The sequence below is a fragment of the Paramisgurnus dabryanus genome, chromosome 1, assembly GCF_030506205.2.
Source record: "Paramisgurnus dabryanus chromosome 1, PD_genome_1.1, whole genome shotgun sequence".
NCBI classification, from domain to species: domain Eukaryota; kingdom Metazoa; phylum Chordata; class Actinopteri; order Cypriniformes; family Cobitidae; genus Paramisgurnus; species Paramisgurnus dabryanus.
The window spans coordinates 33,493,312-33,557,168 of NC_133337.1; the positions used below are offsets into that span (position 1 = coordinate 33,493,312).

At 37.4% G+C, this 63,857-nt stretch overlaps 3 protein-coding genes and 1 long non-coding RNA gene across 5 annotated transcripts; 1 reads left to right on the plus strand and 3 right to left on the minus strand.

Moving 5' to 3' along the window:
• Positions 1 to 29,249: 29,249 nt before the first annotated feature.
• Positions 29,250 to 30,640, minus strand: LOC135779037 (uncharacterized). Its single transcript, XR_010544678.2, has 3 exons — positions 30,114 to 30,640; positions 29,901 to 30,033; positions 29,250 to 29,746 (listed from the first exon to the last, which is right to left on the minus strand). It is a non-coding gene; the product is annotated as an uncharacterized lncRNA (long non-coding RNA).
• Positions 30,641 to 30,973: 333 nt separating this feature from the next.
• LOC135774890 (uncharacterized) lies at positions 30,974 to 36,094 on the plus strand. Its single transcript, XM_065284867.2, has 5 exons — positions 30,974 to 31,075; positions 31,738 to 31,886; positions 32,054 to 32,147; positions 32,314 to 32,401; positions 34,626 to 36,094. Exons 2-5 carry the CDS (start codon positions 31,763 to 31,765, stop codon positions 35,352 to 35,354), a joined length of 1,035 nt encoding a protein of 344 aa, XP_065140939.2. The 5' UTR covers positions 30,974 to 31,075; positions 31,738 to 31,762; the 3' UTR covers positions 35,355 to 36,094.
• epyc (epiphycan) lies at positions 35,598 to 51,268 on the minus strand. Of its 2 annotated transcripts, XM_065284868.2 has the most exons (10): positions 50,917 to 51,268; positions 46,431 to 46,611; positions 40,378 to 40,558; positions 39,932 to 40,132; positions 38,867 to 39,664; positions 38,443 to 38,538; positions 37,916 to 38,074; positions 37,425 to 37,627; positions 36,803 to 36,898; positions 35,598 to 36,540 (listed from the first exon to the last, which is right to left on the minus strand). In XM_065284868.2, the coding sequence occupies exons 2-10, from the start codon at positions 46,602 to 46,604 to the stop codon at positions 36,370 to 36,372; spliced, it is 2,079 nt and encodes a 692-aa protein (XP_065140940.2). In that variant the 5' UTR covers positions 46,605 to 46,611; positions 50,917 to 51,268; the 3' UTR covers positions 35,598 to 36,369. The 2 variants fall into 2 exon arrangements, with proteins under 2 accessions (XP_065140940.2, XP_073670774.1); XM_073814673.1 differs by lacking the exons at positions 38,443 to 38,538; positions 38,867 to 39,664; positions 39,932 to 40,132.
• A 1,983-nt stretch (positions 51,269 to 53,251) lies between these two features.
• On the minus strand, positions 53,252 to 60,687 carry kera (keratocan). Its single transcript, XM_065285113.1, has 3 exons — positions 60,410 to 60,687; positions 54,778 to 55,646; positions 53,252 to 54,700 (listed from the first exon to the last, which is right to left on the minus strand). Exons 1-3 carry the CDS (start codon positions 60,424 to 60,426, stop codon positions 54,537 to 54,539), a joined length of 1,050 nt encoding a protein of 349 aa, XP_065141185.1. The 5' UTR covers positions 60,427 to 60,687; the 3' UTR covers positions 53,252 to 54,536.
• Positions 60,688 to 63,857: the final 3,170 nt, after the last annotated feature.

Consider the following 63,857-nt stretch of genomic DNA (forward strand, 5'->3'; position numbering starts at 1 on the left):
GATTTATTTATTTGTATCCAAGGACACGATTATCTTCTTTTTTTGTGTGTGTGTGTCCCCAAGCACGACTTTCTTTTTCATGTAATTTTATTTATTATTTTTTCCAATTTTTATATTTTTAAACCATTGTTGCTTGGGGTTAGATTTGGAGTTTAGGTTAGGATGCCTAAAATGTAACAAAGTCATACTAACCCTAACACCGAGTGACAATTAGGGAAGCTCTGATCGATCGGCCGCAGATCGGCATCGGTCGATCATCGCAAAAAATGACTCGATCGAGACTCGCCAAATTTGCCGATCTTATAAACCAATCTTTCTACTTTTGTCATCATAGGGCTCATGATTGCGGCCGCAATTGGAGAGAGACAGGCTCAGCCTATCATTCAGCGTGACAGATCTCTCTTGTGTCTTAAAGGCATATTAAATTGCTCTGTGTAGAAGGAATATTGGTTGCTTTTTATTTGATTTTCTATTAAAGGGACATTCCACTTTTTTTGAAAATATGCTCATTATCCAGCACCTCTAGAGTTAAACATTTGATTTTTACCGTTTTGGAATCCATTCAGCTGATCTCCGGGTCTGGCGCTAGCACTTTTAGCATAGCTTAGCACAATCCATTGAATCTGATTAGACCATTAGCATCACGCCTAAAAAAATTACCAAAGAGTTTCACAGTGTTTCCGCTATATACATTCTACCGTGGCGGCCCGCCACGCCTAAAACATCCCCGCCACGCCTTCGGTTGTGGATAGAAGGGATACAGCAAACAAAATCTTGCTGGATGAGCACTGTTTTATCCTAATCCTTCACCCCCAATTCTAAACACAAAATTTCACACGATTGTAGGATGTATTTGTATCTCATTTAGCAAGAGCCGCTGTTTTCATCCTAATAATCCTACCTCCAAATCTAATCATTAACTTTTCTGCATTTACTGTATCCCTTCTAGACAAAACCCACGGCGGCAGCTCGCAAAATAAAGAGCCCTGCCACACTGGCTGTCTTAAAAAATAAATAAATTCCTTTCTGGATTCACGTTGTAAACTCATTTATAAATAAATCGCCTAAAATATCATAATTTCCCCCATGGGTTTAGTTTAATGCACAAAAAGATTTAAATAAAAAGATGATGATTAGGCTATGTCTCTGTTTTGAGAAATAATAATAAAATAAATAAGCCTACACGAAATATAATTATCAGACAAAACGAATAAAAAAGTATTTGAGTTTCTGTCCTTTTTTGTGACGCGCTCTAAAACCAAAGCAGCAGAAAGCACGTCATGTTTTTAATTATTTTAAATAAGCACAATGTTTTCTCCTTATGGTGAGTTTACACAAATAAAAAAAACAACATTTACAGTTTCGAATGTTGTTTTACTTTTATCTGTATGACAATAAATTTAGGGTAATTTAAGGTGCAAGGTCATCACGCGTATGATGTTCAACGGCGCATGTACATTGAATCTGATTAGACCATTAGCATTGCGCTAAAAAATAACCAAAGAGTTTCGATATTTTTCCTATTTAAAACTTGACAATTCTGTACTTACATCGTGTTCTTAGACTGACGGAAAATTAAAAGTTACGATTTGCTAGGCAGATATGGCTAGGAACTATACTTTCATTCTGGCGTAATAATCAAGGACTTTGCTGCCATAACATGGCTGCAGCAGGCGTTGTGATATTACGCACTGCCCGAAAAATAGTCCCCTTGGTTACTTTCAATAGCAGGGGACTTTTTTCGGTCACTGCATGATATCACTACGCCTGCTGCAGCTATGTTACGGCAGTAAAGTCTTTGATTATTATGCCAGAATAAGAGTATAGTTCCTAGCCATATCTGCCTAGAAAATCGCAACTTTTAACTTTCCGTTGGTCTTAGTACACAATGTAACTACAGAAGAGTCAAGTTTTAAATAGGAAAAATATCGAAACTCTTTGGATATTTTTTTGCGCTATGCTAATGGTCTAATCAGATTCAATAAATAATGCTAAGCTATGCTAAAAGTGCTAGCCCCAGACCCGGAGATCAGATGAATGGATTACAAGCCTGTAAGAATCAAAAGTTTAACTCTAGGGGAGCTGGAAAATGAGAATATTTTCAAAAAAGTGGAATGTCCCTTTAAAAAAAGTTGCAAACAATATCACAAAGGCATCATCAACCTTATCTAGAAAAAAAGGTTAACAGTTATAATCATCAGAGAGCTTGCACATAAGCTTGAAGAATCAGTATCGGGCATTGGAATCGGCCAATCATGAATCATGACGGCAATCATGATGGAGCATCCCTAGTGACAATAGTAAAAAAAAGAGAAACCAATACATAAAACGAATAAATACAAAAAAAAATTAAAAATGAATAAATAAATAAAATAGTCTGGTCTTAATTGGTTTAACACCTACTGAACCCCTTATGCAAGCTAGAATATAAGGACTTTGTTTAAGGAACAAATGAGTCATGCATTGAAGCCCTGTCTATTGGTCAAAGCTGTGGATTTGTGTATCCAGAAAACAAAACCTATGCTTGGAAGAGTAAATATTAACTTATGATCTTATATTTATTAATGTACACACCATTCTCTATAAATAAACCATATGTTTGCGTTTGACAACATACATGCGTATCGCTACACAAGTGCCTATTCTTTTGCATATTACTGAATATATGCGAGAGTGTGACTTTTCTGTGTAACCAGAGCTGCTGGTGCATTGAAAACATTGTTGGAGACAACCTGTGCTGAGCCAGAGCAGACATGAAATATTCACAACACCACACACACAAAGCTATTACAAGCCAAGGCAGATGGTGTGACATTCGAAGAGCACAATCCAGCAGCCTATCAATAGGATACAGAAAACATTTTGAAGAGCTCCGTGAGAGGGGCTGGGTCACAGCGCCACCTTGTGGTGCTTGGTCGCCCCCATATGTTCGGACATGTGGTTACTGATTGCTGACCTCTGATAAACACAGGCAGATGGACCAAAACAGAGCCTGGGGGTATGAGATGGCTTTGTACTTCTGCTTGAAAAGCATTAAATATTGAATTTTTATCATTCATGGAAAACAACATTTTAATGATTTCTTAACTCAAGTCAACAAATGGTTTTCCCATGTTGCATACTGTATACAAAGTATTGGGTGGCGAGACCTCCATCCTAAAACGTACACTAAATCACCCAGTCGACCGGCGCAGTTTATCTCGGCGTGCCTTTCATTCGTGTGATACATTGCTCACTCACTCATTTCACGTGTCTCATTTATCTACGCTCTATAAACCCTACAACGACTCAGATCAGACAGACATTACTGTGATTTTCAGCTACAGCTCAGCGCTGACCTCAAACGAAGCCAAAGAAATTCCTGATTTCTAAATGAATGACTGTGAAACGCTCTCACTGTGAGGAAATTTAACAAAAAAGATATTTATCAGTTTTCCTCTGAGATGATAAATGAGTTTTTGTTCATGCCAGGCATCCTCCTAGGTGATATGTACCCTGAAAAACTACTGCTGGCAGATGAATCGGTGTAGCGTTTGTAGTCTGTAGGATTTCTAGCCAAAGTGATTACTGCATGCGGTCTTGGAATAGCTGCGTTTAGGAATGCGGAAGATGAACGGCATAAGCTCTACATGTTGTGTCACTACAAAACTGTCTGACCGGTCTGTACCAGCTCATGGGAATGAATTACGTCACCGGCGTCCAGGGAGTCATGTGTGGGGTATCAGTTCCAAAATCCCATTTTGATTTCAAAATGCTCTATTGCATAATCCTTTTAATCTGTGAGGACGGGATGAGAGAATTGAGGGTTGGTGAAACAGAGAGAGACCGGGTTGATCTGTGTGTCAAATTGCACAAAATGGACAAGCCAAGTGTTTTTTATACCAAATAACACCTCATAGATTGCTTACAGGCTTATAGACACTTATAGCACAGCATCATTATATACATTTAAAGGTGCACTGTGTAACTTTTAGATGGATCTCTTTTGACAGAAATGCAATATAATATACATAACTATATTATCAGTGACCTTATAAAATGAACTCAATTGTTTTTATTATTTTAGAATGAGACGTTTTTATCTACATACACTGCAGGTCCTCTTACATGGAAGTCTTCGTAATGTTTCCTCAGTAGCCCTATAGAGTGCGTTTTATCACAACGTTGTCTCAGACGATGACATGTTTGTCCTGTGGTGGCTACAGTAGCTTCTTTAAGCGTTTCGAAAGGGAGCGGTGAGCTGTGGACTGAGCAGTTGGTTGCAATTCACAATCTCACAGCTAGATGTCGCTAAAAATATAAATAGTGGACCGTTAAATACGCACATTACAGAGGTTAAAAGGAGAAATTTCATTAAAAATAGATGTTTGTGACGTATATTTGCTTCTCTAAGACAAATCACTTAATTGTGTTTTGTCATTTTGTAAATTGCTTTGAATAAAAGCCTAAATGTTAATGAAGACTTACATTAGAGGTTTTCACAGGTCCACTTAGATCCGAAAAACCGAGATCGGGTTCAGGTCTAAAAATTTCATTTAAGCCTCGGGCACGGGTCGGGTATAATAATAGCAGCATCGGGTCTCGGGTAATTTAAATAGAATGTGTTTTTTCCAAACGGACCCCGAACTCTCTCGCGTGTGTGCGTCAATGTCCTTTCCAATCAAAGAGTGACTGGAGACTTTTTTTAAAGGGACAATAAGTAGGATTTACCCCCATCTAGTGGTGAAATTGTACTTTGCATTCAAACGAACAGTGCTCTCTAGCGCCTCGCCTTTCCAAATGCGTGTTGCAACTACGGTAGCCGTTATGTAATCACTAATCTCTTTGTCCGTTGCAGCTGGTTCACGTGTTCTGAACGAAAACGCATTGTGGAAACGCGTTATAGGCTAGTGGTTTTTGTCCCTCTCTGCTATTATAGTTTATCAATACGGCAGAATGACATGGAAGCCTCCTTGGACTTACCCGTTCAATGTAAATAAAAAGAAGAAATTCTGAGCTTACAAAAGAAAAGTCAGATCACTGGCAGAGGTCATTTGACACCAATGAAGACATATTTGTAAATAAAGACATTGATTTTGATTAATAAAACACTTCAAATTCTACTTACAGTCCCTTTAAGATTTTTGAATGCACTTAGAGGGTTTTGCACCGAAAGACAGTCAAATCAAAATGACTTAAGTGATGTTTGTGAAAATAAGGCATTTGAATAACTGACTAGTAATCTTTTGAATGCAATTAAAGTGAAATTACTGAACCTAAACATAAGTGCTTAATAAAAAAATTGCTCATTTACATGAAAACATGTCAGACGGACTTTTTTGCACCGGTTTTGCATCCAAGCTCCTCATATGAAAATATACTATTAAGGGTTATTTAATGATGGCAATTTGAGAAAAATGGAAAAGCCTATTTAGTTGTTTTAACTTGCGGTGGTGGAGCTACGCTATACAGTCAGGACTAAAGTATGCAAGATCATCACAGTTTACCCAGCACTTATCAATTAGCTTGCAATCCAGGGAATCGCACTGTGCAAATTCATTTAGCCCAAGCATAATATCCCCCCGCAGTAAACCTTTATCTCACAAAACCCTAGGTGATGTTCAGACATTCAAAATCAATGAATGGATTGATCAACACACGGATTTAGACATGCCTCCCGGACAGAGCAAAGAATTTTAATAGCTCTGTCATGTTTTCCGCCTGACGCAAAGTTGTCAGGGAGCCAGGTGGGATCCTCATTACAGTAGCATTGGGGGGCAGGGTGGGGCTATCGCTCAATGAGAGTGATATTCCAATTCTTTCCCATCTGCTTGGCCGTTTTCATGTCGCCTGCTGAACCTGCATTTTTAATCAGGCATTCCAAGAATTGTTCAAAATTAGGGTGCTAAGACCACCTATTGTTAGCTAGCAGCCCTCACCTTGGGTGACCTTTCATGCTAGTATGCAACACACTAGATGAGACAAAGTTCACATTGAGGGGGAGTTACATGCATTCGCATGTGTGTCAAGGGTGCGAAAGCAATCTCAGAGAAAAGGGCAACCTCTTAAGAGCTTAAAGAGAACAGAAAGATAAAAATTGGATCAGAGCAATACACATAAAGATAATGTGACCCTGTCTGTAAAATCCAGGCCAAAGTCATATATTCTAATTAGGCGCATCAAAGCTTTATTTCAATCATTTATTTCAACCATATATAAATTTGAGATTATATGTACCTTATATGAACTTTTTAGGTGCAAAGCTACACTTTTTGAAAGGACAAAGCCTCAGTGACACTGTATTTTGACATTTTTTTCTGACAGTACGTTCAGTATTAGAGGGATACTCGATCCAAGAAAGCATTTAATAAAAACTTTTTGTAGTACAACATGAGCTCCTGTCCTGTATATCGGTATACAGGAGGCACAAGTATGACCTCAAAGCTAACACACTTACACACAGTGCTCAAATTCAACAGGGCCTTTAAATATTAAATGGTAGAAATGTGTGACACTGCGTCAAAGATGAAAAATGAGCATCTCCCAGGGTCCATCCTGCTAGTGCAATGGAAAGCTCCGGGACGGAAATGCGACACCCCAGCGGCTTTAGTCTAAGATTTTCCTGCACGCAACAGGCGTATTGTATTTTTAGGGCAGATGGGACACCTGTTAGATGAGGACATTAAGGGTAAAAGATGCCCCCTAGAGGGTGGAATGTGTTGAAAGGAGAATGCCATTGAGACAGAGCGTAAGACGCCTTCTTTAAATTGTGTAGATGTGTGTCCTTGATCCAGCTCCAAAGCTGGGCTAGCTGGCACAGGCGTGATGATCAACGTCCTCAGAGACACCCTGGTTTGTCGTCAGATGCCTCAGATGCCATTAATAGCACATGCATCAAGGAACATATTGACATTGAATAAGCTTTCTCACATAAACATCAATTTTATGAAATGTACATGAACAGAACTGTTAATGACATCAGAACATTTAATAAATTGAGCCAATGGCTCTGGTTGGGCAGAATGAGTTTTGTGAGTGAGGCACGGGGCACTGGGAAAGCAGAAAGGGATGCAGGCACAGCCCTTGAAATTAGGGCTGGGTATTAGCAAGGGCCTTGCAATACGATACATGGACGATACATTGCATGTTGTGATACATTGCAATAATTTTTCTTTTTTAAAATCAAAAATGTAAAAAAATAGAGCTGAATTTTTTTTACTTTTTTTTAAGCCAAAGTGCTTCCACACGTCGGCTTTGAAAGCTGCAGCTGTTTTTAAATTTTCTGCCATTTTCTCACTCCCGCTAACTTCTGAGACATTGGCCGAATGGTCGTATATGAAAGACAACACTGTAAAAAGTGTTTATGTGCCTTCGTAGATTTAACAAAAATAAATTTTGTAAACTGTATTAAAAAAATTTATTCTTGTTTTTTTAATCAAAATATGAGTTAAAATAAAATAAAAATTGGAATAAATTGATTAGTTCTAAATGAACACATTATTGAGTAAATTCAACTTAATTTTATTATGTATAATCGATTTAAATTTGTAAGAAAGAAATTAACTTAATAATTTTGTGTTAAAACTACATTAATTATTTTAGTAAATACAACTAACTAGGCAGTGGACTTGCAGTTCCCAGCATGCTTTGCATGGGACTGCATTTGGAGAGTGAAATTTGAATTGAAACTTTTTTTGTTTTGTTTTTAACTAAATAGAAAGACTTGTTAGTGTTTAATGTTAATTTATCTTCGATATTTGAAAGAGTTTCTGTTTCTTCTTTGAGTTTTGTAGTTACCATTGTTCAGAAGACTGGTGCTTGTGCATAGACAGCATACTGAAGTATGTCGCGCTTTACAGCTGCCCAAAACGAAACTGAGTGGGTGCGTTGTTTGAATAAACGTTTCTAGCCCTCATCTCACGGCATAAAAACAACAACAAACCATAAATATGTTACCTGTACCAAGAAAAGTAGGTTTATCTAACTGAGTAATACTAGTACAATTAGTTAACTCAACTCAATTTTATTGCATTCATATTAAGTAATGTTAGTGTGTTCAATATACTTAAAAAAAGGTTGCAAGTTGACTCAACCTAAAATTTCCCATGCAGTCACTTGCCTCACTTTTTATAAGTTAGATCTAGGTATTACTTTTTACAGTGAACTGGACAGTGACAACTACATTAGCGGCAGAGTAGGTCGTTTGAAGCACATAGAGTGGTTTTTAAAAATATTGATAGTAGAGATCGAAATATCGATACACTATTGGGGGGGGGGGGGGGGTGTATCACAATAGTTAGCTATATCGATATTTTTGCACAGCCTTACTTGAAATTTATTGCAACAAATGTGATAATACAGTTGTACCCAAAAGTTTGAAAAAAAAAAACTTTGAAAACCTGGAAGTAAGTTTAAGTAAAAATAAATATTTACTATAAGATCTAAGTGTTTATTTAAGTTACTAAAAAAGCATATGAGTAAATATTAAATCTCTTTATCATTTTAATTAGTTTTCCTAGAAATCAATTCAAATAAATGAAGAGCAAATATAAACTTTTATTCAAATGTTCGAATCCTGTGAAAAAAGGCCAAGAAATCTCACAAATGTCTCTGTAAGAGTTTTCAAAGTGATCTCAAAAATCATCGTCTGCAATCATAAATCAATGTAATTGCTATAATTTTAATATGAACTTTAATTTTAACACTTGCAAAGTGTTATAGTTGAATCCATCTTATTTATGTCCATAAAGACCAAGACCAAAACTGTAGAGTAAAAACTGAGTCTGAATCAAGACTGAGTCCACATACAGCTTTATCTGATTCAGACTCGATTGAACACACCTTTTATGAAGTCTAAATGCGTTTACCAGAAATAAAAAATCATCCCTGTGGCACTCTATTGCCATGAATGGGGGAGATCGCAATGGTTAATATGGCAGCTCTAGTCCCGACTTCCAGAAAAAAGAGCCAATCGTCAACCGTTAAAAAATGAAGTCCGTGTTGGGGAAGTTACTTTTAAAAGTAATGCATTACAATATTAAGTTACTCCCCCCAAAAAGTAACTAATTGCGTTACTTAGTTAATTTTCATGGAGAGTAATGCTTACATTTCTTTTTAGTTACTTTTGCGTTACTTTGTCTGGGCTGAGGCTTGATCACTTTCAGGCCTTGAAGGTGTTTTTATGCAGTCAGAAATTGCATATTTCATCCTAAAAAAGTTCGAGCTCTTGCCTGCCATCTCAGTTTCTGACTCAAACTGTTCCCACCAGGCATGTACGCATGTAGTGCATAATGTGACTATGTTTGGTTTAATTCAGTACATCATTTTTTTTATCAAATTAATTAAACTAAAAAAGTAACTTGCATTACTTTTTTGAAAAAGTAACTCAAATATTAATGTGTAGCCTACATTTCAAAAAAAGTAATATTATTACATAATGCACGTTACTTGTAATGCGTTACCCCCAACACTGAATCATCATATGGGAGAGGGGCTCTGTAGAGACTTGTTACCACTCAAAAAGCCGTAAAGAAGATTGGCAAATACTTCATGACATTAAACTTTGGGCACGCGCAGTATCTAACAGTAAGACCTGGAGGCGTTGCAAACATAGTGGCGCAGTGACGAGACATCCTTAAAAAGACTTTGCCGTAGTACCACCTCCATACAAAAGATCACATTTTGAACCTTCCACTAAAACACAAAATGGATAATTGGGTGGCACAAACTTTTACGGTACATTCACATGGGGTAAAAGCATTAACGCTTCTCATTTACTTTTAATTGGTGATGTCAAGCGTTGCCAAACTGAATTGTGCATCCTTCATAGTTACACGTGGCAAAAGTTGAACATTTCTCAATGTTTCAAGCGCCAACCTGTGCATCAGCCAATCAGATCGTCTTATGCAAATTACCTAGTTCGAGCCAGCCAATTACGCTTATGCAAGACCGGAGGAAAAGAAGAGCATGTGTAGCGGCCACTGTGATTGGCTGTTGGCCAGGCTTCAAACCCGCCCTCCGTCAAGCTTATGCCTGTGTGAATGTACTGTTAGAGATGATGCCAGCTGGAGTGCATGTGGTCATTAAAGCAAAGGAGTCACATAATTAACTGTATTAGACTGTATATACAATTTCTCTAAAGAATATTATTTATACAAAGCAATGTGTATACACAACACACAGACAGTAAATGTGGGGGTACCACCCCAGTGACAGAAAAGGTACAATTTTAAACCTTTTTTTCTGACAGTGTGTTTGCCATTCACAAGCTCATTCTGAAATACAACCAAGCTCAACAGATTACGTCAACCATATACCCCCATCTACACGTTATTCACAAATTTTGTTTTGAGGCAATGAAAACAATTCACAGACCCCTCCAGTAGACAACTGAATGGAGGCTTTTGTGTGAAATCAACTTCATTTGTAACACTGTGGTCCAAGGAAAGATCACCAAAAGAGGCTGTTTAAAGTGTAATGTTTATTGGCACATGTGAGAAATGGCAGGTTTCAGGTGGGTGGGACTGAGCAGTTATGTCCTTGTCTCTCTCTATCAGTCTTTCGCTGCATCAACTTGTTCCCATTTTGTTTAGCTGCTGCTAAAGCTCACAAGCCATTATTGACAGAAGTCAATTACTCCTCACACCACCTGCTGCAAACAGGAAAAAGCGAGCGATAGCGTGTGGCATCTGTGTAAACAAAGACGCCATTTCTTTTCTAGTCCGCACAAAACAAATTGATTTACTATAAAGCCTCGCTCAGCCTTTGAAATATCTCAAGTATACTTACAGGTTTGACTGTACTAGTAAGGGCAAACCAAACAATCAATAACAAAATCAAGTGGCCATTTATGAACATAAAATTATAGTTTATATACAGTATTTGACATTAAGTATGAACAGTAGGGCTGGGTATCAATTCAGATATATTCCAGATCGATTCGGTTGCGATTCACAAGCTATTGATTCGATTTCGATACTCGGTTAAATTTTCGATTCCGGTTCTCAGGTAGGTTTTTATACTCGATTCTTGATTCAACTCAATGAATATAGATTTAATACACATACTATATTAATAAAAAAGAACAGTGAACAGCAGTTTATAAGTGGGTAATTAATAAAAAGAAATTAAAAGCCACAACACGTCTTGCTTGCAAAATCTAAAATGATTCCATTCCTCAGTTCAATGTTTGCGGAAATAAATATGGAAAAAAAAAATCGATTCTGCTCTTTGAGAATCGATTTTTAATCGTCCACGTTTAAAAAAAACGATTAATCGAAAAAACAGGGTTTGAAATTGTCAAAAATGCAGGTAAATTTCAGCTGTGTCAACAACTCACAATACCCAGTTTGGTGGGTTGAATATTTTTTTTTTTATCTGTGAATAGCTGACGTAACTTATAAAAACTAGTTGACCTAATTTTTTAAGTCAAAGTAGCATAATAATATATGTTGATTTTACAAAAATAATGTAATACACCTTAATGTAAAAATTTTATTTTTCTACACACAGCAAAAAAAAAAAAAAACGAAACCGTCACTGGTATTAGTTCATATTAGTACATCAAAGGGACATATTAGTTCCAAATGTACATATATCTGTACCTAAGTGGTACATATTAGGACCTTTATAAAGAGTACCATCCCAGTGACAGCCTTTTCAGAGTCAATCTTACATCTAAAAGACTCAATAATGTTAAAGTCATTTAATATGGAGTGCAACATTTCAGTGCCATAAACTAAGGACAGCAGCCAACAGCTCTCTGATCCCATTTTCACTTCATCCGAGAAAACAGCATGAGCTGTTAAAAATGACACTAGCTACTTTGCATGGACACTTTTTACCTCCATTGGAATGAAATGATTCTGATTGATAAATGATTGATAAAAAACATGAACACTTAATAATGTGATCGGATTGACGTGCGTGTTCAAGGTTCAATCAGATTTGATAATTTGACATGCGCACATTGCACAAATACATTTGCGCTGTTTCAAGATATGCATACAAGCCATCCTCTGAAAATCGCTATGCGTTAATTTCAGGTCATAGTTTATAAACGACAAGCACACGGAGCTTTGTGCCACACTGATTCTCAAGCAGCAGCAAAAACCCTTTTACATGTACCAAAAAAGCTTGTTAGCTAGTCCACAGTTTTCCTTTGTACTGTATCGCTCCAGCTATGCTGTGCAGTGCCGTGTGAAGTCCAACACACACATTTCGGGATTAGAGTATAAATCATGGACTGACCGGAAAACGCTGTCTCTTTTTACTTTACAGAGGACTGGAAGGAGAAAAGATTAGATCTTAACATTTAAGAATGACCAGAGACACAAGCTTGCGTTCTTTGCATCATATTATGCAAATTCTACGTCAATGCACATGCACATATGCTCCATACTCCAATCCAGTACGTGGCGAATTGCACCTTAAGGTGGGTTTGCCAAGCGCCATGAAGAAAAGAAAAAGATTGCGCAGACAGTCCCAGTTTTAGTTGTCAATCCAATTAAGTGTTTACATGTCCTTTTGAGCGAATTACAAAAGGTATAAACCACCCATCTCAAATGATTAGAGTTTTAATCCGTTTGGCTCTTTTTATTCCGATTAAGGTGTTTACCAGTGTTGTTTTTGGCAGCCCTTTTAGTTTTAGTCTTAGTCACATTTTAGTCACTTATAAACTTGATAGTTTTAGTCAAGTTTTAGTCGACAAAAACACAAAGGGGCGGTTTCACAGACAGGGCTTATCTTAGCCTTAGACTAAAATGCATGTTTGAGCTGCTTTCATTTAAAAACACCTTGTCCTGTTTAATTTTAACATATACCAGTATCATTGTTTTGTCTTAAGATGCACACCTGTAGTGTTTTTTGTAAGGTATGTTTGTAAAAACTTCTTAAATTACCTAATATAAATAAGGCCTAGTCATGGATTAACCTAAACTCTGTCCAGGAAACCGCCCCATAAAGGTTTTAGTCAAGTTTAAATCAATTTTAGTAAAAAATGTATTCTTTAACAAATTAATTAAGGTTTAAAAGTGTGGTGCATTTAATACTATTAAAATGTGCATTTAGGTTGTCCTTGAGGGCTTGCCGTTGTTTTAGTCGGTGTGCATTCTGCGCATGTCATAACAAAAAAGTTGAGCCTGATATACCCTCATGTTGAGTTTGTGTGTTACGCTGAGATCTCGCTTATAAAGTTGAGAAACGCGTGCCTTGCTTTGTTATTTAAACGGTACACCACAAAAAGTATTGGAAATGGGCTTAGGTTTGACAAGTAGATACATGTAAAACCTTAAGCTTACCATGAAATGTGTCACAAGCCAAAGGTCGAGTAAAATTTCTAAAAGGATTATACTGAAAGTATTTCCATAAATCATCTCGGCATTTCCATTTATTGGCGTCACCACCATGGTCCTTCGAACTCGCCAAAGACGCAGGTGTGTAATTGTGTGAAATCTAGTGTGCGGCATGGCGGCAGCCGGGTGGTGGGCGTGACTGAGACTGTGTTGACCCAAAACAAGGATAGGAAGCGGCAGCATTGCTGATACTTTTCAGCTAAAAACAGACAGATTTCACGCAAAATAGGCAGAAATAACACGCATTGTGAATGTCAGACTTATAATAATTTTCGTTCCGTCTCGTCAACGAAAATTCGAAAGCGTCTCGTCATGTTTTCGTCACCTTTGAGAAATTTTTAGCTAGTCATTGAATAAAAAATAGGTGCGTCAACGAAATCATTTCGTTATTGTCAACGCTGACGAAAACAACACTGGTGTTTACATGGAGCATTTTCATTCGGATTGAACATTTAAACCGATTACAATTGTCCATGTAAATGCACCTAGTGTATGTGTGACTGGCTATAATCTGTCACAGTCTTTAAATGAAGCATGTGGCTTACTTATAAATCTTAGTTAAAGGAATAGTCTACTCATTTTCAATATTAAACTATGTTATTACCTTAACTAAGAAGAGTTGATGCATCCCTCTATCATCTGTGTGCGTGCACGTAAGCGCTGGGGCGCGCTGCGACACTTCGATAGCATTTAGCTTAGCCCCATTCATTCAATGGTACCACTCAGAGATAAAGTTAGAAGTGACCAAACACATCAACGTTTTTCCTATTTAAGACGAGTAGTTATACGACCAAGTATGGTGGTACAAAATAAAACGTAGCGCTTTTCTAAGCGGATTTAAAAGAGGAACTATATTGTATGGCGGAACAGCACTTTTGGGAGTACTTCAACTCGCCTGAAAAGTCCGCTCCCCTTCTCCCTCTCATAATGGGAGAGGGAGGGTGTTACTGCGCCGAGTCGAAGTACTCCCAAAAGTGCTATTTCGCCATACAATATAGTTCCTCTTTTAAATCCTCTTAGAAAAGCGCTACGTTTTATTTTGTACCACCAAACTTGCTCGTATAACTACTCGTCTTAAATAGGAAAAACGTTGATGTGTTTGGTCACTTCTAACTTTATCTCTGTTTGATACCATTGAATGAATGGGGCTAAGCTAAATGCTATCGAAGTGTCGCAGCGCGCCCCAGCGCTTAAGTGCACGCACTAAGATGATAGAGGGATGTATCAACTCTTCTTAGTTAAGGTAATAACATAGTTTAATATTGAAAATGAGTTGACTATTCCTTTAAACCTCCTGATACACACACACACACGCAACCTATGAGCTCAAAGATTAACTTGTTATAATAACCTAATAAAGGGGAATGTTTTAACCTGGGGTACAGCAAAATATGGACAAACCTAACTGTTTGGTTCAAATGAACGTGCGCTTGGTTGTTTCAAACCAAAATGATGGGTTGTTCCATGCTTGGGACAAATATGGATATTTTCTAGGTTAACCTAACGATTGGGTATGTCTATTTTTACCCAAACATTAGCTTGTGTGTGTATTTAGTAAAAAAAAGCCTTAGGAAGAATATCATTTTAGATATTATCTCCTGAAGGGCCACCGTTTTGCAGTGTTAAGCTCAAAGCCTAATAAAACACACCTGCCTGTAATAATGATTAGCTTGTTTAGGTGTGTTTTGTCAGGCTTGGAGCTAAACAGTTTTGTGGCCCTTTGTGAACAGGTGGTGTGCCTGAAACCTTTCACTTATTCACTCCTTTACAAATTCCCAATAGATGGTTTCAGCAGACACGTGTACATTGTCACAGGTACGCGCTTGGCTCGAAGGTAACTTCCGGTCTGTGCTTATTTATTAGTCTGGTTTGTGACTAAAGGGACCTCTGGAACGAATACGTTAGCTCAGTGTAGTTGATCTGCTTTAGCTATGATTTGAAACGCCATGACGCCGAACACACCTATAAGCTACATGTACATGAAACCAAATAATCTGTTTGTAATTGGATTGATGGATCAATCAGATGAAAAGCTTTCATATAAACACCTAATCCATGGGTCTCCAACGTTGTTCCTGGAGGGCTCCTGTCCTGCATATTTAAGTTCCAATCCTACATCTACATCTAATTTTTAAGTAGCCCTGAACAAACAAGCAAGTTCAGATGTGTTTAATTGGGGTTATAACTCAAATTTGTAAGACATGTGTCTTTCATCCTTCAGGATGACCATACAAGCCATTTTCCCCGGACAGATCCTGGCCAGGTGTGTCCTCCGGAAGTCGCATTTGTCGACCGCATACGTCATCGAGGTTTAATATTTCAGGTTCTATTTCAGAAAAGCAACCGTTACATTTCAAGATAAGAATAAAACTACAATGTTTGTAAATACATGTTTTTTTAACTCAAATGCAAGTACCTAGATGACGTATGCGGTCGACAAATTTAGCTTCTGCAGGACACACCTGAAATCCTGGCCACATCCAGGGAAAATGGCACTTATGGTTACCCTATGTGAAACCAATGCTTTAAAAGGCGTGATTTTTAAAAAACACTTTGGAGAAGGGAGTCGGGCAGACAACCAAAACACACTTGTAGCCAATTAGCAGTAACGGGCATGTCTACTAAACGTCATCATTGCTTGGGGTGGGTCTATCAAAAGAAGGTCCAGATTCTATTGGGGTAGGGGCGTGTTTGTTTAGGTGATTTTAAATGTCAACATCGGCTTTCAGAGATCATGCACCCCGCCTTTAATTAATCTGACTGAGGTCGATCTGATTACAATTTTTATCGGATTATAAGGGATGGTGGGGACAACAAAAGAGAGAAAATTAAGCATGTGGTATTTCCCAAGCGTGCTGCACAAGCCTTGAAAAAGTGAAGCCAAAACGTCTCGATCACCCCCCAGTGACTGGTCCCAGTATAGGTCATAAACCCCGCCTCCCCCATGTTATTCAATGGGACTTGAGACCAACTAAACAATTTAATTACATTTCAATTGTCTTTTTTCCGAAGCTGGTTTCTGTCATTTACTGCAGTTTTTATCACGCCGATGTAAATTCAGGACTATGCGCAGGACTGGTCCCGAAATCACTACTGCGCAGACTCAAGACCCAAGATGTCAGCGCCGTATTGGGACACCGGCGGCTTCACTTTTCACCAATGGAAGAGAGCGAACAGGCGTCGTCCATCCTTTTTACAGTCTATGGTATTTCCTCAATCAAATCCAAAAATACCTTGCGCACATACACAGTGGAATTGAACTTATGTTCATGTCTTACATTTAGCTCTTTTTTAAGTGATATGAAACATAAAAGCAGTAATTAAATCCACATCAACACATGCACATTCCACATGTGTTCTTTCATAAAATTACATAAATTAATAAAATATAGTGTCATGCCATTCGAAAATTGTGTTTCAATTGCATATATCTGAACTTTTTAAAGACTTTGACTTTGAACATCCATCAGGAGATTGAATTTAGCTTAATCGCTTAACACTTAACCTGTTGAAAAAAGTAAAAAAAACGCAACCTACTGATCTAAACTAGGAAGTTTGCCACAAGCTGAGAGAGAAAGAAAAGCTTGAGCAAAAAAAAAACCCAGCAGCTCATTTCACAAATGAGAGGGGAGGAAGGAGGCAGGCCAGCGCTCCACATGAGACGAGACTGCAAGTGCATTCAGATCCCCGTCTCAGCACACTCTCCTTGTCTGCAGTTTCGGTCGCTATGGAAACCGTTCCCAAGGCTCTGCAATGTCCCCAAATGGAAAGAGAACAGTAAGGAGAGACAAAAAAAAAGTCTTATGCACATCAACAAGAAAGAACTCAGTGACAAGAAAAACGGTACAAGGTTGTGTAAACGCACGCACACACACTTACACAGAAAAATGTTTCAGTGTTTGATAAATGGCTGCTGCTTATATGTTGCTCAGTTGGCAAGGCCACTAAATAGATCATATCAGAAAAATCTGTGCCAGACTTAAGTGTGTCAATTTTTTCCAAAGTTCAAATACCAACCACAGTTTAATATGCAGAAAAATTTAGTTATTTGTATGTCGATTTTCTGGAAAAAGCAAAAACACTGTGGCTATAACATTCCGATGTTTGTTTGAGCATCCCAACCATTTTGACAAAGCAAAACTGGCTTGACGAAATGGTGTGAGTTTGGGGCAAGATTATCTTTTGCCCAACCAATAGCAATGTTTGACAAAAGCTGTTTTACACAGCTGTTTTTGTTAGTTACTTCAACTAGCACAAAAATACACAACCTAAAAAGAAATGTTTCCAAAAATGTTTTGTATGGTTCTGTACAAAAATATGGAGGATGAATCTCCATAGACTTTCAAGATAAAAAATATAGGCCAAAATATCTCACAAACAGTCAATGACATAAATTAGGAGTATACTCACTTCTCAAACCACTGGTGGAGCTGCTGTATCAAGACCCCACCCATTTTCCAGTTTACAAACACACAAATCAAGTCATCACACCCCTTTTTAATGGCATCTTATAACCAACATAAGCGCAACTTAGAAAACCGAACACTTAAAGATCCACTGTGTAGATTTATGCGGCATCTAGTGGCGAGATTGTGAATTGCAACCATTGGCTCAAAGCACAGCTCACCACTCCCTTTCGAAACACATAGAGAAGCTACGGTAGCGACCACAGGACAATGGTTAAAAAACACATTATTTTCCACATACCATACTATTTTTGTAGCTCCAGATATCCTGCCTTCCTCAAACTCTTTGATTTTGTACAAAACTCATTGACCTGAAAAGTGCTGTGTCCCTGATTGACCAGCTAATCTGTACGTTGTGATTGGCCTGAAAACCTCTGACGTCAGAAATGTGACACTCCTAACCATGTTTGAAAGATTATCTCACAATGCAATGGTGACAGCATTGTACCTTTTGCATATCATTAACATACTAATACAAACTTACACACCAAAGGAAATGTTAAATCGTGAATCGGACAATAGGCGCTCTTTAACAAGCGGGTAGAGCAGTTTGTCAATGTAGAAACATGACGCCGACTTCCATGTACTGTAAGGGGACACGTGATAAAAACGGCTCATTCAAAGGTTATAAAAACAATACTGTTCATTTTGCAAGGTCTTTATACACCACTGATAATATTGTTTAGTATATTATATTGCATTTCTGTCAAGAGATCCTTCTAAAACTTACACAGTGCACCTTTAAACGTACATCAACTATAAGAAATAACTAAAATAAATGTAAATAAATATTTTTTAAAGTGTACTTTTAATCTTCAACATCCACAGATGCTTTCTGTTGCATATAGTTTTTTTTGAAGTTCTTTGGAAAACCAATCACTGCAAAGAACATATTATAGATTTTTTTTTAATAGTGTAAGTCCTATAATTGAATTCATTCTTATTAATTTAATAAAAATTAGGAGCTTAAATACAAGTAATCAGCTGAGATATTTAGCTTTTGCTGTTCTGTCTGACTTGTCTCAGTCTGTAAGAGCGGATTGTTGTGGGCCTGTGCCGCAGCACTGGGTAATTATGTAGAGGTTAACAAGGCTGACTTCCCTGATGAGATATGAATCACACCGCATACAGAGACTCAGAGGTCTGCGTTTGAGCTATTAATACTTTTGTTTTCCTTCAACATGAACATTAGACAAACACTAACAGTCTGTCTATACTGAACTCACAAGATTTTAAAAATTATATTCTCAGTCATGACGCATTTAGAGGACAAATAACAAGTGGCATTTCATTATTTATTAAAATAAAAAAATGTTTGGTACACTTTATATTAGGGATGCACCGATAGGATTTTTTTTGGGCCGATACCGATTTAAACAGACAACTTCTGGCCGATACCGATATTTAACACTTATATACAATACTATACAGCTGGTCTATAAGCTAGTTTATTTCTGCATCAAATTATTTTTCCTGAACATGGATTGGATCTAATTAACATTTAACTGCCCAACATAATAAGAGAGGCACAAATTAAGCTAAAACAAATATAATAAGACAGCATGACAACCTTAAAAAGTGGTTTTTGCTATTCAGCATTTATTTTATTAACAACATTAACTTTTACAATTATTTTTTTTACATATAATGGATTTCTTTATGCAGTTAATTAATAAACAATCGGTATCTGCCTTTCTCGTGCTATTGCCGATGGTTTCAAATTCATCAAAAATCGGCCGATAAATATCGTCGGCCGATACATCGGTGCATAACTACTTTATATGGTTTTGTCTTTTGCCACTGCTCCAGAGTGACAAACAAAACAAACTTAATTCTTTCACCACCAAGGTTTTTTTTAAAGTTACCAGCCAGCGCCAGCATTTTTCATGATTTTCACAAAAGTTTAATTCCTTCCAGAAAATAAATATATAAACATACAATATATCAAATGACAGAACAGATCCTCTGCTTTCAAAAAAAAAAAAAAAAAATGAAAGTATTCGTCCTATCTTCATTTGTTCTTTTTTATGACCTCTCAAATATGAGTAGGTTTCTTCAAAAATACAAAATGTTGAGCAAAAAGCTGAGATAATTGCATTTTTGTTAAGGACTTTTGTAAGCGAAATGATGACAAAACATGCACAGAGTTTTTACTGCTTTGTAATCAGTGGATGCTTAATGCTGGGTACACACCAAAAAAATTATCGGGCTGATTTTGGCCGATTTCCCCCCTTTCGACAATCCTAGCTATGTCCCGATTATTTTGATGGTTCTACAAGATAGAAAATTCAAGGAAAAAATGTAATTATGAAAATCATTCCAAACACTATCATCCAAATTTCTTCCTGCATATCATCCACCAAGCTTATTCTGAAGTGAATTTCTTGTGTTCACAGTCGAGAGTTAAATCTAGGATTTTTTTATCCTCATTTTTGTACTTTATCACATTTTAAAAATCTTAAAAGATGTAAAAAAATCTTTTGGTGTGTACCCAGCATAAGTGTTTTATAAGTTGGGGAGGAGCTCCACCTAGTGGATAAAAGCAAAAATACAGATATCAGACAAAATAAATTTTCTCAAAAATGGCTGCCGAAATTTTGCGCAGATGACTTTTGGAGCCAGTCTGTGCAGAAGTGATCGTGAGGTGGAGCCGCAGTATCAAGGTCCCGATTATTTTCTTTTTTAAAAGCTAATAAACAACTTAAACCAAACTTTGCATGATAAAAAAATAACAGAAACCATCAGATACATTTTTTTAAGTGTACTTTGATTTTAATGTTTGGCTCACGTCCGATTCGCTTACATGGAGAGGGCAGGGTTTATGACATGTACTGCAGCCAGCCAACAGAGGGCGATCAAAGTGTTTGGGCTTCACTTTTTAAGACAACATCCAAGAACTATGGGAAACTATGAAAGAGCTTCTTAGATACCAAAATGGCTGCATCTAAAAACAAGCCATGCTGGACAATTAATTTTGATAAAATGGTCCATTTTAATAAATGTATGTGGTCACTTTTTAAGTTCATACAGGTGCCCTAGCACACTAACCACAGGTGTAGCTCAGCAGTTTTGAGAGAACTGTCCCTTTAAAAATGTTACATGCAGCTTTCCCACGTCTTTAAAGTGAGCTGCAAACTCTGATAACTGTAAATGGTCTTTGACATTCAACTCTATTTCTGTTTGAACTAAAGATTCTGATGTTCCTAGGTCTCAGATTTTCTCAAATTGTACATACAGTTTATTCCATTGCTACTGCAATGCTCTACCATATAAACTACAGGAACGCAGTGTATCTGAAGGATGCTGCAAAGTGAAGAACCGGACCATTTTAATGGGTCAGGTTCCTATGTGTGTCTCGCTCTCAGGCCTCTTACAGGTGAACAGTCCTGGGTTCAGCTTCTGCGCCCTTGACACAGTTAGTGAGCAGCGTCAGATTCCTTCATACTGAAGTATAATTCTCCTCGCCAATCACATCCCATTTTACCTCCTCTCATGGGTGATGGGGTAAAGGAGAGTACAGGAAGATAAGTTGAGGGGGCACTTTTGGGGGACCTAAATAGATGAGACACAACGTCTTTGCAACTGCCCGGTTAGACTAATGAGGCAACGTTGAAGGAGAGCGTTGCTCCCAAAAGAGCACACGCTCACGTCAAAGCCCCTGCCCCTCTCACCCGTGGCCTATTTCCGGTACAGAAATTCATTAAAATGGACAACCGAAAGAAGGCTTGAGGGCCTCAACTGGGTCAAGGCAAAATATTGAGCACAAAGCATTCAGCTTAACATCAACCTCATCTGACTAAAGCCTAGACTACTCATTTGTGAGAACTTTTTTATTTCAGGAAAGCACATAAAGCTCTCATCGGTTACAAAAAACAAACTAAATATCAGCACGCCTAGCAAACTGGTGACATTGCTTTATATAAAAATGTGACCCTGGACCAGTCATAGGTCATAGGTATATTTGTAGCAGTAGCATGGGTCAACTCAAAATACTTTATTTTTGAATGCCAAAAACATGATGATAATAAATAAAGATCTTGTTCCATGAAGACATTTAGTATAAATATTGTCCTATCCTAACAAACCATACATCAATAGAAAGCTTAGTTATTCAGCTTTCAGATGATGTATACGTCTCAATAAAAAGACCCATATAACTGGTTTTGTGCAAGTTACACATTAAATTAGTTTCAGAACAAATGTGGCCAGTTAAAGACAAATAAATCCACATAAAGTCAAAGTATTGAGCTTTGGGTGTCTCCAAGCAATCCACAGATCAATATGTGATAGGATTGGACCGACGGCAATTTACCCTCACACACAATCCATGCGCTGCATCTCTAACAAATGGTGTAATACGAACAGTGAAGCTGCTGTTAAATACAATAGGTCTTGGAAAGCTGCTTGACTATTTTGATTAGAGGATTGTAAATACGTTTTGTAATATTAAATGAACAGCAAACACCACTACAGGTGCAAAACAAGGTTGCTGAGTCATTAAATCTAGAGCTGCAACTATCGACTATTTTTTCAACCGATTAATCTATCGATTATTTTTTCGATTAATCGAATAGTCTAATGATTTTTTTATACATATAATTCCCCAACAAATAATAAATGTAACATCTGCCATTAACGCTAACATTTTATTTAAGCATTTTCTTAATTAAACAAACACACAAACCAAAATTTTCAACATGAAAAATAAAGTGGCAGTGCCACTTTAAAAGAGGCATTATTCACCTTAAACAATAAAATAGGCATATATTAATATTTTAAACATTAGTTTATGATTAGTACATGCATTAACTCAGCATTAGTTCAGACTGAAGTAAAAATAAGTTCATTGTGATTCATGAACCCTTATATAAGATGTAATGGTTATATTATTACTGTTAATATTATTACTATTAGTAGTACTGCATTCTCATTTAACTTTAACATTTAACTTTTCTTAAGTTCCGGGTAAAAAACAAGTTCAGTTAGTATGATCTTCTAATATTTTATAAACAGCATTTACGCCGCTGTTACTTTAAATAAACGCATGTCAGGAATACCTTACAAGACGAGCTTCTGTAATATCTGCGCACATATTCGCAAAAAAGACGTTCATTGGGAACTCCGCACTGCCAGCTGGCTTTCAGTGCACGCGGGCACATGCCTATCAGTTCTCAATGTGACAGTAACTTATTATTTCATAACTTCTTAATATAAAAACATGTCCTGCTCTTTATTTACTGTTTCAACATACTGCCCAGAAGCGATGCAATGTCACGTCTGTCAGGCGTCTCGCAGCTCGTATTAAACGAAGATGTAAACGCAGCTGTATTAAGCACAATATGTATTGATTCTATTGTTTATAGAGTAAGTATAAAAACTTACTGTAATAGTTCAAATTCTAACGCTGACGTCTCGTCATTTTGAGGTCGGAGAGCTCCAGGTTTTCTTCTTTTAAGATGATCATACACAGGTGTTGCGCTGCTGTGGTATGCCATTTCAGTTTTACACAGTATGTGTTTTATTTGGTCTCTGCTTAAAGTATTCCCACACTTTTGATCGCGTTCTGTCTGTTTGGTTTAACACTTGTATCACCCGGTCGGAGCTGAAGCCGCCTTCATTTCAAAATGTAAACAGTGCGACGCATCGACGCATTTCCGGCAAATCGACGTAATTACGTAATCGACGTAATCGACTACGTCGACGCGTCGTTCCAGCCCTAATTAAATCTAACATTTGGACCGACATTGATTGCGCCGGTTCACTATAAGTGGCGTCATTATGAAGAACCAAACAGCAGGTTTGCTTTTATCAAGTCTGATCAAACTCATAAGAACATGACTCTATGACATTTCACTGACCTTTTCTTTTAGCTTAACAGAGTCCACATAGGTGTGTCCAAACACAACACCACAGGCACCTGTCTCTTCCTGTCTCTGTGAAGGTCAAGCCTTGCCATTTACTCTTTTAAACTATAGTTTTACGAGTGTATTATTTTGAAATTCTTTGCCATGGTGGAAACGCAAATGTTTGGTTTGTAAGTTAGGTGGGCCCTTTGAAATAGATAAAAAGGTGAGGGGAGATGTCTTACCTTTATCTTAATGGGTTATTTAATAGTGGTGGTAATAAAACTCAAAGTGAAGCATCAAGCATCCAACAGTTGATTCATTCAAGTTATTCAATGCTCTATCCAGCACATCTGTCAAAACAATAAAGCAAACCATTAACCTATGACGAACAATACAAGATTGAAACCTGTGGAAATTGCAAAGACTTGCTAGCTACCTGCGTTACACGTTTGATTTTAATGTCTTCATGTTGTTGTCGCTACACACCTCAATATGATTACAAGATCACTCGAGTGAAACTTAATTGTTGTACGTAAACACGTGCTAGAGTCCCTATGACAACCCGCGTGCTGCTGCCTTCAGAAGCACTTTAACATTTATCTTAATACGCAACTGTTTAATTTTTTTGGATTTAACATTTTTTAAAAACCATTATATACAAACATACACTGTTCCATGTGAGTATTACCTTTGATTGAATATCATAATTGTTTTGGAAAACAAACATTCATCAATTTACTGGACTGCATGACGATATCAACATTGTGCCTACTTTATTTTTATTTAAGACTGGTCTGTTTTGATCAAACCAGCAGTTATTTTTTTCAGCGGTAAGTATTTGATGATTAAACTGCAGAGTAAAAACAAATTTCCTTCAGGGAACTCGCGCCACTAGGCGGCCGTGTTTGCAACGCCTCCGGGCAGTTGTTTCAGTCATGCACGATAAACTTCTATCCACTTGAATGGTGAAAGATATCTCTCAATTCGCGTCCTATAATTAAAATTAAAAAACACATTAAAAATGAGAACAACTATACCAGTTCCTTCGATCACATTTTTCGAGGTCGCCTCAGCTACTGCGCATGCACACACGTTGAAAAGCGCCTCACGCGACTCTGGCCGTGCAGCCTGCGGAGGTCGCGTATGCAGGCTGTATACATATACGTCATTAACCCTGGTTTATTTAAGTTAACTGAGCATTGCATTCGCATATCATAAGCATTTTACAACAATTTACGATTAACTAAGAATAATAGTTAACTTAATTGTTTATATTATGAAATAAGACGGGCTTGGTGACGAATGCAGCCTACAAATGCGCCCCCTCTTCCTTCCTTGATGATTGGTTCTTTTAACTTCCGGCGCAGGAGCGACATTGTTGAGGTTTGCGTTGTCATATCCAAAATCTTATATAAATAAATATCCCAACAAATTTTTGTAAGGAAAGAGCTGAGCCATTAAGATAAATAAGCCTTTTTACTTAATGATTTAGCTAAAGTCGTATTCATTACCAACCTGCATTAAAGGACCTGCTTGATTACAAATATTGCTCAAAATACCTTGCAGAACAAAATTTTTTGAAACATCTTGAGGTTGAGTAAATGACGACATTTTTCATTTTTGGGGTGAACTATCTTTGCGTTTTATTCTCCAAAATGTACTAATGGGTAAACCGGCCATTTAAGCTAAAGTTTATCCTTGTAAATTGTCAGAAATATAGGAGACAATAAGATGGATGACCAAGCGACAGGCTCTCCCATGAGACCATGCCGGTGACCAATTAATAGACTGGTAGTGTGGCTTGGCTAAAGGGACCTGTATCAATCATAATGCTCAGGGCTGTGTTCAGTCATTACATCACTGACAGCACACACCAGGCCAGGGTCGAAATGTCCCATCCATTACTCAGATGGATCCAGAGACAGCCGAGTTTTTTGGAAGGAGTTGCTACTTACAATGAGATTTGAGTCAGTGCCAGGAGACCCACATGGAAAATATCGTAATACACTTTAGTTCTCACTACACTGAACTGTAGTAAATTTTAGTAAACATTAGCAATTATGACACTTATTTAACCTATACACTATTCTGTATACACACATTCAAATATACACAACAACAACAATGAATTGACAGATTATATTCTGTAGTTTATTTTAATATTTATTATGGTAGGTTTTTAAAACACTAGGAAATTAACTACAGTTTACCCCACTACCTATGCAGTATACTTTAGTTCTTACTACAGTGTACTGTAGTTTGTAGCAATTATGATATTACAGTGAATTAGTTAATACTATGGAGCTTTTTTTGTTTTTGTTCAAAAACAAAAGCATTTCTGTGAATTTTACTACATTTTGAATGTTTCTACCGGTCTCATACGGCCAGAAAAAAATCTCTGGCCAAAAATGTGTTTTAAATATATGCTAGATTTTGTAGAAAGTTATACAAGAACTGAATTTGAAAATATATTTAGTTTAAACCATATATTAACATACGGTACATTTCAAAATGTATTACGGGGGCAACAAATCCATTTCTAATTTTACAACCCATACAGCAAAAAAATAAATAAAAATTCCTGGCCAAAATAATAAAGTTTGTTTAAAATATAAAGTATAAATTGTATAAGTATGTATAAAATGTTACAATTATATGTACCTTTTTGCAGTATAAACTAATTTAAATTTAACCTTTTCAAGCCTGTTGTATGTATGTTTGTAACATACAAAGTTTCTCTTTTAATGTGACATGAATGTAAATGTGTTAACCCCTTAACTGGCCCAAATCCCTTTGGAGTGTGTGGGGAGGGGGGGGGGGGGGTGAAACTGTGATGTACATCTTCAAATGAATATAACTCTGGCATTTTTGGTCTAGAAGCAAATCTTGGTCTTGTTTTAAAGAAGACAATTGAAGGTTTTTCACAGATAATCCAATAACATATTCATTTTATAAATAAAATTATAAAAATGTAAATGTTACACAAAAGTAATTATGTAAACATGAAGCCACACGTCTCAAGTAGTTGTGATCCAAATTTTAAGATAAAAATCACAAAAATTAGGTTTGTTACGGTAAGTGTCAACGGTTTGCTGCATACTCTTGTCACAAATTAATACATTACTTTCAATGCATTATTATTTTTAATGCAAAAAGGTTTCAAAATATGAAAACTACATTCATAGAGCTTTCCAATGATATATAGATTGTCAGAATTTATAAAGATTTATAATAGAATGTAGTGTTATGAATAAATAATAATTAATATGTATTCCTATGGGGGCATGTAAAAAAACTGTCACTATTATTTATATCATCAGATGACCTTGAAATATGAAAACTACATTCTGAGAGCTTTCCAGTAATGTATAGTGTCATGATTTTTTTAGGTGGCTCTGTGACTTTTATAAACTGACTCTTAGTACATCATAATTTGCCCAAAATGGTGATGACATATGAAAACTACACTCTCAGACCTTTACAATGATATACGTATTAGTGTTACAAATATATAATAACAAGTGGGCCCACCTGTGGACCCCGGCATTTTAGAAATTGGCTCTTGCTATGTCATTCCTTTACCAAAATGGTGATGATAAATGAAATTAACACTCTTAGAGCTTTCAAACAATATATAGTGCGTCATCATGATTAGATATGAATTCAGATGCACTAAACACTAAAGTAAACGTAGGCGTCCCACTGGCAGGACAGTGACATTTTGCAGGATAAAAATGATTTGAGGCACCCTTTTTTCATAAATGAATCAATAACTTTCCCTACATAGCTTATTTTACAAAAACACTGGTTGAAATATTCTAGAGGCTTAGACCTTTCCAATGATACAAAGTTTGTTGTGATAAAAATTTACATGCAAAATATTAAAAGTATAGTCAGGTGTCCCGCTCACAGGATGGTGCCAGTTAAGGTCTTAAAAACATATTTTTTAAATATAATTTAAAATAAACAGAAAAGGGACAAAAAATATATTGGTAAATACATTTTTGTAAACACATTTCAAAATATATTTCAGCACATTAAAAAAATATTTAAAAAATTTGCCCTACTACAGGATAAAACAATCCAGTATTTTAAGAGTGCAAAGTCAATACTAAATCAAATATATGTTCCTTTTCATATGTGAAAGCAGAAAAAAATGAGAAAATAAAGAGAAGAGACTTGACAAAATAAGATATTGCATTGTGTAATTTCTCCCCTGAGGTCTGTGTCCATATTTGTGTAGTTTAAATGCCCCTCACATACACACACCACAGTCTAAATGTATCACGAACACAATAAACCGCTACAGTGTGCTCTCCTCAGCCTTTACTGTGGTAAACTAACGCCACCCGGAGGAGTAAAACAGCTAAAACCGTGCACCTGTCAGCCACATGGGTGTTTTATAACACTAGGCCAAAAACGGAGCAGGCAAGGAACAAAGTGTTCCTGTGCATAGAACAATCATATACCGAGAGGGGCAATTAGCGCAATTGCTGAGCCGCATTTTCCGTATCATTTAGCTGTGCTTTGTGTACCCATTTAAAAACCACATGCCTTACGCTAACTATTATATTTATTCCGTTCGTACATGTTAAACTCTTCGCACGAGAATACAGTAAAACCTTACCAGTATGGCTTCAACAGGGTCGTGAAACGTTGCATGGTGATTTTGACATGACGACATTTCCCCCACGAAACTGTTATTTCTAAGGTATTCATAGATAAAGGCATGGGACCTCCTGCGCAGTCATACAGCATGTGTGTAACATGCCACGTGCTCGAGATACAGCATATATATATTATTATGCTAAAATAGATTTGGGCCATTTTCAGTCACAAGTAATGGATTTTAAAATATTAATGTAAATATTATGGTATAATTTTAACAAAGTATTATTTTTAAAATGATGTGCCTTCACAATCTCTAATCAAATACCGCAAATATTCTTCCCTCCTCAAAAGATGTCCATTTACTTCCGGTCATATGGTATGGAAGGAGGGCGGGGCAAGGGAGCAGCAAAGTCCAGCTAAAAGAGTGACCAAAACACATGACCATCTTGCTACACCAGCTAACCCTGGATTGTTCAGTAGGGTTATCTTTCTCGAAAACTTATTTGTTAGGGTCAATTACTGGAATGGGAACGAATAAAACACTTAAATAAGAATAAGAAAAGTCATTTTGCAATACTTTGTAAACATATTGCTAGCAAAACATTAGAATAGTTTTACCAGGGAATCAGGGATTTTATTAGGCAAAGATTTGTGTAGGACACATTTAATACTGAACCTATATTTACCACTAAAACTAGTCCACAGGCCTTTTATTCATCCGCTTTCCAGCCATTCATCATCTGCACTTTGTTCCCATCCTTACCGGAGCAAAGACGACCAACTGTAGCCCATTCCGATCTTCTCAGATTTCAGTTTCAAGCTGAATGGTGCTCATGCCTTTAATACTTTATCTGATAGTAACAATAATACTACTGCAATAAAATGACGTTATTCATTCAATACCAGAATAGGTCTCATGTGACTGATCTATTCTTTTTCGCCTGTACAAAAATCATTCATTTTACCTCTTAAAATATTAGGAAATGACTCAAGAATTGTAGTATTAAATAGTTTTAATATTTTAAACAATCTTTAATCATTAATACAATCAATATTTACAGTTTATTTTCACAAAATGAAGTATATCACAGAACGTTATGAAACAGGATTACACTGTGCAAAAGGACTATTAAACAGTTATCACATGAACAATTACCCAACACTGTTGACCAGAAGGCCATGTGGCTTTGTCCAGAGGCTTTGCACGCGTTGCACAGACAGCGGAGAGTAACCGAGGATGATCAGCAACCTGCAAAAGTCTCTCAAACACATGTATCCTATGGTATAACAGTGCATGCACATTTCTAGAAATGACATTTGTGACGTTACTGCAACGTTCTTTGCATTACACCTCGTACACCTGAAAGGGTGAAGCGGGTTTACCTGCAAGCCACGTGATGATGACCGCACATGGGGCGGGGCATGGCATACACGTCATCGCGCAGCTGTGACGCAGAGCGTCCGGCCTCCGTGACTTGGAGCCTGCGCAATGCTGTGAGACAAGGAGAGCCGATAAATGAAACCACATTCAATGCAAACACAAAAAACTCAAATGTGCGCTGAACGTCTTGATATAATATCGTCAATAAACCATATTAAGCAATATCACAAGACATTTTACAGGAGTTTTTAAAATTTTCACGCACATTTTACTGTCTATGGTAAAACGACTGCACTCTTGTCTCCTTCTGACGAAATCAGGCCAGGTTGCGATGACCACGTCAAATTTCATTCCTGAAGTACACGCTCTCGAAGTCTCTCTGTTGAAACTCCAAAGATCTGTCGTAATCAGAGTCTGAAAATGAGAAAAGACTCTCTTCATGTGAAAGGTGATTCTGAATTGAGTAAACAGGGCTTACATCAAAAGACTCCATTGAAACATCCGATCGCTCGTAAACAAGGTCCATCAAATACTCTGTAGTGTTTTTTGGTGCCATGGCACCAGATGGTACAGAACAATGGTTTCTCACCGAAGAATTGTCGCCAGGATCTCGGGCCTGATGGGATTTCCGTGCGGGCCACGCGCGGCCTTGCTGCCTCCTCACGACAAAAGCACTGCAATTTCTGATGCTGGCTCTCCTCATATGCGTACTGAAAAAAGGCTTCCTTTTTGATTTCGACCATCTCCTATTCACAGATGTGGTGTCCATGTTTTTCTGGTTAACGTTACTTCCTTTTAAGGTCATGATTTCAGGGCACATTACCAAAAATACAAGCCGTCGGTAATTACCAGAAAAGTTCAATATCCAAAACCACAACGCGAAAAATGTGTGAAATATAACGAAATCAAAATCGTTGTTTAAGAAAATGCTTATTTAAAAGCGAAAAGTTTCAGCTCCTTCCTCGTCAACGTACGAAAGAAAAACGTGGACAAGAAACGTCTGCATCACGTATTAAAGGAGCTTGCGGAAGTGACGTGTTCTTCCTCCAGCGAATCAGCTTTCGCCTTTGTCTTATTCGGCAGTGGACAGTTACCTACCGCGCCCACTACTGCCACCTTTGTGTTGAAAAACATGTGGGAAAATAAATTATTTGTTACTAAATATAAACTGTATAGGGTTATTACTTTATAATAATTTCATCATTTACATAGAAAATGGGTAAAAAAAAATTCTGTGAATACTTATTGGTGTTATATACGAACAAATACTAATTTAACCAAAATTACGACGACTTATTGTCCACACCGAAGGGCGTTTTTCTATTACAGCACCGCCATTTACAAAACAGCATAGAGAGCAGTTTTGGTGCAGCCAGTTTCGGGACACGATATGACAAGCGACAACGTAAAATGAATAAAAGCCCAGCGAGTCCCGTTTTAGTGAGTATCGTGATTGCTACGTCTCTGTAGTCGAATTAATTGTTAAATTTTACGAAAGATTCGTTGGAAAATGCGTCTCGACACTAGCTGCCTATTTAGTAGACATAGCGAGATTTGAGACCACGACAGCTTATACACAATGGGATGATTTTCGAAGCTGATAGTGATAAAATGGCGATTTTAAAGATACACGTTTATGGGGCTTTAGGTAATAAGGGGTAGGATTATTTTAAAAGTATAGGAAACAGGAACAACAAGGCTATTAATGCTTGTATTTATGTGTTGTATTTCTCAACTCATAAATGATCACACATTTATTACACAATAATAATTATTTAAAAGCCTGTTCAAATAAAAAGTAAGTTTTAAGTTTAGATTTAATTTCTGTCTTTGTCTCAATGCATCTTAGATGGGTTATTCCATAGTTTGAGTCCTTAATAAATGACTTGTCAACATCATGATAGTATTTTTTTATGTGATGCAAAATGTTTAAAATCCTATATATCAATTTTATATAGGCAATATTTTATATTTAAACAAACCCACTTCCTCGGAAATATTTAAATCGTGATATTAAAGGAGACCGCTTGGTGGCGGTATGTACACTCAGGCCGCCATGAATCCGCAACCGAAGAACTGATTCCCTCCATTTTCTCTTCTAGTGCCCTTCGCTCGTGCACTAACGCCATGAGTAGCGCACTTGATGACTCAAAGGTAACAGAGTCAAGTATGGACCACGAACTCTACACTGTACAGAGTCCCTCCGATGACATTAAAGATGGCCCAGACCAGGCAGAATTCATTTATAAAAGTGAGTAGTACGTCGTTTGACGTCGAAATAAAACATTTAAAGCAATATTCGCCGTCCTTGTAGAGCAATTTAGCATTGAGCTCACCTCGTAAATTTCAAATACTTGTGCAAATCACGTGTCCTGCCGTTATCAACATATGCATGCTTGTTTGTGTGTGTGCTTCAAGTGTCAAATGAAGAATTTGTTAGATTCGTGAAGTTGCGCGTGTCCAACGATTCACTTTTCACTGGAAAGAGAAATTCGTCCACTCTGGCTTATAGGTAATGAAACCAGTCACCCCAGTATACACTTACACATGCATACTCGTCTATCAAATCATCACATTAAGTTTACAAACTAATACAGATGTATACAACATATATTTATGCCACCAACATCTGCGTAAAAATGTCAAATAGCTGACATCCATTGTGCTCTGTGCTTTAGGGCCATCTTAAAGGAGCTGGGTCTGCAAAGAGAGATTTCCGCCAGCCAGGCAAGGAGGAAATGGGAAAACCTTAAGATGAAGTATAAGGTAGGAGTGTTTTGTTAATGTCACGAGTGATAAGTATCTTATGAATAGCTATTTTATAAATACTAATTTATTTATAGCTAAAAATCTGTTTATAATAAACATACTTATTTTTTTATTTTAATACATTGTTTATATTCTTTAATACATTTGGCAGATGCTTTTATTCAAAGCATGACACCTTTTTACAGGTGTTGTACTCATGTCCTGGGGATCACTCATTGTGGGGTATCATAAGAAGAAAGGGAAACACCTATATAGCCTTAAAATACTGATCAGACAAAGACCCCTAGGGGTTTTCAGACCCTCAGGGGTCCCCCAGTAGGTTCTCTTATGGCTCCCCAAAAATTGTAAAAGAAAAAAGAGAGGCAACAATGTAAAAGTCTACTTCGTTTCCATTTATTTAAGTCTTTATAATATCACAGAGTTTAAAGTCGCCATGAAACGGAAGTAGCGATTGCCTTATTTTCCCCGTGGTGACGTATATCCGAATGAAACGGCTTTTGAAATGAAATAAGGCAGGGCTGGATTTGAATTTGTCCATCGAGATCTGATTGGATCGTTTGAAGTTGGGTCGTGTTGCTAATTGCTAATCACTGCGATCTTCTCCCGGACCCCGCCCACCTGCCATACTTTTGACCGGAAGTGAAGAGAGATCGTTTTGAGGAGGGGAGGAGATTTGCATTTTTGATTAAAGATTATGAGCACACACGAATTTTTAAAAAATAATGAAGCTCACAGATAAGTAATTTGTTAATAATACCACACTATTAAAAATACATATATAGTTTTTCATTTCAATTTCATTGCGACTTTAAGTGTTTCTTTATACAAAATATGGAAATATATTTTAGGAAAATGGTCCCTCACTAATGTGGGGGTTCCTGACCTCATAACGTTTGAAAACCCCTGCCTTAGACGGGATCGTATGCAAAATCTTAAGCCGACTTTCCACTGTACACAACAAACGAAGGCCGATAAACCTTAAGTCATTCATTCCCTGTAGAGAGTCACAAAGGGGCCATGTGAGGTAACAACCATCTGCGGATGCGTAATTATTGGATCTGTTAAAAAAAATTTAACTTGTGTGACTACAGCGCATGCGATTCGCCGACCAGAAGTGATGTATTTTAATGTATTCCAATCAAAACACTGTGCGAGGTGAAAAATATTAATCCTCTTATTTAACTTTATCATTAACATTTGAATCATTTACAAAAACGATTGATTACTGATAAGTAATACATTATTAATTGAATATGTATACCTTATTATTTTAATCTTGTCGCCATATGTTCTCTCCAAATATTATTGTCTTTGTCGTATATGCATAGCTGTTTATTGTTTCATTCATTTATTTATTCCACTATGGTGAAAATTAGATTGAAAACTAAAGTTTTAAGCTGGGTTCACACCATCCGCGTTTGAGGCGTCATAATCGCGTCTACCGTGCCTAGTTTGGCGCTTGAACAGTTTGAGTTTACTCGCTTCGTTCGCGTGTAAAATTATAGTCATCGAGACATTCACGCAGAAATTCGCGTCATGGGAGGGGCTTCTGCGACTCCGCTCGCTTCCTGTAATCATGTCACTACTAAAGCAAGCTCCTGATTGGTTAACGCGGCGCGTTTTTCTGCCAAGGTCCAAATTTTTTAACTAGACGTGCGAATGAGGCGGAATGTCGTCTACGGCGCCACGCTAAAAGCCTCATTCGCACCAGATGCACCGACTTAACATTGAAATCACTCGCGCATGACGCCTCTACCGCGGCAGGTCTGAACGCAGCATTAGAATTAAACTAAAACTTCATTAAGACTGCCACTAGGGGGCGAACTCTGACAGTAGTGTCCAAATGTCGTGTACACCGAAAAGGCTGCATTGTTCTTGTTTCAGATACAGACAGATTTTGGAGATTCCTCTAACAACCTCTATGAGTTTTGTTCATTGCACAAATTAATTTAATAAAAAATGAATGTGGGGCGGTACAGTGGCTCAGTTGGTAGCACAGCACCGGTTCGAGCCCCTGTTGGGGAGTTTGGATGTTCGGTTTTCTCGGGGTACTCCGGTTTCCTCACACAATCCAAAAACATGTAGGTTTGGCAAACTGGAGATATCAAATCCTTCATCCCACAATGTTTATATAGATTAACCAGATCTTACCATGAATGTGACCATATATGCCGGAATGAAGAACAAATAAATAAAATATTAATGTGTGTATACGTTTCAGGACCTGAAGAATCCCCCATCCGGTGTCACTGTAAACCCCACCAACTGGCCCTGGTTCACGCTGATGGATGACGCCATGGAGGGTAGACTCGCAGGAAGCGAAGTCACACTAAATACGTCCTCTCTGGGCGACGACAGCGAGTATCGCCCGAACAGCACCTCGCGCAGGAGGAGCAAGAGAGCGCGCGAGCCGGACAGAAGCGAGATCGAGCTGTTCGTCGAGGAGGACGACATCATGTCGGAAGAGATGGGGCGAGACCGAGTAGAGCTGGACAGAGACCGAGACAGGGATGAGATGGAGCACGAAAGAGCCATCCTGGAGAGCGACAAAGCCGCCATCGAATACGAAAGGATGGTCCTGGAACGAGAAAAGATGGTTCTGGATAGGGAGCGAGCAGGGGTGGAGAGAGAACTTGCGGCTTTGGATAGAGACAGGGCCTCTTTGGAAAGAGAGAAGGCCGCTGTGGAGAGGGACAGGGCTTCTGTGGAGTACATCCGAGCTCAGCTGGATAAGGAAAGAGCGATTTTAGACCGAGAAAGAGCAAAGCTTGAGCGAGAGCGAGCCATCTTGGAGCATCAGCGCGGGACGGGGAGAGAGGAGCAGACGGTGGATTTGAGTGACAATGCGGAGGGAACTGACAACACTATTCCTTTGGTGATGGAGCCAGCAACCTTGGAGAGAAGACAGAAATTCCTCAACCTGTTCGAAAAGCTTATCGAAAACTTCTGAAACAAAACCATCTGTTCGAAATGGGACCGTTTACATAATCAATTTTGTACACTTTTTTGTTGTAAATTTTTGCCAAAGTATTGTGTTGTGCTACAGTGAATGACTACACTAGTTTCATTTATTTTAGTTTATTGTTTTCGTAGCTGTACATTATAAACATGCAATTTGAAAGCAGTCAGTGTTGGTTTAATACCTTTGAATGTTTCAAGCTAGTGTATCAAGAAAACTGTAAGCCACCTCTGATTCAGAGAGGTCATCAGAAATCTTTATTGTGTGATTTTCCATACAAAACACAAAGCTGGGTTACCACACCACACCCCCTCAAATCATTAACAAGCCCCTTAGCCCGCACAACAGTGTTTATTTAAATGCCATTAATGACTTACAACAGTTTGTTATGCAGTTCTTCTATATTTTATATTACAGTACAGACTTTACAACAAATTCATTGTTAGAATGCTTTGTTTTATTGCATTAGTCAAATTTACTCTTCAATTAGTTTATGCTTGCATAATAAACGTTTGATAAATTCGATATGAATATTGACAATACTTCATAATTTTTTATTTTACAAAACAAACTGGCTATTGCAACCAGCCCCAAACATGCACAAAGTACAGCACACACGAACACGTTTGTTTATTTCATTTTTTAAATAAGACTGTGATATTTGCATATGTAAATTACTTACATCATTTTCAGGTTCATTAGTATTTGATAAATAAAGAAATAAAGACTGATCCAGAGTGTTGTGCATGGTTTTCTGTATTGAAATGTCTTCGGCTACACTCAGATATTATTACAATGAAATGTATTCATATTTGTATGCATCTGATGGTAGATATCCAAGCAGCAAAGACTTGGGAGTGTCCACCAGTTCTCCTGTGAAAGTGTTAGTCATGTATATGCCAACTTCTTTTAAAAGACAGCCATTCATATCCAAGTGAGCCCAACATTTAAAAACAAGAAGTTCTCACAGAAGAGCTGAGATGCATGTGCATACGTGCGTTTCGTTTTAAATAAGGGCACCAACAGGTATACGTGGCAAACATATGTAGGCTTGTGGGGTTCTGCTGAGGTTGATGGGATTACCGTCCAGGCGAATGTCCTCCAGGGCGTAGCGGATGTAATTTAAATCATGCGGATTGCAGAAAGTGTCATCGTGCATCATCTGGATATTGTTGTTCTGAAAGATAAAACAGATATTTTTTAAATATAGCATATACACAGTCACACTCATGCATTTTTGACCAAAAAAATGTGCTTTGCATTTAAACGGAGTGGTTTGCAGTAAATAAAAGCTTGCTTAAGGTTATTTTTTATATCATTGATCTTCCAGCTGTTCCACAACTTCTGAAAAGTTAAATGGCTCCTTTGAAATGCAAACTTAGTGCATAGGATTTGTAGATGTCCACAAGGTGGCACTAGTGAGGTGGGAGTACAGGTACCTGTAGGTGCAGGGAGCGTAAACTGTCCGGCAAAGGAACAGGGATGTGATAGATGTTGTTGTCCGTCAAGTAGAGGTAAAGTAGTCCTGGCATGTCCTGAAAATAAAAAAACATGACTATAAATTGCTAATCCTTATAATTTTATTAAAATTAGCATCTGATCAGCAGGACATGAGCCCTATCCCTAATTGGATTTTGTGCTGTTTTTGTAAAGTTTGGGTTATGTATCGAAGCCCTACATGCACAACAATATGCCGGAATCTATAAAAAATACATCTGTATTGAAAGGCTTAAAGGGATAGTTTACCGAAAAATAAAATTTTTGTCATCATTTCCTGACCCTCAAGTTGTTTAAAATCTGTATAATTTAGTTTTTTTCTGCTGAATACAATAAGGAAATTTTTGAAGTATGTTTGTAACTGAGCAGATCTGGGGCACCATTGACGTAGGTAAGAATCAGCCAATACTATGAAAGTCGATGGTGCCCCAGAACATTTTTCTAAATATCTTTCTTCAAAAGAACAAAGAAATTAATACAGGTTTGAAACAACTTGAGGGTAAGTAAATGATGACAGAATTTGGTTAACTATCCCTTTAACCTTTCTATTATTGCTTCGTTCACCTTGAAAGCTTCTTTGTGGATGCCGGTGCTGCCAAGTTGGTTGTGACAAGCATCGATAAGCGTCATCGAAGGTGGCAGAGCTGGAAGCTGTCTAATACTGTTCTCCCGTAATATCAACTCCTCCAGAGCAGGGAGGCCGATAAAAGCATCATCATCAATCTTGGAAATGGCGTTGTTTGTCAGGTCGATTTTCTTTAATTTGTCTTTGTGATAAAACAGAAAAAAATCTTAAAATCATGTGAATCAAATCAAGCTATCATATGTGATCCTCTTAATCTAACTGTGAGATTTCAAGCATCAAAGTTTGATTTCACTCATTAATTTAGTCAATATTAAAAAATAAAGGTTATTTTTCATAGAATGTACTTTATTAATATAGAAATATTTTATGTAGAAAACATTAAATCATCAAAAAGGAATATTTTTAACAATATTTAAACAAACTACTATCTAATAAAGTTGTTGGTTGTTCTCTTTGATGAAACACATACTCAGGTTGATGAAGTCAGACTTGCTAATCTTGGTAATTTTATTGTAGCGGGCATAGAAATGAGTGGTTTCTTTGGGAAGGGGAGGAACGCGGGTCAGCCTGAGGTCATCACAGTACACAGATCCGCCCAGACAGGTACACAGCACACAGGTAGACATACCTAACCACAAAATCAGCACAACATTTTAAACACATATTAGATTATGTATACCATTTATAATACAAACCTGTATACATTTCTTTGTTCTGCTGAACATAAAGGAAGATATTTTATTTATAACAAAGCAAATCTGAGGCACCATATACTTCCACAGCATTATTTTTCTTTTAATGGAAGTGAATGGTTCCCCAGATTTGCTTTGTTACAAATAAAATATCTTCTTATCTACAAAGAAATTTATACAGGTTTGGAGGAGCTTGTAAACAGAAGTTTCTTTTTTGGGTAAACCATACCTTTATAAGATGATGTAAAGATAGAGCACGTCTAATTATGAGAAAACAAATGAAATGAATAAGTAAAATACTGACCTGGTATGTATGGGTCAATTTCAAGGTCCCCTGACCCAAATTCACCCCCAGCCCCCTCCTGGGGAGTGGTAGGGGTAGTTAGGAATATCTCCTCCTCTTGTTAGGCATAACAACATTAAGGTGTTAGTGAACACAGGGTGAACAATGGAACCGGACAGACAGTGAGTAACATTGACGTTGAGAAGTTATAATGCATTATTATTGTTGTTATAATGCACACCAAAGAAAATTAATACACATTTAACCAATATCAGCCAGTTAAATGAAGTTTAATTGACATTAAATGCATTAAGCCTAGCATTAATGGGTAAAACAATATGTTTGGTACTGATTTAATGTATTATATGACCAAGACCATTTTCACCACAAATCTGAACCAAAATCTAAACAAAAATATGTGCATGGTGTTGATCATGGTACTGACCTTCCTCTAGTTCTGGAAGGAATATTTCTGTAGTGACTTCTATAGTGAGTTCTGGGGATTCGGTCACCACAGACTCTTCTGGGCTTCCAGACTCTCCAGTCTCCAATGGCTCCTTGGGAACCCCAGACTCCTCAGGCTCCCCAGACTCTTCAGGCAACCCAGAGATCTCAGGCTCTCCTGACTCTTCAGGCAACCCAGAGATCTCAGGCTCTCCGGACAATTCAGGCACCCCAGAGATCTCAGGCTCTCCGGACAATTCAGGCACCCCAGACATCTCAGGCTCTCCAGACTCTTCATGCAACCCAGAGATCTCAGGCACCCCAGAGATCTCAGTCTCTCCAGACACCCCAGAGATCTCAGACACCCCAGAGATCTCAGGCACCCCAGACACTTCTGGCACCCCAGAGATCTCAGGCTCTCCAGACACCCCAGAGATCTCAGGCTCTCCAGACACTTCAGGCACCCCAGACACTTCGGGCACCCCAGAGATCTCAGGCTCTCCAGAAACTTCGGGCACCCCAGAGATCTCAGGCTCTCCAGACACCCCAGAGATTTCAGGCTCTCCAGACACTTCGGGCACCCCAGAGATCTCAGGCTCTCCAGAAACTTCGGGCACCCCAGAGATCTCAGGCTCTCCAGACACCCCAGAGACCTCAGGCTCTCCAGACCCTTCAGGGACCCCAGACTCTCCAGAGCCCTCAGGAACCCCAGAGAACCCAGACACCCCAAAAACCCCAGACTCTTCAAAATCCCCAGAGGCCTCTTCTGGATGGTTTCCAAACGTCAGGAGCTCCTCCTCTTGTGAGAGACAAGGTGAGGGGGCAAAAAACAAATCAGTGCCCCCTCAACAATGGATGACAGCATAAAAGGAAGGCTGACACTATTGGTGGAACTAAACTGGTTAACCTGTCATCACTGAGTAGTTGTGATTCTGATTACTTGATTTAATACCCTCAAGAAACCCCTCCACCATTAAGGTATAATAGGTATCGGCAATAATATATTTCCTAAGAAAATCTGTTGGGGTACTGAAGCTGCATATAAAATGAGCCCTAGCATACTGACCTCCACCTGAGATCAATAATATGCCTGAACCAGAAATCCCCGATACTCCAGAACCCCCAGAACTCGAAATGTGACCAGAGGCCCCAGAGCCCAAAGCCTCTCCAGAACCGAAGGCGTTGTCCCTAAACAAGTCTCCAGAACTCATTTCACCAGAAACAAACATCGGAAGGATGTCAATGGGTGTCAGACGAAGCTCTTCCTCTTGTTCAAGACAAGATTAGGTGTTAGAACAGTTATTAGAAGTACACATGTCAATATTGGGACTAGTCAAAACTAAAGGAGATAATTGATGCATGTAAGCAAAGTTAAAGAACGGTTAAAGCTCATTTAACCAATCAGGTTGCCAGTTAAATGGAATAACAGCATGACGAAATGGTTGCAAGGCTAGTAATGATGATTAGCAGTGTGTGTGTGTGGTTGTATGTGTGGGCATTAATGGTACAGACCTCCCTCTGCATTCGGGCCCATTAGAGTTCCTGAATGTTCAGATCCCGATGGGATAAGTTCAGGCGTTACGGGGAATTCCTTGTCTTCTCCCAGTTCAACTATCCAGGGATGTCGCTCTTCTTCTTCCTCCTCTGCGTAGGCACTATGTGAAGGTTCCTCATAAATGTCCAAGGTGCCAATCTGTAAGGTGAGTTTAGGTAAGCACACTTTGCAAATAAGCTGCAGTCGTTTTTTAAACCCTAACAAGAGCATTTCAGACTGTTGCTAAAGATTAAACATATTGATTCACAATCTGGCAATGAATACAATATTGCATAATGACGATGTGCTGTGCTTTTGCAGCCATCTAACGTCAATATAGACACATTAACACATTTGATTGTAGTGAAAACCATTTTGAGAACTGGCTAGAAGTGTAGTAGGTTGATTCCGTTTGAAAGGGTAATGAGCAGTTTACCAGGTATCAAACCTATTGATCCTTTTCCTCACATATGTTAATTGTCCTGAAGCCAGATGAGGTTTAGCATACACATCGATGATTGCTGAAGCAGTCGTTCATTGATAAAAGGCCACAAGTTTACACTGCACACACAGATTGGGGAGAAGATGAAATACATCCATGACAAAGTTTTTGTGTTTGATTCCACTACAAACCAGAGAGGGGTGCTGTGAAACCATTCTCAGTTTCATTTCTTAAGTAGCTGCTATTTTCCAGGATGGTCCATGTGGAACCAAGACATACATGGTAGCAGAAAATCCATATTTCCGCACAGAAAATCCTTTTCAGAATGCTGCTGGAACTTTAGAGGAGCAATCTCACGAGTCTAACAAAAGGGGGGTGGACCTACCAAATCAAACCCTGTCAAGTAGAAATACCATTTTTGAGCTGTGACATGTCCCTTTAGGGTGAAGATAGCAGGGTGTTGATGGTAAAGAATTGAAGGCAAATTGCCAAGTTTACTGACAAATGGAACAACAAAATTGTGTTTAGCACTGCCACTTTTCATATTCCTCAAGGATTTTTATTTGAAGCCATTTAAAACAGTCTGATATGTATTAAAAATAGTCCATAGCATGTCTGGTATGCAATTAATTACTATTGGTGCTACAGAACAGTGGTTCCCAAACTCCCAAATCAGCGTGTGGCCCCCATTGTGTACGGTGCATTCCTTCGCGGCCCCCAAAGGAAGTTTGTGACAAAAAAACTGTTCTGAAACTCAACATTTTAATAAAAAAACATTAAATTATACAAAAAAGTTGTGCTTTTGGTTAGCCTTATTTTTTTAGGTTTAATTACACAGAATTCATGATAAATTAATGTATTTCATAAAATGTCATAAAACTGGGGCCCCCCTGGCACCATCTCGCGCCCCCCAGTTTGAAAACCACTGCTACAGAACAGTAAACAGCTGGACTCATTTCTCTGGCCAAAATTTTTTTGGTAGAAAATAAAGTTTAATTAAATATATTTTTGAATTTAGTTTTAACCTTCATATATAAACATATATTTATAAATGTTTTATTAAATGTCATATGGCAAAAAAAAAATGGGGGGCAAAAAATATTTTAAATATATGCTAAATACAAGTTAATTTTATAAAGTATATTTTTGAAGTTGAAAATATTTATTTATTTATTTATTTGTATTTCAAAATGTGTCTGGATTTGGACTGTTTTAAATTGTTTTCAGGACGGTAAAAATATATATTTTATTATATATATATTACATTTCCCAAAAAATATATTTTGATAAATAATACATTTTTGTAAAACGCAAATATATATATTTTTGACCTTTTTTGTATATTTTTAAATATAATTAAAGTGCACCTATTTCATTGCTAAAAAACAACGTTATTTGGTGTATTTGGTATAATACCACGTGTTTATGTGGTTTATGGTTCACATTATTTTTCACATACCGTACATTTTTGTAGCTCCAGATGTCTTCCTGAAATGGAATGGATTTTGTACAAAACTAATCAATCTAAAATGCTATGTGTCCCTGATTGGTCAGCTAATCTGTACGTTGTGATTGGTCTGAATATATCTGACGTCAGCCGTAAATGTGACACTCCTTACCATGTTTGAAAGATTGGGTTGCTGACAGGAGTTAACTTACAGGCTGTGAGTCTAAAGAGGGAGGATTTATGATAATGTCAGTCTTGTTTACATCACCAATCCCAGGAAGTAAACTGTTGCCTTCAATCCCTGTTGTAATCCAAGAAAAGAGATTTACTTTGGAGACAATAACTTGTGTTATCGTTTACTTACCTTTTGCATATCATTAACATTTACTAATACACACTTAAACACAAAAGGAAATGTAAAAGCACGAATCGGACCATTAAAATTATATTTATATTTTTTGCCATATGGGATTCCTCGTAAACAAAGCAGAACAGTCCAAATCCAGACACATGGAAATGTACAAATCCTTTATTTGCAGGGCTACAAATTAATATGTGTTGGTGTTTTTGATTTGTAGTCCTGCAAAATGAAGTGTTTTAAATATTTAAATCAAATGCTAACTGAAAAGCTGCTTTTTAAAGAAAAGTGGCCCAATATGAAGTTTAACACAGCATCAAGAGCAGCACTAAAAGAGTCACTCTGCTACTGCCTGTGATGATAAATCTTCCCATATATTACAAAACCATTTACACTGAGACATGCAGAAAGGCATGAACAACAGGTACACACATGTACTTTTACATGTGCAAGCACATGCTAACTGCGTATGCACCTGTAACTCCTCACAGTCTCAAAAAAACTGGATTTTAAAGTTTCCCTTTTGGCACTTTCCACAAATATGGGAAGTATACACTGTGCAGTCCCATAATGTATAGGCCTTTGTTTTGTTGTGAGAAAAATTAGATATGTACTATAAAAATTAACTTTACAGTAGCTAACCATGTGTTGTTTAGAAGTAGTTTAAAAAACAACTACTACAACAAATATTTGAGTAATAAACATGGAAGATTTACACCATACATAATCTGAAATTTGTTTAATTTGTTAGAATATGACAATATTTTGGCCGACATACAACTGTCTCTGAGAATCTCGAATCTGAGGGTGCAAAAAATCTAAATATTGAGAAAAATATATTAAAAAAAACTTTATATATTTACGGTAGGGAATTCACTAAATATCTACATGCAACATGATCTTTATTTAATATCCCAATGACTTTTGGCAATTTTGACCCATGCAGTGAATTGTTGGTTATTGTTGGTTTTATGGTCCATGGGGGTCACAAATTTGTAAGCAAAAAGGGACCAGCTTAAATTATGCTTTGCATTTTTGCTATTACCCATACAAGCATTCGTCATTATTGTTGATTTAATATTTATTTTAGTGTATTAAAAATTACACACAAATATTTTTAAACTGCATTAAGTTTTAAGTTTTCATGGTTGCAAATATCTCATATAATAACCCTTATATAAAATCTCCTAAAGGTAATATTTGGTAAATTATTATTTATTCCTTTGAGGCCTCGTTCTGAACCCTATTAATAGATGGTTGCAAGTTACATACACAGATGTCCAACCAGTAGGTTAACTTTCCAACAGCACTTCTCAGATAAGCAACAACAAACATTCACATTTATGAAACATTTAATTTCCTGAACAGCTTAAATAAAAAGCTTACTCAAGGTCTGTTGTAACTCAGAGGTGTGGTTTTGATTGTGGGTTTAACTTTATAACATTCACATCAGGATCAAGTTAAGTCTCCTGCCTTCAGTCTGGTACTTCTTCAAACCCATCCTTGAGCCAGCCAAACATAGTTTTCATCCACCTTTTCCAAGCTGAAGTCGATAGAGTGTTTTATTATAGCTTCTGCTGAAAAACCTTCCTCTTTCTGTACATAACTTACATATTTCCTCAGGCTCAGTGCATTTGATTGCATGTTTATTTAACAAAGCATGCAAACATTTGAGAAAGTCAGTATCACAATATAAAAAAATTCTCCAGAAAAAACAACAAGTTGTTAAAATAATCCCTTTTACAATAACTACACGTGGTATTTTTGTCTTGTTTTTTAATATAAATATCTGAAAATTGAGATTCTTAAATTGACATTTACTTGGTTAGCAAGTGGCTTTAGATATTTAGTCTAGTTTATTAAAGGTGCAGTGTGTAATTTTTAGAAGGATCGCTTGACAGAAATGCTAAATAATTTATAAAACTATATTATCAGGGGTGTATAAAGACCTTTCATAATGAACCCCTATGTTTTTATTACCTTAGAATGAGACATTTTCATCTACATAACGTGGGTCCCCTAATATGGAAGTCGCCATTTTGTGCCGCCATGTTTCTACAGAAGCCCTTAACGGACAAACTTTTTTACGAAGCTGTCTCCGAAGGTGGCTACCGTAGCTTCATGCATTTTAAATGCAATGGGTGAGCAGTTAACTGAGCCATTGGTTGCAATTCGCAACCTCACCACTAGATGCCACTAAAATTTACACACTGCACCTTTAAAATAAATTATGAAAATCAAGAGTTTTTTTTTTTACTTAAAACAAGTCAAAATATCTGCCAATTCAGTAAGAAAAATAAACTGGAATTAAGTTTAGTTGTCTTACTGTACTGGCAGATATTTTGACTTGTTTTAAGTAAAGAAAAACTCTTTATTTCAAAAAAACAAGACTTATTATCTTAAGCCATTTGCTATCCAAATAATGTATCTCATTTAAAAAAAATGTCAGATATTTATATTAGAAAACAAGCATTGCATTGCTTCATATTACTTAAGAGGAATTGTTTGACATACAAGTATGACTACAACTTCTTATAAGTAAAATTGAGTACAGTAAAAAATGCCAGTGTTTTTTCCTTCCATTAGGTTGTGCCAGTGGAAAATTCAGTTGGCAATACAGTTCACATTCACCAACATCTGGTCTGTCCATCATGGAGAGGTATTTGTTGTGTAAAGCACATTGTGAATTTACTTTGACTATGTTTCATGTCATATAAAGACAGTTCACTGTAAATATCGGTGCTTATGGAATGCTATGTGGGTCTTGGAGATGTCAAAACACCGTAAACACTTGATATTAATGTTATTTGGGGTATTTAGAAAGTCTATATGCATTACAGAATTTAATAGATCCTTAACTACAGAAAATATTAAATTGCAAATTGGCCACAGCATTTTAAAGGGATAGTTCCCCCAAAAATAAAAATTCTGTAAAATAAATATTATGGAAGTCAATGGGTACTATCAGCTGTGTGCTTACCATCTTTTATTAAAATATCTTCTTTTGCATTCAAACTCATACAGGTTTAGTACAACACGAAGGTGAGTAAATAATTTCACTGTTTGGTTTAACTATCCCTTTAAATTGGCTACAGCAGTGGCCCTAAGATGGTGCCAGGGAGCCCCAGTTTAATGTCATTTTATAAAATACATTAATTTATCATTAATTCTGTGCATTTAAACTTCAGAAAAATAAGGTTACTAACCAACAGCACTACATTATATAATTTAATATTTTTTTGTTTATTTCAAATTTTAAGTTTTATAATTTTTTGGGCGGGCCACAAAAGGATGCAATATACACAAGGGGGGCTGCATGCTGAATAAGTTTGAGAACCACTGGGCTCCAGTTTACAGGTAAAATATCTATGCACTATACACCAATACATGTCATCTCACAGTAAAAACATGCATAATTGAGAAAAGTGACCAACATCAGTAAAACTGATCTGAGAAACTGAGTAAATATAGGCCCTTGTGCCCTCGGTGACCGACCCTAAAGCACAGCAGCTGGGTTAAAATGTTTCTAAATGAAAATCAGAAGACAAACACTGACATAGCTGGATGCTATTATCCTCAGGAACACTTAAATCTGCACAGCAAATGAAGAGCTGTCAAACACCCTAAAGCAAAACCGCTGTGATGCATTCCTGCATGAAAATCACAACAGAACCCAATGGATGTGCATTTGCCATCCACACAGGCTGAAAATAACAGTTTAAAAGTTGCATGCATTTGACATGAATTGTTTAAGTGTACAATAAGACGATTTTAGTGATTATACCTTTGTCACCGTAGGTTCATCGACCCCATTGTAATAGTCAAAGTCATCATGGCGGTTCAAATCCACATTATAGCTGTTGCTGTCATAGTTGTCAAGTTCGGCTTGCCGGGCGTATCTGGTGGGAGAGGCTGCCACCACATACAGAACCAGAAGTCCCCACACCAACGTTACCATCGTCCTGCTGGACACACATAAAGGGACAGTTCACCCAAAAATGTTGTCACCTCGTTGCTCTTAACCTGAATGAGTTTCTTTATTCTGTTATACACAAAAGACAATATTTTGATAAATGATGGTAACCAAAAAGTTGACTGAACCCATTGACTTTCTATAGTAGGAAAGAAAATACTACGGTCAGTTGTGTGCTTACCATTATTTATCAAAATATCTTGTTTTTTACATTCCCATTATATTATCATTCAGAACAAAAGGTACAAAAGCTGTCACTGTGGTGGTACCCTTTTAAAAATACACCTTTGTACAGAACTCATTGACCTGAGTATCTCCAGAAGGAAGCTAAGGATCGTGCCATGGCAACACATAGATCTGCTTAGGTTGGCTGTGGTGCAAACCATCTCAAATATGCCTCTGGAAATTCATGGGCTTCTGGTTTATCAAATACTCGTCACATCTGCACCATATTGAAGATGTCAAAGTAGATTGTTTGATGTCGAACGTCAAAAAAATGATAAAAATGGCAGAAAACAGAGCAAGAGATTTCTCCAATAAATCGTCTGTGGTTTGATACCTGCACGCCTTTAGTAAATAAAGTCTCTGCAGAGCTTTGTGGCCGAAGGGAAACTGTTGGTTTGCAGATTTTTGGTTTGTAGATTTTTTTGGTTTGAGAACTCGGTTCATTATATACACATGTAAAGTTTTCTTAAATAAATACATTAATGTGTGTGTATTTATATATACATAATAATTACAAACAGGACACACACACACACACACACACACACACACACACACACACACACACACACACATATACAGGTGCTGGTCATATAATTAGAATATCATCAAAAAGTTGATTTATTTCACTAATTCCATTTAAAAAGTTAAACTTGTATATTAAATTCATTCATTACACACAGACTAATATATTTCAAGTGTTTATTTCTTTTAATTTTGTTGACAACTAAGAAAAAGCCCAAATTCAGTATCTCAGAAAATTAGAATATTGTGAAATGGTCCGATATTGAAGACAACTGGTGCCACACTTTAATCAGCTAATTAACTCAAAACACCTGCAAAAGCATTTAAATTGCCTCTCAGTCTAGTTCTGTAGGCTACACAAAGATGACTATTGACACCTTGCACAATGAAGGGCAAGACACAAAAGGTCATGGTAAAAGAGGCTTGCTGTTCACAGAGCTCTGTGTCCAAGCACATTAATAGAGAGGCGAAGGGAAGGAAAAGATGTGGTAGAAAAAAGTGTACAAGCAATAGGGATAACCACACCCTGGAGTAAATCTATGGGGTATTGTGAAGAAGAAGATGCAATTTTCAGACCCAACAATGCAGAAGAGCTGAAGACCACTATCTGATCAACATGGGCTCTCATAACACCTGAGCAGACTTCATGCCACGCCACATTATTGCAGTAATTCAGGCAAAAGGAGCCCACCAAGTATTGAGTGCTATACATGCTCATACTTTTCATGTTTATACTTTTCATTTGGCTAAGATTTCTAAAAATCCTTTCTTTGGATTGGTCTTAAGTAATATTCAAATTTTCTGAGACACTAAATTTGGGATTTTCCTTAGTTTTAATCATCAAAATTAAAAGAAAGAAACATTTGTATATCAGTCTGTGTGTAATGAATGAATATAATATACAAGTTTAACTTTTTGAATGGAATTAGTGAAATAAATAAACTTTTTGATGATATTCTAATTATATGACCAGCACCTGTATATTATGCAAACTTTTATTTGTATGAAATTAATCACAATTAATTATTTAACAGCCCAGGTAAAAGAGTCTACTTCCAAGTTTACTTAACTAGAAAGCATGATGGCATCCGAATATCAGCTTTCAAACACTACAGTGCATACTGGTAACCAGCTATGTGTTTTCCTGACAGAGTTGTTTTTTTTTGCACAAATAAGCTCATGGGATTGCATTTCAAATATAAAGAAATTCATACTTTCATATATGCACGCTCTCTAAAAATGTCCATATATGTATAGCATCATACATTCACATTCCAAAAGTTCAAACAGAGTTTAAAAGGATTTCCAAGCTGAGATTTCTGATTATGCCATATAAAGGGGCTCATAGGGAAGCGATGAGCGACTGGAGTGAGGAAAGAGAGGTGGCGAGTTGATGGGAAGATTTCAGATGAGGTTCTGGTCCTCAGGGTGAGATGGAGAGAGCTAAGCAAGGCAAAGAGAGGAAAAAGAGAGCGAGACCTCTGACAGAGCCCCTTTATGAGGGTCTGTCTCCTCACTCAAGCTCGAAATTCCACCGAGGTCTGTGGACAGCAGGGCAGTGAGTTACGATCTCTCTCTCTCTCTCTCTCTCTCTCTCTCTCTCTCTCTCTCTCTCTCTCTCTCTCTCTCTCTCTCTCTCTCTCTCTCTCTCTCTCACTCACATGCACGTACATGTAACTCCAAGCAAAAATCTATATAGGGGGAATAGCACTATACTATATTTAACAAAAAATTAATGAATAGAGATTTTATAGACATTATAAAGTTTAAATACTTCGAAAAGTTTAGCTTGATAGAGCATCTCCTATTGAGACTTCGCTGTCAAACTCAGCAAGAAAATACTGAAAGAGGGACTATACTGCACACAGAGCTCAGCTTTTACAAACTCCGGGCAGTATTTGCAGTGTGCAACCCCACGTGACTGTGTGTGTGTGTGTGTGTGTGTGTGTGTGTGTGTGTGTGTGTGTGTGTGTGTGTGTGTGTGTGTGTGTGTGTGTGTGTGTGTGTGTGTGTGTGTGTGTGTGTGTGTGTGTGTGTGTGTGTGTGTGTGTGTGTGTGTCCAAGTTGTTTTTGGCTCTGGCCTTCAGCATTTCACATGGTCATTGATTTTACAATTTCTTCCTCTCTGGTGGTGATGCCAATACTACCAAATATCATTTAGGATTCAGTGCTACTTCCAGTCAGTCCAATATAAATAGCTATTTTAAATGTAAAATATATGTCAAGTGTACAACTGTTGCAAAACTGCTTCGGTGAAGAGAATATTTAAAATCCTGATGATGAATGAAATGGGGCTGGGGATATTGACCTAAATTCATGTCACGGTCATTTTTAAAGGGAAAGATGAATGCCAATACAATACAAATATATCAGTGTTTTCTACATTATTGAATTTACATGCAAGTAAAAGCATAATGCACATGTCACAATCACCTTTATAAATTCACAGTTTTCCTTCCTGTTTGAAAATATACAGCTGCACAACATACAAACTGGTTGGAAAGCTTACCTCAGTGTTTGCTTTTGTTGCAAAGGGTCAAATTATATTATACCCAATGTAAAAAAAAAAATATTTGTTGGTTTAATTTAAAAAAGTAAGTTGCCTTAAAATTTTGAGTTAATTCAACTTAAAAAATATTTGTTGACAAATAGTTAAAAAAAGTTTTAAAATTGTGTAAAAATTGTTGTGTCAACTAATATTTTTAAGTTAAATTAACTTAACATTTTAAGGCAACCGGGTACCTTACTTTTTAAAGTTGAACCAACTTTTTTATTATAGTAAGTCAATTCAACCTACTATTTTAAGTTTTGCTTAAAAATAGTTGACATAACTTATAAATTCAAGTTAAAAATTGTTTAACTTATTTTTTAAAGTTAAAGTTACATAAAAATATGTCGATTTGACAAAAGTGCTGCAATTTGTTTTTTACAGGGTAGATGGTATTTTCTCATCCTACATCCCGTTGGGAAAAATACCAATATATTAGCAAAACTCGATATACCGCCATCTCCAGATGTAAATGACACACCATTAATAATTTCTCCAATAACATATTCTGCACACCCACTTTAATATTGTTAAAAAACTAAACAATACCATCATATACAAACCAATTCCCAAACCCCTGAAAATCAGGTAATAGGAAAATACACCAAAATAAAGAATGCACATATTTTTATTTACATAAATTACCAACCAGTTTAGACAGTAGTATAAACATGCTGTTAATGATACTCAATGTTACGATAAGATTAGGAAGACCTAATGCAAGACACTCCTATACTTGTATAGGATATGTATTTATGCATTTGGTTGAAGCACAGTGCATTCTATACATTTTTAAAAATGTGTGTTACCTGGGGACCAAACCCACCACAACCTTTGTGTTGCCAATGCAATGCTTTACCAATTGAACAACAGGAAGACACACATCATCAAGTCTTAGTACTATCAGTCAAGTGTATCAGCGTAGTAATTGTGCATTAGGGCCAGTGACCCTTGGAAATTGAAACAATAAGCAGACATAGAAGAATATAAAGCGTTTACCTCTTTCTCCTTCTTTCCCAAATGGTCCTTCTCTTTAGATCAGACAGACAGAGGGTCGATGGGCCTGGTCAGTGGCAACCCGTCACTCACGATAGCTTTGAGGATACGAATGTGTCTGCCTCTGTATAGGTGTGTGAGGTGTGTGACACGTATGTGTGCATGCACTCCCAGACCCCTGCACCCTACCTGTACGTGTGTGTGAAGGTTAGAAATGAGACCGAGAAAAGTGAGAGATTGGGTTTTGGTCCCATCTACAGCAGTGCCCACCCCATACCACACTGCATCACACACTCACACTTATACACACACACTAAAGGACAACATGCTAGTGGCACACAGTTTGGACACTGACAGGCCCCTTGCTGCGAAACATCCTTTAATCTCTAATAACCGTCTTTGTTATTTTGCTTCCTGAAGAGACAGATCAATTATTCAGTTCTAAATATGAGATATTTGTCTTCCTTTTCCTGAGGTGAATGGGATACTCTGCTTTCCTGTAGGGCCCCCGCGCACAATGGGCCCTCTGTGAGGCTTCAGTGTTAACGTAGCACTGACAAGCAGTAAAGGCCTCCATTCTGTTCTGTGCCAGAGCTCGGCGCTAAACTCAAACCTCTGCAAAGATGTAGCAAAGTGCAGACGAAGAGCTGCTAACTTACAGGAAGTGCTTTACAAATCCTTGCTAGATGTTTTTACAGGCCTCAAGTTCTTATTCCTTGCTTGTTGTCTTGTCGCTGCCGGTAATCATATTTTTTGCAGAGTCATATGGTTCAATTGGTAGTGCATTACATTAAAAAACACAGAAGCGCTTTTTAAACACAGATTATGGAAAATGTGTCCAGGATTTGTCTGGGGATCATTTAACTTTGGTTCAATCCTGTACTGTAAGTACATGTGACGTGTCGTGCAATGTATTTGCACTTGGTGGATTTTTTTGCAGTTTAAGTTTGCTTATTTTTCAGGATATTTCTCTCGAGAAACTAAGGCTATATCCACACGAAGCCGGTGCATTCCCTATCCGATCATTTTTTTCTTGCTCTAAAAAAATAATCCGTAAACACGAAACCACTGAAACCGACTGAAAGCGGTGTAGTATATATGCCGGACCAGTATGGGGCGCTGTAATCCTGCCACAGATATACACTATACACGGAGAAGAAGACTTTGAGCATGCGCATAGCCAACGTATGGTGTTGTCCATTATCGCTTGTTGGTCACCACAATTGCATAGAAGCAATAGATTTTGCTGTAATAAAGCTAGTAGGCTTTAGTAGCTTCTGTAGCACGAACACAATCACGTAATCCGCCGTTATTGTTGTTGCTGTTACGTGTGACGCTTCCGACACGTGATGTGATGACGTTTTCGCTTCACAAAATATACGGATTGGCTGTACAGACGAAACCGCAAGGGTGTCGGTTTCAGATTTATCCACTTTAGGACCCGGTTTCAAAAAATAGCGGATTCAGTCTCCCAAAACGCCGGATCCGTGTGGATGAAACGCCAATACGATAACAAATTTATACGTATACAGTGATACGCGTTTCCGTGTGGACAGCCCCTAAGCATGCATTGTTTTTATTTGGGGATGCCGACATTATTTGTTTGTTGTAATTGTTGTTCTACATTTAAATCCCCCATGTCAAACTGAACGATAACTTACTAGCCCCCCCCCCCCCCACACACACACTTGCACACAGTAGGTAATTTTTGGGAAATTAGTATCAAAGTAACTTTGGATAAAAGAGTCTGCCAAATGCATAAATGTAAATGTAATTCAAGACAGAGGCTAAGGGGCCCATGGAACCCAGCGCTTTTCAGATCGATGATTTTTTTACAAAATCAATGCGTTTGAGGAAAGCAGGATATCTGGAGCTACAAAAATGTACGGTATGTGAAAAAGAATATGTGTTTTTTAAACATAAGCCACACAAACACATTGTATTATAACAAATACACAAAATAACATTGTTTTTTAGCAATGAAATAGATGCACTTTAAATAACAAAAATTGTCTTGTAGTACTGAATTATGGAGATACACCGTTAAACTTTTTTTTCTCATTTCTGAGTTCAGGATTATTTGGGCGCGGTTAAAAGGGTGGCTCGATGACCCACTGGAGCCACCGAGCATGGCCGCGCCCCTAACATAATCGTGAGCATCTATTGAGAGCATCCATCCATGAGAGAGATGGTGGTAGCTTTCCTGTGAGTGGGCGTGGTTTCAGCGCAGACAGCAGACCCGTTCCCACCGCTGAGAGAATCGTGCCTAATTTTCCAAGATTTTGATAACTTATATTTAGACTTTATAGACTTTACACAGACTTTAAGATAATGACCATAAAAACGTTTTAATCAAAAACATCAAACAGAAGTGAATTTCATCCTGACATTAATCGTTGCATATCTGTTTGCACAAGGAAGATTGCGGAATAAAATAAAAAACAAAGGTTATCATATTTGTGCGTTTGAAAAGAAAATTTCAATATTTAACCCCTAAAAAAGAAAAAGAAATCTTAAAATGATTGTTCGTTGCTAGTAGGTCTACAGTGGTCAATACAAAATATATGTACGATTAAACATTCACATTATCTTGATATCAAATCTTTCAGTCCCAAAACTGCTGCTTCTCTCTAAAAGAATAACAATAGTTAATCTGTGCTTAAAAATGGAAGTCAATTGTTTAACAACGTATGACATTTGAAATCTATTGCTGCTGTTGTGACTATGAGTTCACTACATAAAAATCTGTTTCCATAATCAGATCACATCTCTACTGTCCAAACACATCCCAGAAGTGTGCGATGACTGTAAAACTGTTTTAGGGGTAATGCTGTATTTGCTGAATGTCTACACAGGATAGGGAAATTACATTAGTTATATATTTGCTGGAACATACAGAACATTTAACAGTTATGGTTTCCCATGTAGCAGACTTGCTAGTTTTTCATATGTATAAAATAAATGAAGGCACTGTGGTTTTACAATACAGCCACCATTATATACACCAGTCTGAATCTCTAGCCCCCCGCTGAAAAAAACAGCATACCAGCAGACCAGCTTATGTTGTGTTTTAGTGCTGGATTGCTAGTGACCCCCAGCATAGACCAGCATAATTCCCATGCTGGTTTGGTGCTGGCTTGCTACTGACCACCAGCATAGACCAGCATAATTACCATGCTGGTTTGGTGTTGGTTTAGTTGGTGGTCATCAGCATACCAGCATCAGCACCAGCATTCCATGCTGGTCATACCAGCAAAACAAGCATATGTTGTGTTTTGGTGCTGGTGACCACCAGCTAAACCAGCACCAAACCAGCATGGACCAGAATGGGAATTATGCTGGTCTATCCTGTTTTTTCAGCAGGGCCTGCTAAAAAGACATACCAAAAGAAGGTATACCAAAACAGGTGTCTATGCTAGTCCGCTAGCTAGCCCACCACCGAAATAGCATTTACTACCATAAACGGTCCCGGCTGAAAATACATTAAATTAGTGTCTTTAGCAGGTAACTAACAGAATTTAATTTCTTAAGACCATTTTTTGTAACACCATTATTTCTTTTCCCATTAAGTTCTGGTAGATGTTATGGACAGAAGTGTCTCACAGGTGTCCTGTGTCACGCCTTTATATGACAACCGCCCTGAGGAGACGGAAACACATCATCAGATCTCGTGGAATGGGAGGCTTGATTTCGTTCCCATCAAGGCGAAGGTAGCGCAGACGGGGGGCGTTGTCATTGTAGTAGTCTTCAAGTGCACCAGGTGGACAAACGTCAGAGCCATTTACACCTTTGGAAATAATCAAGATGTTATAATACAGCCATGAAACTTCATTTCCCACATCAATGATTTGGGTGTAGACTTACTTTTGATCCTGTTGTGATCCAGATGCAGGTGCTCCAAGCCAGGGGAGATGACAGGCATCTCAGTGAGCTGGTTGTAAGAGAGCTGTAGATCCAATATGCTAGAAAGGTTAAAGACATTTTTTGGGATGCCCACATTAGCCAGCTTATTACGATTAAGCCTGAGAGATGACACCTTTGGAAGACCCTTGAAGTACTCAGCAGGAATCTTTTCAATGTTATTGCTATCCAGGAAGATCTGGCTGGTTGTTGGTGGTAGGCCGAGGGGCATGCTGTTCAACTGATTCTTCGCTAAATTAATCTGGATTAGGTTGCTAAGACCTTTCAGGTTGACCTCAGTCACCGTGTCATCCTGCAGCTTGTTGCTTTGCAGATCCAGCAAGGTGAGATGGTCCATCCCCGAGAAGACTCCGGGTGGGATCTTTGAGATTTTGTTCCGGGAAAGACGTAGCTGTTCCAGGCTGCCGGGCAGAGGAGATGGAATGGTACTCAACAGATTGTCCTCCATGTAGAGGTGTACAAGGTTGGGTAAATTCTTGAGAGCGTCAGGCTCCACGGTTGTGATTTTGTTGCGACTGAGGTTGATCCACCTCAGCTGTGTGGCGTTGCTCAGAGCCTCGGATGAGAGTCCTTCGATCAGGTTGTTCTGGAGATACAGATACCAGGTGTAGGGAGGGATGATGGGGATGTATTTCAGACTCTTGTTGTCACAGTAAACAGCGTTAGGGACGTTTGGGGAGCAGCGGCACTCTTTTGGACATGCTTGGAGCTGGGCCAACAGGTCCTCGTAGGGCATTTCCTGAGCGCTAACTTGGCCGACTAGAAGTAGGGCCAGACTTGCAACAATCGGCCACTTCATGATTGGGTTTATCCTATAAAATAATAAAGACAGAGGGGAGGATACAAATTAACTTCTTATTGATATCAAAGTCCTAAAGATACAAAAAAGATAAGAGTAAATTCTTGTAGATTGGAAAATGTTTTGATATCGGGATAATTTGATTTGGTCATTTTGAGTGTTACTCAGAAGTGACACATCTAGTCTCATTGAGAAACATCCTTCCATCCAGGGACATCCTTTTATTAAATTTGTCCCCTGTGTTCCCTGAGTAGTAATCTTTCTAAACTTTACTACCGTTGGGTCATGTTGCTATTTGCTGATCGCTGTGGTCTTTTCCCAGGTCTCGTCCTCCAGTCATTCCTTGTGACCGGAAGTAAAGAGAGATTGTTCCGAGGAGGGGAGGAGATTTGCGTTTTTGATACGAATGAATGAGGGCACTTTTTTAAAATAATAGTGCTCACATAGAAGTTGTTTGTAAATACCACAATATTCCCCCCAAAATTACGTTTTTAATTTCCATTTCGTTGTGATTTTAAACACACTTCTATGCAGTCCTATCAATCATCTGTGTAGTCACCCTAACTCTAAATAATTCCAGCCTCACGATACAGCTCATTAGCATAAGCTATTTGCTCAAAACATTCCTAAGTGACATTCACATATTTCTCTTCCCTTGAATTTGTCGTGTAAGCAAAAAGCACACACAAAATAGTTTGTTAGCACATTTTCAGCGCTTTGTAGCAGTGCTTTCTTTCTCATCTGGTAATAGTTAAAAGTTTTGATCATGATCTCCAAGTCGCTGTCTGAAGACTCTGGAAAAAGTCTCTCACTGAACCAAAGAAGATCGAGCCCTGGATATTGAATCAGGTCAGGTGGAAACAGCTTCACCTGTGAGCATCTATCAAAGTAAGACTTTTTAAATCATGATCTCCATGAACTAACATCTTTACCTCACATGCCCACAGGTTTCTCAAATCATTGTTGAAGAGCAATACATTAAAGTTCATTCAGACATTACCAATAACTCACTGGACAAATGCTGCTATGTAGGACTTACCGTTGTAATCTTGTCCCTTAGAAGTGCACTAATATGTCTCATTCGAGAGTTGAGCTACTTTGCCTTCGCCTGCCTCTATTTGTACTGTCCATGGCATTTCTTGATCCCTTCGCAGACAGACACACTGGACACACTCCAATCATAGCCCTTTGAGATCAAGAGTCTTAATCCAGCGACATGGACGGTACTTGAACCTGCGCGTTGGCCAGAAGTCATCACGGGCCTTGGCCCAGTTATAATGAGGCTAATACAAGCCTATACCTTTGAATCTCCTTAATCATCTTCCTCATCCCTCCTTACACCAACACCCATGTCCTATTGTGTCTTTTGTGTAAACTCAGACATGAGTCTGTGGAAGATGCCGGTTTAGCCTAGGTTAGCCAAAGGAAAGCTTTGGTCACATGCATCCATTTATCCTTCCATAATCATTTGACTGATTAACTTACAGAAGAAATTTCACTAAAATGAATGCGTCAGAGATGAAGTTGGCACAGGTACCCACACATGGTGTCATTGTTTGAATGCCAAAAGTTGATCTTATTACTTGTTCTCAATTCCACTGACGACAACACCACTTTGCGGTTTCACGGCAATCCCCTTTAATTGGCTTCTCCAATCCTAATCTAAGATCAGCAATCGATTACCTAACATCTTGTGTCTTGTAAGGAGCAGCGCTATAGCCAGTGGCCTAAAGGGCAAATTTTAAAGCTTTTTATTCACAGGAAGGCTTAAGGCCTTTAACCATTGAAGACGTCTGACCCTAGTTTGGCTAAGAAAGTTGGGCTGTGAAATTCAGGCCATGATCGGGTTCATCTGCAGGGAAGCAATTAGTATCTAGCCACAGTGCTCCTTATGTATGTCTAAGCAAAACAAAAAAACTATGAGGATTCTAATACAAGCAGTTAAGTTGTTAAAGTGGACATTTCACAAGATGTCAAATAAATCTTTGGTGTCCCCAGAGTACGTATGTGAAGTTCCAGCTCAAAATACCATATAGATAATTTAATATAGCACATTAAAATTGCCACTTTGCAGGTGTGTGAAAAGGTGCTATTTTTGGGTGTGTCCTTTAAAATCAGCTCATTTGCATATCTGCACTAAATGGCAGGGCCGTGGTTTGATATGGTATTTCCCCTTCTGACATCACAAGGGAGCCAAATTTCAATGACCTATTTTTTGACATGCTTGCAGAGAATGGTTTACCAAAACTAAGTTACTGGGTTCTTCTTTTTCACATTTTCTAGGTTGATAGAAGCACTGGGGACCCAATTATAGCACTTAAACATGGAAAAAGTCAGATTTTCATGACATGTCCCCTTTAAATCTCAATATCCATCTAATACATAATATCAATAGTGATACCCATGATAAAGACAAATGAAATTTATGTAAAAAGTCAATTGTTCCTTTTAGACAGTGTCAACATTAACTGGGGAGCAAACTTAGAAAAATACTCAAAACAAATCCAAAATATTTATACAGACTCTTCATAGGATAAAAATTCTGTCATCATTTACTCATTTTCATGTTATTACAAACCTGTATAAATGTATTTGTTCTGATAAACACAAAGGAAGGGGAATGTTTGTAACCAAACTCAGAAGCCCCATTGACTTCTAAAACGAATACTATGAAAGTCAATGGGGCTTCTGATTTTTTGAGTTTTGTTCTAAACATTGGTAAAACTTTAAGACTGACATGACACCTTCATAATCATGACATGTGTCATGAACACGAAGGAGTTTTTATGACAACTTTCATTAAGTGTCATTCGTTCAATTATCTCATTTTTAATGCAAAGATGACATTGTTTGAATTGTCTTTGTTATGACAACTCGACATAAACCAATACATCATGATCTGTAATAAACATGACATAGCAGAATAATGATCAAAGTTAACAATCTACTTAACTTCATGGGTTACCATTACATTAAACTGTCATTTAAATGTTTTAAATAACTTAACAAAATGTTACAGACATGTCAAAAGATTATACTTAATTTTATGTATGTGCACAATACATAAAAAACTGACAACTAACAGAACTTTTTATCCTTACACAGAGAGTTCTGACATAGAAGAAAAAACTAACAAAACATTTAATTAATTACTTTAATGTAATTAACTTTGCAGTGATATGGACCCAACCCTGCATGGCTTAACCCATTATTGTACCGTTTTCATTTAATTTTAGGTGAATCGGTCTCCAAATGCAATAAAATATAATTTTATCAATTTTAATTATTATTAATATTATTGAATGATTGATTTTATTTGTTCAACACATGGAGGAAACTTATAAAAACATTTTGAACTGAAGAATATTCATGATGTTGTTATAAAACTATTTGACCGAGTATTAAAACTTAATGACATTTAAATGACAAATTATGTTTGTACCACTGTAGTTGAGGTCAAGAAAAATATTCATGACGCTGTTATTAAACCATATGACAGAGTATTAACACTTAATGACATTTTAATGACAAATTTAATTTGTATCACTGGTAAAAAGTGGTCAGTTATGTTGTCTTGGTAATGTCAAATTGTCATGACAAGTTATGAAGTATTGGTTAATGCCAAGTTGTCATAAAAAATTACATAAAAAATGACACAATTGAATAAATGACACTTAATGACAGTTGTCATTAACACGCATAAAATCTCCCTCATGTGTCATGTCATGATTATGAATGTGTCTTATGAACACCCCTTCAAGTAAAGTGTTTACACCAAACATTTCTCAAAATATCTTCCTTTGTGTTCATCAGAACAAAGAAATGTATACAGGTTTATATAGCTTTCCAATAACACGAGAGTAAGTAAATGATAACAGAATAATTTTTGTGTGAACTATTCCTTTAAGAAATGTAAAAAAACAGCCATTGGTTTCCTTTGCTATGCCTAAAAGGGAAACACATGCTCTCAAAGAGATGATTTCCTGTGTGGGGATTTGACTTTCAGGCAGTTATGTTAATTTCACATGGTTTTACATTTGCACATTTTGTGTATTTAACCCTGTTTGGGGGCTGAAGTGAAGTCCAAATGTCCACTGTTTGGTTCCAGCTTTTCCACATACTGTATGAATCTACGCTGTTTAAGAACTTGATTTAAACAAGTTGATTTAATCGAACACGCAAAAAATAAATAAATGAAAAGAGCACTGTGATTGCACCATGTTAAGGGAGTTGTATCAATGGTAATACTGTGGTACCTTGATGTATAGGATGTTACTGAATTACCATATTTACAGTATTTTCAAGGAACTTCAAAGAAATGATAGAAATGTCTTCTTTGGCAAATGTCTAAAAGCATCGTATTACCATATTATTTTTGGTACTTTTTTGTTACTATCAGATCCCCAAGAGTGTTAACTTCTCCATAAGATCACATTCAAATTCAAGATCATTTGTGACCCTGGACCACAAAACCAGTCATAAGTAGCACGGGTATATTTGTAGCAATAGCCAACAATACATTGCATGGGTCAAAATTATCCAATTATTCAGATTTAAGGTTTTTTATTCAACATTCAAAAATACACTCATGACTACTTTTGTGGTCCAGGTACCAATAATTACAATAGAAAGCTCCTAAAAAAAATTTATGAGCACAGAAACAGGAAGAATTTACAGAGATAAGGACCAAAACAGATCTTTCAATTATAAACCCCTTAACCAATTTCCTTATTCCATCCCAAAAAACAGAAGGCAACAAAAAAGCAAAAACATTACCTGCTTATCTCAATCATAAAGTTGATAATGGCCGGTGCAGGTGGAGGTAGACGGTCTGCTTCTGGTTTTGGCTTGTATTCAGTCTCTTGGTCTGCTTGTTCTCCTCGCCAGTTTGTCGGTTTTCTGTCTTCAGTCTGGCCCAGACATGCATCAAATATTATTATTTCTATTGAAAGTAATGTACAATCCCTAAGGCCAAACCTTTGACATCGGCCAAGCTTGAATAAGGGGGTGGGCAAATGTTTGAAAGATGGAGCTTATTCTGCATGCGTGCATTGGTTACATATTGCTAGCACAGCATTATTTCCGTGAGTTCCTTGAGTTTGTGCATTAAGGGGTCTTTAGACGCAAAGGAGGTTGCAACCATGACACCATCTACACAGTTTCACATGACATGGCTTCGAGGCATTTAACCCCTTGATGGCATATCTCATCCCTCATCAGCTCATCATTTTGAGACACCTTGTTAAACTAGGTCATCCTGGGGCGATTTTGTCATTTTACACGGATGGAGACCCGTCCCAACTCGCCAAAAGTGAAATGAGAGGTGGGATTAGGCTGGAATGCAGAAAATTGCTGGAAGATACAATGGTGGTAGAAGGTTAATCCATTTAATCGTTTCAAATCAAAGTAGATCTCAAAGCTACATGTAGCTTCACAATAAAAGGAACGGCAGTTGACATGTGTTTCAACATCTGGATTGTGTTTGAAAGGATATAGGAGGTCTTTAATTTAAGTAGGACACTTTATTACTATGCATCTTTTTCCTATTGAATGGATCTTTTGTCTATGACAAAAAAAGAGAGGATACATAATTTCTGTTTGTATGCACTGAGGACCACCAAGTCTCAAAACAGCCACAAAATGACCATTCTCACTTGCATGAAGCAAACACAAGCTCTGTAAGATCACCAGATGTTCGCTCAAGCCCAAAAGGGATGTTACAATACTGAACATCGTGACAAAATGGAAGATATTTAAGCCTATTGCCTTAAATGTTTTTGTTCCTTCACAAGGTCTCTCCAGTGTCTAATAAATGTTGCTGGCTGTGGTTTTCTTTGAAGGCCATAGATGCACAGCTGACAGGCACATGGACACAAAAAACGACACAGCAACACTAAACACTAGCTGGGTTTATTACAAATTTGTGCGAAACCTCAGCGTTATTTTCTAAATGTCGACAAAAGACTATTGCGAAATGACGGCATTTCCAATATTCGATGATATGTGACTGAAACTTAGATTTTCTCGCGATAAGTATTTCCAAAGATCATGTCGACTGATGTTGGTAGGTTTAGTAACATCCACAGCAATATTTTTAACCGAAGGAGACGTAAGAGTATTATCCAAATAATAATGCCAAGGAAAACCCCTTATACTAAGGAGCAGCAACGTATAGGTGTTTCTTTAGATAATAGTACATTATTTTAAATCAAAAGAGAGTAGTAGTGTATTGGCAAGGAAAGCCTCTTATACTTGGGAGCAGACATGTATGGAGGTGTTTCTGGAAGGTTTTAGTACCGCGTCATCTTCAAATAATAATAAGGTGACTTACTTGCAACCTAAATGCGAATAAACTTTTTCCCCTTGCAGTTTTGCGAAATATACTTTTCCGAATTGCCTGCAAAACCACCTAATTCCTAGCATAAAAACTTTTTTGCGCTACATGGGAGTTTTTGCGAAATTGACGTGTCTCCATTGGCCGTATTTTTTAATTCGCATGGGTCAATTGGCGCAATTTAAAGGGTAATGAAAATGCAGCTACTGACAGCTTGTCTTAAAGTTAAGTTTTGCAGCATGGTAGTTGAATTTGTTCTGGACCAGGTTTGACATTCACTTTAATGCTTGTAATGTAGACCATATTTGACCAGTGACACCAAATGGTTAAATCTGCTTCAATTGTTCAAACTTGGCTTCAAGCACTTTACAAACCCAGAAGTCCTTGCGAAAGAGCAATCAAACCAATCAGACGACGGAAGGGAGGAGTTCACATTGATGGGCAACTTCTCGTTCTATTTCCGGTGTGACGCTCGAGTCTGTCCCAAAATATGACTCCGGTGTGCCCTCGTGGACTCATGTCAAGGGGGCTCCAAGGTCTGCACTACATACATATTTCCAAAGTGTGGACTCTGAGGAAGTCCATAAGTCTGGAGTGTGTAATTAGGGACAGGGAAGGAATGGCTTAAGAATATATTTGTATTGCTGTTCTTCAAACCTTTTCAGGTATTTTCATGATAATAAAGAATATGTATAATGATTATGTTTGACAAGTGTTGCTTTATCAAATGCATGTTATAAGCGACTCAAACTAACAGTGATTTCAGATTGATAAGGGCTTACTGATCAAAAGCCGTAGTACATATATATATATTTGGAAAAACTTGAGGGAGAATAAGGGTGCATTCACACCTGCCTTATTTAGTTCGGTTGAATCGTACCAGAGTTTGATAGCTCACTTGGTGCGGTTCGTTTGGGCAGGTGAGAATGCAGCAATCGAACTCTGGTGCGCAGCAAAAGCGGACCAAACAAAAGGACTGAGACCACCTTGAAGAGGTGTTCAAGCAGAAGCAGTTTAGGAAATACGTTCAAAGACGTGTGGTTAATGAGTGATGTGGATGTTATCACATGACTGCATTTTGGTTCATTTCAACTGTTGCAGACAAGAGCAATCATGATGACAGAATGATGACAGAATTTTTATTTTTGGGTGATCCATTTTTTTGGTACTACCCATTCGGGGGTACATTTCAAAATATACAAAAAAATAAATGGCCAAAAATATATTTGCTGAAATATATTTTGGGATATGTTTACAAAAAATATTTTTCACTGATTTATTTTTTTTATATTTTGAAATATATTTTATAAATAAATAAATTTTAAAGCATTAAAAAATATATTTAGCCCTTTATATATTTCAATCCAAGGAAATATATTTACATTGCATTGAAAGAAAAAGTTTGTTTTTGTTATGAACCTTTAAGCATAACAGTTTTAAAAAGGTTTCAACTTCAAATATATACTTTATAAAATTAACTTGTATTTAACATATATTTTTTTTTTTTTTAAATTAAAATAATTTTTTGCCATATGGAATGTCAAATTAGAAATGCATTTGCTTGCCCTTGAAATATGTTGATGAAGGTTAAAACTAAATATGTTTCCAAATTCAAAACTATATTCCACTGAGCTTTACTTTCTACAAAATGTATTTAGCATATATTAAAAATATATTTTTGGCCAGAGAAATTTATTTTATCCTTCATTATCAGAAAAAAAGGTACAAGAATACAAAAGTTGTCACTGGGTTGGTACCTAAAAAGTACACTTTGTATCTAAAAGGTGCATATTGTTACCTTAAAGGTACATAGAACCTTTTAAAAAGGTACTGTCCCAGTGACAATATTTTAGTAAAACCTTTAGCTACTTCAAACTGAACCTAAAACGG

What these genes read in the sequence shown, in the direction of transcription:
- epyc (XM_065284868.2), bottom strand. Translation starts at nt 46,604, where the DNA reads ATGGTAACGTTGGTGTGGGGACTTCTGGTTCTGTATGTGGTGGCAGCC. An exon ending in ATGAACCTACGGTGACAAAG is followed by an intron (nt 40,559 to 46,430) that starts GTATAATCACTA and finishes CTCACCTTACAG; the next exon opens with ATTGGCACCTTGGACATTTA. An exon ending in TCCACAAAGAAGCTTTCAAG is followed by an intron (nt 36,899 to 37,424) that starts GTGAACGAAGCA and finishes TTTTATTTTCAG; the next exon opens with GACATGCCAGGACTACTTTA.
- kera (XM_065285113.1), bottom strand. An exon ending in GGATCACAACAGGATCAAAA is followed by an intron (nt 54,701 to 54,777) that starts GTAAGTCTACAC and finishes TTATTTCCAAAG; the next exon opens with GTGTAAATGGCTCTGACGTT.
- LOC135774890 (XM_065284867.2), top strand. Translation starts at nt 31,763, where the DNA reads ATGAGTAGCGCACTTGATGACTCAAAGGTAACAGAGTCAAGTATGGAC. An exon ending in GGCAGAATTCATTTATAAAA is followed by an intron (nt 31,887 to 32,053) that starts GTGAGTAGTACG and finishes GTGTGCTTCAAG; the next exon opens with TGTCAAATGAAGAATTTGTT. An exon ending in ACCTTAAGATGAAGTATAAG is followed by an intron (nt 32,402 to 34,625) that starts GTAGGAGTGTTT and finishes TATACGTTTCAG; the next exon opens with GACCTGAAGAATCCCCCATC.